This window comes from Artemia franciscana, chromosome 5 (genome assembly GCF_032884065.1).
Source record: "Artemia franciscana chromosome 5, ASM3288406v1, whole genome shotgun sequence".
NCBI classification, from domain to species: domain Eukaryota; kingdom Metazoa; phylum Arthropoda; class Branchiopoda; order Anostraca; family Artemiidae; genus Artemia; species Artemia franciscana.
The window spans coordinates 23,325,018-23,397,106 of record NC_088867.1 but is presented as its reverse complement, the minus strand read 5'-3'; the positions used below and the strand labels follow the sequence as shown (position 1 = coordinate 23,397,106).

General features: G+C 35.6%; 2 protein-coding genes across 4 annotated transcripts in view; both read right to left on the bottom strand.

The window, feature by feature from the left end:
- LOC136027128 (protein unc-79 homolog) overlaps positions 1–28,744 on the bottom strand; it is a gene marked incomplete in the record, with an annotated part of 218,865 nt that extends 190,121 nt beyond the window's left edge. The window contains 4 exon segments of the mRNA XM_065704088.1: positions 4,212–4,382; positions 12,859–13,020; positions 19,770–19,889; positions 28,654–28,744. Coding sequence (XP_065560160.1) covers positions 4,212–4,382; positions 12,859–13,020; positions 19,770–19,889; positions 28,654–28,675 — 475 coding nt within the window.
- Positions 28,745–34,911: 6,167 nt separating this feature from the next.
- On the bottom strand, positions 34,912–51,151 carry LOC136027127 (4-hydroxybutyrate coenzyme A transferase-like). 3 transcript variants are annotated; one of them, XM_065704084.1, is made up of 5 exons: positions 50,939–51,151; positions 49,237–49,481; positions 40,925–41,140; positions 38,992–39,254; positions 34,912–35,165 (listed from the first exon to the last, which is right to left on the bottom strand). In XM_065704084.1, exons 2-5 carry the CDS (start codon positions 49,292–49,294, stop codon positions 35,061–35,063), a joined length of 642 nt encoding a protein of 213 aa, XP_065560156.1. In that variant the 5' UTR covers positions 49,295–49,481; positions 50,939–51,151; the 3' UTR covers positions 34,912–35,060. The 3 variants fall into 3 exon arrangements, with proteins under 3 accessions (XP_065560156.1, XP_065560159.1, XP_065560155.1); XM_065704087.1 differs by lacking the exons at positions 49,237–49,481; positions 50,939–51,151 and adding an exon at positions 44,877–45,888 and having other exon boundaries at positions 34,912–35,168; positions 38,994–39,254; XM_065704083.1 differs by lacking the exons at positions 49,237–49,481; positions 50,939–51,151 and adding an exon at positions 44,877–45,047.
- Positions 51,152–72,089: the final 20,938 nt, after the last annotated feature.

Below are 72,089 nucleotides of genomic sequence, written 5' to 3'. Positions count from 1 at the left end.
AATGGCTAGAGACTGTAAAAAAGAAAAAAAAAGATTTTAGAATATTCTTCAGAAGATAGTGAAAACACAAAATCTGGCTGACCAACGACAAAATCGTCCCGAATAGCAAACAAATAAATGGAAAAGGATGTGCTAATAAGAAAAATTATCTGAAGGTAAAGGATAGAGGAAACGGGATTACTGGGAGGGAAAATACACATAAGAAGACCGAATATTAGCCGTAAGAACAATAAGAATAAATGATATTTTAAAAATCAAAGCAATATTTTATCTTTTATATCATCAGCTTTTACATCAAATAGTTTCACTACTGTGTGTAATTCATGAATTGTGTAAAGCGATTGTTTTTTTTTTTTTTTTGTTTTTTTTGTGTGTAGAAGGATTTCCATTTTCGTTGTAAACAACTTTCAATCACTTCTGCAGTGTCAGCCATTTATTAGGGGATGACTTTATAAAACAAATTTTCCAGATTTTAAAATAGTCAATCCTGGGGAATTCCATTGTTTTCTTTTTAGTGACATTTATTATTTAGAAAATTTATCTAAGAATTTCAGTCTGTTATAAATGGAAATGAATTTACAAAATAAGATTTATTGTATACGATGTAGAAAGGTTACGACAACTACTTCAATGACTTGAGCAGTTTCAAAAAGAAATGATGTGCCTATGATTAAAGGTATTTGGGAACTATGTGGTTGCAAGAAAAATCGTTTAAAAAAAAAGAAGCAATGAACAAAAACCAGGGTAGAGCAAAAAGATGGGTACAAGCAAATCGAAGATAAGCTTTTGGAATACAAGGCTTAGAATTATATTACTCTAATTTTTCAGGGATCGATGATTTACATAGAAAATCAAAAGAAAATGACTATACTGTTTCAAAAGCTAAAATAAAAGAAATATTGCAAAACAAAATATTTATTCTTTACACCACCCCTCTTATCAAACCTTTGAAAGAACGCGCGTTCTTGATATGCAACAGTATAAAAGTGAAAATAATAATTCTAATTACATTCTTGCAGTGATTGGTTGTTTCAGTAAATATGTTTCGTGCATCCCTTTGAAAAATAAAATAGGTGAGGAAATTGTTAATGCTTTTATGGATTTATTTAAAAATAGAAAACCTAAAAAGTAAAAAACAGATAAAGGTAAAGAATTTTTGATGATAAACGTTCAAGTATTTTTAAAAATTCACGAAATTCATTGGTTACCATCTGAAAGTGAATTGAAAGCTCAAATAGCGGAACGATTTAATAAAACTATTAAAGAGAAATTATGGATATATTTTACTTACAACAATACTAAATGTTGGATAGATGTATTACCGTCATTCGTTGACAATTATAATAATTCATATCATAGATCAATCAAAATGAAACCAATAGAAGCTAGAAGAAAAGTAAATGAAAACAAGGGGTATAAAAATCGGTTTAATATTTTAATCAAATCTTTTATTACAAAACGTACTAAAAAATTATCAGATAGTGACACAATAAACGCAAATCAAAGGAAAATTCAGTTTATCTTGGTCTCCCGTACGTTAAAGATCGTTTCAGACCAAATTTCCAAAATCCTAAGAAAAATAATATTTTCGCTTACTATAGAGCCAGAAAAACTATCAGTTCCCCAATCTACCAGGGTAAAGGCCCTATTCCGATAGGTGAAAACTCCGGCATCTACAGAATTCCTTGCTCTTGTGGTCTTTAGTAAATCGAAAGAACTGATCTATGACTTACGGATAGATTAACTCAGCACTCTACCTCAATTAATAGCACCCTTAAAAAGTGGAAAAACAGGACTTTTTTAACTCTGCCCTCTCAGAACACAAATTTAATAATCCAGACCATACTGTTTCCTAATTTCACATGACAAAGGTATTGTCCAGCACTACAGAGAAGCTGTTGAAATTTATAAATACCAACATTTAGGTCTAGCTTTGAACAGAAATTCAGGTGATTTAAGAATAAATGAGTAGTATTTCAGTCTTCTCAAAAGAAAAGCCGATACTTTAGTAATCCCTAAAATAAACCTTGAACCACTTCCCCAATCACATAATCAAATGCCTCATCAGCCTCTTAGGTCTAAAAGGGTATCCACAAGAAATGCAATGGTTAAAATCAGAAATCAAGTGACCTAGTTCTACAACTTATGCAACTGCTGCTTCGTTTGTTTGAGTGAAGGAATTTTTCTTATTATTTCTCAGTTGTTCGTTAGTATCCGACGATGGCAATTCATTTTTGTTTGTATTTTTTTGCGAATTGCGGATATTGGCAAATAACTCAATTTATTGTTGTTAGGTATTTGATTTTATTTCTTTCAGTTTTTGATCTTTTATTGAATTTTATTTAATTTTTTGGCGTTTTTTTTTCATTGGTTTTGTTAAATTTTATTTAATTTTTTGGCATTTTTTTTTTTTCATTGGTTTTGTTCATTGGTTTTGTTGTACTTTCGCGTTTGTTTTTTGGTTTTGCTTTTTCCCTGATCATATTATTTTGTTTGCGCTGAAGAGGAGAGGGGGCTGTTCTCTAGAAATAATTCACTTTCTGTGTTTTCTTCAGTATTTTCATTTGGCCTTTAAAAATCCATTTTTGATTGTTTTCTTTCTTTATGATTCTAAAGCAGCTGATCTTGAAAAGAAACTAAAAAATTAGATAAAGGTATGATTTTAAAGGTTATAGAAAGAAAAGTGAAAGATAATAATGATAATTTAAATATTGATACCGAACTATCCACTAAATATTAAATCATATTAAATTATTACATTTTATCAGTAGTATTTGAAAAATGGAATATAATTAAACTCTTATTTCACAAATTCATCAAGTTCTTATTTCACAAGACGTGTTTTGATATTAAAGCTCACGATGGGAAATTGTAAAGATGTTGGAAATTTTTATTTAAAATAGTGTGAATTCAATTGAAAATGGGGTTAATTGATGGGGTGATCTAGGTGGGCATAGAACTCGTGTTCATGTTGTAAAAAGGTATAAAAATGAGACCAAACTTTGATTTCCAAGGACCAGTTTTCATGTTGAATTTCGGGATGGCAAATGTTCAAAATGTTTTGTGTTTAATGTTGAAATGGTGCAAAAGGGACTGAAAATGACGTACATTGATGGGGTGACCTAGGTGGTCCAGAATCGGCATTTACTATACTACTACCATACAAGTATAAGACCGTCATTGAAGGTCTTCTATGAGCTGAATCAAACACTTTCTCACAATCTATATAACTAAGGGCTAAAGGGGTTTTAAGACACAGGCGCTTCTCAATTATTAATTCATGAGTAAAACTTCTGTAATTAAATATTCTGCCCTTCCAAAAGCCACTCACAATAAACGATCGTTCAAAAATTAGATTGGGCATTAGTTCTTTCCCTGACGGTTAATACAGCCTGTCTACGAAATCGAATGGTATTAAGAAAACTTGATTTTTTCAAAAAGAGAACGAATTTGAGTTAAAATTCTTATTATTAAACTGTTATAAATACGGTTTATACAAACAATGCCACGATCCCTGTTTAGAGCGAGGTCTTCATGTGTTTTTTTTTTCAAAATGCTTCATAAAAAGATTGTGCCAACAGCAGTGTCAAAATCGTTATTTTTGTTTTGGCTTTGGATATTTATCTACTGAAAGTTCGTTTAGCCTTTCTCTTACCTGTAAACAGGTTTTGTCTATGTAAAATTTTCCACAAGTACATGGGCTTATATACGCCATACCTAAAAATAGGAATGCTGTAGATTTTTATTTTCCTTTATAAGGTTTTTAAAGAGTGGGGGGTATGTTCATTATTTTATTTGTGTTGCTTTTTTAATCTTTTTTTCAATAATTTGTTCTATGAGGTCAATAGGGTAATTATTATAGAATGAAAATATTTCATATAATTCATCTCAGGGTCACATAATGCATAAACACATTTTTAAACTCTGTTAACTGAAGGCTGACCACACTTCTTTTACTGGGGAGGAGTTTGACGAGAAATACAAATAACAACCTAAATAGGTGGATTTCCTATATATATTACTGGCTTTCTTTCATTGTTTGCACACAATTGTTGGTCTTTTTTTTAAACAGTGGCTTTTTTTAACCACTGATTTTCAGCATTTATTTCTATAGCTTCATGATTTTGACTTGTAACTTCATAAATGTTTGTAACTTTAACATCTTAATAGTCTTAATAACTAAAACCCCCGCACATAAAATGAAACCTCACCTATTGTATACGGAAACAGATGGCAACAGAGGCATTGTATAATATCCGGCTGCAAACATGTTGGGAAGAAAGCTAAGCACGTTGAAACAGTGTAGGGAAGAGTGTCAATAAGGTCCTGCTCTAAGAATGGCACCAAGGCTGAAACAGCCAACAATACAGCTTGTCCAAAGCCTGCAATAAGGAACAAATTCAATTATTATACATTTGTCAGCAGATGGACTGGTCACTTTAAAATATATGAAAATAAATAAATTATATTTTTTCAGAACATACCAGAAAACAGTGCTGCTATTAAACAACAAGATAAGAGAAAAGAATTTTATATTTTAAATTATTGCATTTTCTCTTTATTATAGGTCACGATTTTTATTTACATTTTAATTATGGACATCCTGAAAACATGGAACGTCAATTTTTACAAACACGGAAAAGCAATGGAATTTCTGTTAGTCCAACCAACGAATATATCTGCGTAACGGCATTTGCAAATTATACATTGTTGTAACTCAGTGCACTATATAAAGTTTTAGCAAATTGCCAAAAAAAGATACACAATATTTTCCCAATAGTATGCGCTAGTTGTATAAAAAAAAATCCACTACAATTTTCTAGTTCTGACCAAGCATTTATAGTCAATTTTTGTCAATTATGTTTAATAAACTGATTAGTAATGAGTACACCATACATCTTTTTCCATCCATGACATAAGGCTATTGAAAAATTTTAAAACTGGTCTATCTTATCTTAGTATTTAGCAATTGTAGAATATTAACCATTTTCAATCATTTTTTTAACAGAATCATGTCAGTTATGAGTCATTCGGCCATCCGAAAGGCCATTCCTATGTGTATTAAATAAAAAAACTTGTTTTTTTAACTGAAAGTAAGAAGCGACATTAAAACTTAAAACGAACAGAAATTACTTCGTATATGAAAGGGGCTACTTCCTCATCAACGCTTAAAATTTTTAAAACAGTAATATCTTTTTAAAACAGTAAAAAACTTTAGTGTAAAGCACGGGGCATTGATGAGGAAGCAGCCCCTTTCATATACGAATTAACTTCTGTTCGTTTGAAGTTTTAATGTCGCTTCTAACTTTCAGTTAAAAAAACTGTTTTTTTTATTTAATTTCTGAACGTTTTTGAATCAATGCATGTTTTGATTTTGGCTCTCCGCAGAGGAGTAATTAAAATGAAATTTGCATTTTTTTTTTTTTTTTTTTGGCTAAATGGCTTTCTCATAGTTTTTATTGAATGTTTTGAGAAAAAAAAAGAGCGGGAGAGGAAGCCTAGTTGCCCTCCGATTTTTTGGTTACTTAAAAACGCAACTAGAACTATCAATTTTTTACAAATATTTTTATTAGTAAAAGATATACGTAACTTATAAATTAGCTTACGTAAAAACTTTTATTACATATATGAGGGGGTTCACCCCCTCGTCAGTACATCGCTCTTTACACTAAAGCTTAAATTTTGTCCCAATTCATTAAGAATGACCCCTGAATCACAAAAGCCGTAGAATAAATAGTTGAAATTACTATAAATACTTTAGCGTAAAAAGCGAGGTATTAGGAGGAGGAGAGCCCCTCATATGCATAATGATTTCTGTTCGTTTTAAGTTTTAATGCTGCTCCTTACTTCCAGTTGAAAAAACTTTTTTTATTGGTTTTTTCATTGCTTTTTTTAAATAATGCTAGAAAATCCTGCGCTCCCTTCTTGGAAATTTTCTTCCTCCATGAAAAATTCCTCGATGGAAAGTTTCCCCAAGATATCCCCCCTCTTTCAACCCCTCCCCACAACCAAAAATCCCCCTGAAAACGTTTGTACACTTCCCACTAACCATTTCTATATGTAAGCACTGGTCAAAGTTTGTAACTTGTAGCCTCTCCCATGGGGACTATGGGGTAGTAAGTCGTCACCAAAGACATAGTTATAAGGTTTTTCGACTACGCTGAATAAAATGGCTATCTCAGAATTTTGATCTGTTGACTCTGGGAAAATAATTAGCGTGAGATGGGGCCTGGGTGCCTTCCTATTTTTTGGTCACTTAAAAAGGGCACTAGAACTTTTTATTTCCGTTAGGATAAGCCTTCTTGCAACATTCTAGGACCACTGGGTCGATACGATCACCCCTGGAAAAAAAATAAAATAAACACGCATCCGTGATCTGCCTTCTGGCAAAAAATAAAAAATTTCACATTTTTGTAGATAGGAGCTTGAAACTTCTACATTAGGGTTCTCTGATACGCTGAATCTGATGGTGTGATTTGTGTTAAGATTCTATGACTTTTAGGGGGGTTTTCCTCCTTATTTTCTAAAATAGGGCAATTTTCTCAGGCTCGTAACTTTTGATGGGTAAGACTAAAGTTTTTGAAACTTGTATATTTAAAATCAGCATTAAAATGCGATTCTTTTGATGTAGCTATTGGTATCAAAATTCCATTTTTTAGAGTTTTGGTTACTATTGAGCTGGGTCGCTCCTTACTACAGTTCGTTACCACGAACTGTTTGATTTTGAACGGTTTCAACTAGATGACCATTGTAACCTTTTTTTTGATCGGTTCAAAATGTAGGGATTCTAAAGAAAGTTAAATTTTGGATTGAAGGCATAAGCCAACCAAAAAGGGGCACGAAAAGGGAACACGAGTCTTAATTTTTTCCTAGCCGGCTTGAAAATCAAGTCCTAAAACCAAATACATCCCGAGGCACAAGAAAAAATTTAACATGAACATTGATTTACCGGAAAATGGGGCCCACAAAGTGTCAACAAAATTTCTTCCCATGGCTTAGAACTCAAATCAGTAAGTTCATAGACCAAGGGAAACTTAATGTATAAAAATAAAAATAGATCCAGGAGCGGCATAAAAATGGCCCAAAAAAAGTTGTTGTTTTTTCTAGTCAACTTAAAACGTATATTAGCGAGTCCAGGGGGAAAAGAGAACCGAATATGCAAAAAGAAAATTGAAGAAAATAATCCGTCTGCCCAAAAATGGACCAAAAACCTTGCATATACAGTTTGGACATTATGACCGGTTCCAGGGCTACGGGGATACCAATTTACAGGAAGAACATAAAAAAACAAACTCGGTTCAACAGGAAATGAACAAAACCATTTTGACCCACTTTGGGCCGAACTATTTGGCTACCAGCACCCAAGAACAAATTCAAGTATGTGAGACACATTGACTTTTTTAGTTTTGTGTTTTGTTGTGAATGTCTTTATTTCCATAGCTGTGCTGGACCTTCCCTCCGCGCTGATGACATAGCCAGCCGCTTTTTCTGGATTTCAAACTGTTAGGGTGTGTCCATTGATTTCCTGTATCCCCATACAGCAGCAGCAACAGTCAATACCTATTTCTATCCCTTTATTAAACCTAGTCTTGTTTTCAAGATCGGTGTTCACACTGGCTGGTTGGTTTCTGATTGACGACACCCAATTAACCTTAGACTTTGTCAACTCTTTATATCGTCTCCTTTTCCAACAATAGTCTGTAATAAGAGAAGAATGTGGGCCTATTGTAACTATTGTTGATTTTCAAAGAAAACAGGATCCGTCTTTTTTAATTAACATTTTTAAACCCTTTCCATTACCCAGACATAATACTATAGCTGTGATCCAATTTGTCCTATTTTCCAATTACTAGCTCTTTTCAAACACAGTCCCCATTCTTACGCGTGTTGCCTGGGCGACAGTAAATTTATTAGTATTCTTATCATTTTTTACGAGCAAATGCATATCAGTGGCACCAGTTGTGAGGGAGAGGGAGTTTTTACTCACTAAACATTCACCCCCACCCTAGATTTCCAAAAGTACCCTTTTTTGGTATTGTCATTGGAAAACACCTTGGATTTGAAATACATACTGTTACCCTTCCCCTCAACATATCCGTGACAGTGTGATTGATGCGCGTAGTAAACGGCATGGGAACAAAAATAGCAACTCAGATTGTTTTGATAACTTAATGTATAATTATTTAAGTTTCGTTTCATTTCGATTGCCTCGCGGACAGTTCCTAGGTCATTGCTAATTAGAATTGTTTCGTCAAATAAAACATAATGGTTTGGATTTTCAAAAATATGATTTCTTAAAGCTGAATCGAAAGATATGGAGTTATTTCTAGATGTTGATGCTTTTTCAATACTTTCTTTGTGTTGCTGTAATCTTGTTCCTAAATTTTGGTGGGTTCGACCAATGTAATAAATTCCACAAATACATGGTATTTGATACACCCCTCTTAGACGAGTAACTGGGGATTTATCCTTAACAGAATTGAGAAGATTCATTATACTTAAACTACTTGTGAATACAACACGTAAATCGTTTTTTAAACAAACTTTTTTCAGTTTTAAAGTAATTTTCGGAATATAAGGTAGGTAAATCGTGCTTGTGGGATTATTTGAATCGTTTTCTGGTGTGGGATTTAAGGCTTTAGAAGAATGCATCTTTAATCTTTGAGCAATAACAGTATTTATGAGAGAAATTGGGTACCCATTGCCAAAAAGTATGTCTTTAATAAAATTTAATTCTTTTTTAATATACGGCTGTGAACAGATATTAAGTACTCTATCCACAAGAGATTTAACCTGTGGAGGATGGTTAGATTTGAAGTGAAGGCATCTATTATTATGCGTACGTTTTCTCTAAATCGTAAAATCAACTGTGTTCACACTGCGTATTATCAATACATCTAAAAAAGGTAATTTTCCATCTGTTTCGGTCTCTAGAGCAAATTACATCGTCCATGAAATTACATCATACTGAAATTACATCATCCATGAAAAGTCCCCAAAACACACGATTAAGAAAATACGAATCCAAGGTCCAATTTTCAAGATTCTCGACAAAAATATTTGCGAGTAGGCCTGACAAAGGTGCTCCCATAGGAAGGCCCCTCACCTGTTTGTAATATGAATCTCGAAATCGGAAGTGCATGGAATATTTGTTACATAATTTAACCAAATGCATGAGAACATCAATGTCTAGACCTATCGCTGACTCTTCGATAAGATGATAATTGTTTACCAGTTTATTTTGTAATAATTGTTCAGATTTTGAAACATCAATACTAGTATACATGGAAACTATGTCAAAGCTGCTTAATATAGAATTTTTAGAAATGTCTACCTGTTTCAATTTTTTCTACAAGATCAACTGAATTTTTTATGTAAGATTTTTAGGAGTGAAGCAATGGTTTAAATGCAGTGCACAAACATTTTCCAATGTTTGAGGCAGGTGATTTTATACTAGCTGCAATGGGTCTTAGAGGAATGCCGTGTTTGTGCAATTTTGGTAATACATAAAACTTTGAGCAAAAAAAATCATGAGGGAAAAATTTATGGTACAACTGTGGAGTGATTCGGTCAGTGTCTTTCAGAGTTTTTAATTATTTTATAACTTTTTGAGCAAATTGATCAGTCTGGTCATGGGTTGATTAGACATAAGTGTTTGTATCATTTAAATATGACTGAATTCTACTATCATAATCTGTTTTATTCATAATTATTAAGGACGACGTTGCTTTTATCGGCTTTAGTGATTACTATTGAGAAATCATTACGGATTGTTCAAAACTATTGTGTCATAGGATTTTTCCATTACGTTATTGGGAAAATTAAGAAGCTTTAATGAAGTGTTGTAAAGAGTGTTAATCAAACAATGTCTAACTGTATCCGGATTTGAAACAAGAGTACTACATTTGTGGAGACAGGATTTTAAAGATGCTACCAAGTCTGCAACTGGAACCAGTTTCGGTACAAACGAAAATTTTGGCCCCTGTTCAAGGACTTTTTCTTCAACATAGCTAAGCTTTTTAGATGAAATATTTAGAATCAAAGGTCCAGGACTTAGCTTAGGATTGTAAACTGGGTCGACCATTTGAGACTCACATTTCAATCTTGTAAACTTATTAGTGAGTCTCTCTTTTGGCACACGGAAATAATGTTGGAATAAATTCCTTTCCTTCCTAACAATATGCAAAAAATCATCAGTTGACATACTCTGGGACAAAAAATTTTCGAGTGATTTCCGTTCTGAGGAAATTACATGTCTTCTGTGTTTTTTGTCTTTAATAATATGATTCAGCGTTTTTTGCTGTAATTTATGCGTGAACTGTGACTCTCGTAAAGTGTTTAAGTGAAATTTATGCCTTAAGGATTTAGGAATAATTTTATTCCTTCTGCAAGATTCCAGAAACGTTTGTTAATTAATAATGTTCGCGTGTTTTTCCCTAAACTAATAAAATGAAAAATATCTTTGGTCAAATGCTCCCCATAAGCGTGACGTAAATAAGGCCTACTCTAAAAAAGGTATTTTTCCATCTGTTTCGGTCTCTAGAGTAAGTTGCAGGTTTCTATCGTAAGCATTTAAATATTCTAGAAAACCTCTTAGTTCACTTTCGCCATAAGTTCACTGTCTTGGGGAAAAAAACCTCATTATTCTCTCTACTGAGGTTGTATTAAGGAAAGGGAGTGTGGTCTTCGTCATAATTTAAGTACCCTGTCCGGCCTTCCCTAATCCTCTGGGAGTATAGAGCTCTTGCTCTGAAGCTAGGTACAATAGTTTTCATCTTAGTTTATTTTCCATGCCATTGGCAGAGCCTCAATTCATTTAATTGACTTTCCAAAGCTTGTCGCAAAATAGGTAACCGTTAAATCAGCTAGAGTCGCCCCTGCAGTGGGTAACAGTTTGTAACTCTAATACCAGCATTACTGCTTTTTCTGATTGTTACTATCTGCTGCTTGATTGTTCACGAGTTACCTATTATATTTGTAAAAAAAATAATATCTTTTGTGCATATTCATAGCCTTGGAAGCTCGGCATCGAACCTGAATCATGTGATAGCGTCCAGACTATTAAAAACATAAATATCCAAGCGACAACCACTATTCATAATGAAAAAGTCGATGATGACTATTTGCCTTTGTTTTTCTTAATTAATTTTTCCTCTGTCATAAGTACGTAAATGTCGCTCTGTCTAATATGAAAAATAAAACTGGTGAAATATAAATGCCACTGTCCATTACTACCATACAACCATTACTGCCATTATTACACTGTCCATATTACGACCCTTTGTCCCCTCTTGCTCCCTCTTATATGAGAGTGCCGTTCTACGTTTTCAAAACAATTGTTTCAAGTCAAAGGGAAAGTCTGACTTAAATAGCTATTATCATCAAATTGTGATATGCCAAAAATCATCTGCCAGCATTGTAGTCCCTATTGAACGTATCTGTGCTTGTACTAGATAGCCTTTCTGGAATGTCCTTTCTTAAAATAAGAAAGTAAAAAACAAACCAAAACTTTTACCATGCTTATGGAATGCTCGCAATCACATGTCTTCTCGCGTTGTTTACTCATTATAGAACAAAAAAAAGGGGGAGTAGAATTCTCATTTTCGAAGGGCTTGGCTATGTGGTCTAGGTCCTCCTTATAATCTTGGAACTTCGATGCTTGTAATTAATAGTGCTAATGAACCCAAAAAAACTACATGAACAATAGAATATAAATATATTAATGGACAATTTCACATACCAAAGATTTCAAACCTAGGAGTGTTTAGGTTCTTTAGTCCGCTGTCCTTTGAAACCTTGGTGAATGGTAGATACCATTTTAGTCCCCTATGAATGTACAAAAATATAAAGTTACGTCTATACTCCTACAAACAGAAAACATAGGATTTTTAGACTAAAACTATAAGTGTTTTAACTACGTGAGTCAAAGTTTAACTGAGCTCATCTATCCAGCTATCGGAGTACAGGATTCACGACAGCATTCCTCAGCCCTAGTCGCGTCAGCAACTCGTTAGTGACAGCAATTCAGTCCTTTTTCCACATCCCTTGGTCAATTAAATGGTTCTATCCAATTCAATATTTCGGCAACGGATAAAAACCTGTTGTGTTGCTTTATAAAGACATTTAATCACATTAAAATAAATCAATATGACATGAAGACGGGCTTTATGAACGCAGATTATACACCAGACCTCGCCTGGATCAGTCAAGAGTTTGGCAATAGTGATGATTTCAAAATAGGTGCAATCATCATAAAGGTAAATAATATAATGCTTAAATGTTAATTATTAACATTTACGTAGGGAATTTACGGTAGGGACTGTAAAGTCTAATGCCGTATCCTTTACCTTTAAATGTTAATTATGAATGGTTAAATGCAAATAGAGAGGATAGTGGATAGAGGATAGTAATGGAATATGACGAGGTTCTTAGTAATGGCAAATTTATAATGTTTAGCAGCATTTTCAATACTATATTAAATGCTAATTCCAAAAATCTAATTCAAGTTTATCTAGCGCCTATAATTGTTTACATTAGTTTCCTGTAACCTTATGTTTTCTGAAACTTTGATAAGTTTTGTCCTATGTTTCAAATTTTCTCATCGACACTTTACCGAAGGATTTTCTAAAAATGAATATGTTTATTTAAGAAAGACCATTTTTTGTTCGATGGAACAAATAGTAGAACATTAGAAAATGCATCAGTTTTCTTTTCCTGACGCTATATAGTCGTAATACTAGATAAACACCTTCAATAAAGTTTCGCGAGTCCTGCAAATCCCTATGTACTATTTGATTCATTTTAAACTTAAATTTCGTGCCTGTCAGGAATTACTTACATGAAAAAAGAATGACTTACTTTGGATACCCGACGTGATGAGTGGAATCACCTCAAGAAGCTGTGCCAGTGCTGCATGAAAGCCTCTATAGTCCAGAGAGGGTAAGCAGTTCAACCGTTGCTGCTCTTTTTCTCGCTTTCGGAGGAAAACGAATGGTTGGCCAGGAACATCTTTTAAAACTCCTACAAAATATTTATCGTCAATTTTTATTCGGAACAAAAAAAAACGGAGAACAAAAACGGTTTTAATATGTGTTTTTACACTTCGGTCAAATCAGCATTTTCTCTACAACAGTAATTTTCTATTATTCTCCATCCATAGTCATCAGTGTGTATAAATGTGCCTTCAAAATCATTACATGTCTTCTCTTTTTATTTATCTGTGCTTGAATCATAACATTTGAGATCATTTGATCATTAGTAATTCCAAACTGAAATTCCTCAATACTTGCTTTGCAGCTAATGTATTTTAATCTTCGCCAGCCAACGACCATTTGAGCCTTCTATTTAGGGAGGAGTGTCATAATTGAAAAGTTTGTGTTTTAAGCCCATTATCCCAAATTTGCATTGGTTCATCAAGATTTGTTTCTAAGCTTCCCTGGGAGTTTAGAATGGTCCCCCAAATTCTCTTTGTCTGCGGACACGATTGTACGGGCTTAGCATAATGGTTCTAATAAAAGGTAACACTACTGTTACTAAAAAGAAAAAAAAATAATGATGAATGTGGGCAATACCTATTCTATGCGGATAAATAGGAACAAGCAGCATCGCAAGAGAGAAGTTGGGCTTCATTCAGATTTATAGACCAGCGAGCCAATTATCATAATTTCCTTGAGGAAGATCCATCGACAAACTAATACAATTAGATCCAATAGCAACTAATAAAAACACTACAAACATGAGATTCTTCAATCTCCACTTCGTTCCCAGAACGAAAATGTCTCTCATTTTGTACGGTGCAGTTGTTGTTATTATTTCTACATTAATTGCCTCTTGGATAATATTTGCAAGTTTTAGGATTTTAAAGATAGCTGGACTATCTGGAAGTCTGAAGAAGCATTTAAAACTAATTTTGCATTTAGAGATACCCTATTGCTGTATTTTTAATGTAATATACTTGTATGGACTAACGAAATTTGACTGTAAGCTATCAGCATTATTAAGTCAAATTTCGCTTGTATTTGTAACTCACTTTCACGCCACTTTTCTCATTCTTATGACTGCTACAAATTTTTACACAAAAAGAGGATATTTGCGACGATGTATTTCAGTGTTGAGCGTTCTCGTATTCAGTTTAGTACCATTTTATTATAATCTGAAACAATTGGCCCATCACAATGTTTACTGCCTCTGTTCCGGCAACTTTCAAGCCTGTGAACAAGTTCCGCTGTCGAAGAAATGGACGTTGGCAATATTGCCGATTATATTTGCGTACCTTTTTATGGCATTTTATCTAGTCATACTAGAGAGACGTTTGCATAAGAAACAGCTTCTTTCAGATCCATACAAGCCTAAATGTTATATTGGCATCCCTCTTGCAGTATGTTGCATTTACTCATTGGATTTGACATTCCGTAAATTTTTACTTTTGAAAATAATACCACTGCTTAATTTTGGCTGGCCTTCCATGATTTATGATACACTTACACCACTCTACAACTTCTTAGATAATTTATTTTTCCCGATAGTTTTTCTGATATACAATAGACACTTGCTTTTTAACAGAGCCCAAGTTATTCAACCTTATCCTATTGCGGAATGAAACATTCCATGTGATAATACAACTTCTTTGCATAAGCTAACAAGACTATACCAAGTGGAGACAGACCTAAAACAGTCGCAGAAACCTAAAATCTATAATGATTTACTGAAATTGTATGTTTTCCTTGAATATTAATGGAATTTTGATTAGTTGCCTCGTTATTTTATGAAAATAAATATATGTATGAGTTTCTCAAATACTCTATGAGGCCAGCGAAAAAAAAAGGAAAACGCTGGAATTAGCTATATATACATGCTAGTTAAAAAATGTATAACTTAAATAGCCTTTTATCAAACATAACTGAGTAATGATTTCTATGCCAGTTGGGTAACGACAAAACGAATGTCACTCATCATCTTAACGAGTACCCCAAAAAACACCTCAAGCAAAATTGCAGTTCCATTTACGCGCTATACGTCAGCTAGATGAAACAAATAGTGATATGCGTCAACTAGAGTTCCAAAAGGGATAGGTCCTTTTATTTGTCAATGAAGCAAATATATACAAAAGCTCTAGATATTTTGAGGACAGAGTCATCATCATAAGTAGAATAACTAAAGTATTAAAATTACAACAAAATATATTTATACTGAACGAAATAATAACTTCCGGTAACAGCATGTTTCCAGTCCATTGACTGAGAGGGTTTGTTAACTATATTGACTCCTTTAATATTGCTTTGAATTTTTGATAAAGGTACTACAATCTTCTTTTCTTCTAATAAGAAAATACCAACGTCGACTAGATCTCCAGTGCAAGGGCCCGGTGAAGTTTTTCTGAAATAATGGTCATGGTCTAAACTTTAGGAGCATCACAAATGACGATCTAACGTATGTCCTGAATCCTCAATTAACACACCGAAAATCCAAACTGCCAATCCTTTCCAACTTCCACACATCATTCTTAGGGATTCTAGAGATCCGAATGACAAGAATGTAGCCTTTTATCACAGATATTCGATCGTACACGGACATCCAACAACAATATTATAGCTGTTGACCAGGTTTTGTTGAATAAATTTAACCAGTTCATCCAGTAATTAGGCTGATAAAACGACAATTCGACACTCCCTTCCAAAGAGGTTGGACCATATACATACCATGAAAACTCATACCTATTAGTTTAGCTCTTCGATCCCGACACCTACTCTTAATTGTATTCAATTTTAGTTGCGATCCAGTAACCGTCTCTGCCATGTGTACTGACGACAAGAATATAAGGGTCCTGCCTTTCCAAACTCTACAAAAGTCGTATCAGATCCTGGTACTACTCATCAAGCTCTATTCGGCTCAACTGGGCAACTTCCTCTTACTTTCCACAAAGACTGCCTTACCAGAATTTAGGGTCCAACATCCCTTTACCTTCCCCCATGGAAATTGGATCACACATGGATCTTCAAACGCACAACAAAGACATTTACTCTTACTTTTCACAAGGTTTATTTGAAATCTGAAAACTATTATGGTAGATGGTCTAATGATAAGCATTTAAGGAAATTCCCCTCCTCCATCCCCCAAAGAAACCAGACGAGATAATAGTCCCATTAAAGACATAACTAGGACACTAGTTCTTACTTACGACAAGATTTGGTCATGATTCGATTGTTCCTTCAGGTAAATTAGTCTTTTTAAATGCTTTACAAAAAAGAAGTATTTTAAAGAGAGATAAAACCCAAACTAAAACCCAAAGCCAGCAGAAATGTCATACAATAATTCATATCCAAAACAAACATAAACAACAATGAATGAGATAATTAAGTCCAATTATTGAAATGAATAATCAATCACATTAATAGAGCTCCATTTGCGCTTTATCGAAAACAACATACATTTTAAACAGTTTCTTTTAGGTCCGTTGTTAAACTGAAAATTAAAAAACTACCAAGATTTCTAGAGACTAATATCATTGTATTTTAAACAATCAATCCATCTTTAAAGTCTTACTAGCGGCGTCAACTAGGGTAGAGTACAGGGTGTAATTGAAAGATGACCTCTTGTATTTTCAACATAAAAATAATAAAGATTTTTCCCCATAGATTTTGAAAAATTACATTTTAGCCTCGTCTCCCTAATTCCCGTGAAATGACACCACCACCGAGTCTAATACAAAATCATTTTTTTTTTTTTCTTTTGAACACATCTCTTCCAAACATATAGAATCAATTCACTGGTGAACCATTTGCTTGTGAATCGGGGTCCTTCTTACCTAGGGAATTTAAGATATAATTTTCAGGTCCATCAGGGAAAAGAATGTCGGCACATTTTTAGGGGTATTTTTTGTAAACTAATATCCTTAGCCCAGGAATTTAAGACTAAGTTTCAAGTCTCTCGGAAAAAAAAACTTTTGGTACTTTTTTTGTCCCTTCTTGGGAAGTGACAATTACTTTATTTTCAAACTTTTTATTGTACATCGGGTTCCTCTTGACCCAAGGACTTAAGATATACGGTTTAAGCTGATGAGAAAAAAATAGTCTTTTTCAGGCTGTGTTTTCGCCCAACCTTACCCGAAAACGATTTTTTATATATACATTTGACTCCTCTTAGCCTGGGTACATGTAGCTTTAAGTATAAAACTGATAAGGGACGGCACGGGTTTTAGCTCCTTTGCAGGCAACGTAAACACCCCCACTTCTTCAAATCAGCATGTGTGGTCACCTAAGTCCAGGCAAAGATCGTCGAAAAATTCAAGATAGTCGAAATAAACAAGTTTGTTGGCCTTTTTGGGGCCAAATTTCTGAGGAGACGCGTATTAGGTGGGAGTCTTTGTCTTTTGATTCTTTTATCACCCTCCTCAAGTTTTAAGCATTAATTCTCAATACCTTATGGCACTTCTCGCCCTTTTCAAAATTTTGCCTTTCTTTCTTTTGGTATGTGGTATGCGTACAGCCCTCCCTCAACTTCGTCCCCATTAGGCGTATTTTATCATCTTTCGATTATTTTATCCCCATTCTCAAATTTTAAGCATTCGTTATAAATAACTTATGGCACTTATCGCCCTTTTCAAAATTCTCGTCTTCTTTCTTTTGGTATGTGGCCGAATACTGGATTGGTCAAATATTTATAGTTAAAAAATCTTGTCGAGAAAATGCCCAAATTCCACAAAAAGCTAATTGAAAAATATATAATTTATCTCCAAGAACAAGCAATGCTTGGACATTGCCTATGATATGCTGACGACAAGAACTTACACACGTCCCCATAAAGGAAAGAATATATAAGGATAGCTCAGAGCTTAACTTAAAAACAATATTTTACTGATTTTATTATTTGATTGGGGTGTAAGAATCTGTTCTGGCTGAACACTGAATGACAAACTTCCGATCCCCTTTGCCCCACCATTGGGTTCGAACACCTCTAAAACCATCACCTGGTTCAATCATCTAAGAATAATAATACATTGAAGGCACATGGCCATGCACTATGGGCAATGCTTGGACATTGCCTATGATATCCTGACGACAAGAACTTAGTTACTGACGTCCCCATAAAGGAAAGAATACATAAGGATAGCTCAGAGCTCTAGTTTCGACCTAGAATCTAGAGTTCTAGATCTAGTTTCTAGGTTCGACCACCTCTAGAACTATTTCAGTCTACAATTTGGTCTAAGCCTTGTGCTGTATGCGCCATCAAATTGCTGAAAATTCGGTCAAACCGAAAATTATACTGATTTAATTTCGGAATTTGAGATTTCTTTCTTCACTTTTCCAGAATTAATACTGCTACTACTAACAACTCACTGCAGCACTAAGACGTCTGAGGTCAATACAGCTAAGCACGCTTCTCCGCCATCCCAAATCCTAGAATTAATTCCTAGAAATATAGATGGGATAGAGAATTCTGAATCTCAGATTTAAGAGATAATTTTTTAAACAAAACCAGCAGTAAATAATCCCAAAGAACTTTTTGACCTATGACAGTTTGCTTTTGGCATTGTATATGCTGTTATTAGGTTAGAAAAAACAAATTCCCTTTTTCTGCAAAATTACTAGAAATTCTGCAAACCTCCGAGGAACTCTTCTTTTTCGCTTTATAATCAAAATACCAAAAAAAGATTTGTTTTTCATATCTTACCCATGCCAAGCTACAGACCGTAGATCAAGATAAAAAAAAACGGATAACAGCTGTGCAAAGAGTACTGTTGCACCGCAACATAATGAAGATTGCATTAAAAATGACCCACTATAAGAGATAAATTTCAACTAGTATCATCATAATTATTACAGTCATCTAAACATATTTGTATGAAGTATCACACTTGATATCCTACTTGAAATGGATAACAAAATAAAATTAATTTGCCCGTGCATCATCCAGTATTGCACCAACCTTTAGCTGGCTTTGGTGACTAAAGGGCTGCATGAGCAAGACTTTGCTTTTTTTCAAAGAAATTCAAAATAAGTACAAGCTAATGCAATATTACTTTTCTCAAAAGCATAAAACATATCATTTGTATATTGTTTATCTGAGAGTAGGAGCAGTTTGGTTCCAGAAACGATTTTTTTTTAGCCTCAAATGCATATCAGAAATCAGTAATATACACAGTTGTCCACACCATGGTTGCAGTTGCTCTGGGCATCATGGCTTGGGAGTGGAGGCGCTGCACCTGAAGAATTGCCAACTTCAGTCCAACTTCTCACCTTGATTCGGCTTTATCAGCTTGTATTTGAATCGGGAGAGGGGTGCTGTAATTCATTTTTCCCCAGGCACCACTAACCCAAGGACAGCTCAGCCATATTACGGCTCCATTTTTTTTTTTTAGAAAAAAGTTGACTGCATCAATTAATATGCCAAGAAATGTTGCATAAGAGCTTGTCAATTACCTAGAGTTTACACAGAATTTGACATAAATAACTTTAGTATGACACAATTTTATTCTGACAAAACCATTATTTTGTTTCCTGTAGATTTTTCCCTTTGTACAATAAACCTACAAATAGAATACACCATTGAAACTCTTGAAAACCCTTTTCCATAGTTAATGGGCGTGTATGACCCCCCCCCCTCTCCTATTCAAAGGCTTAAGATCTCATTCTGCTTCTTACACTTCCTATGATATTCACACAAATGTTTAATTAATGTTAATTCCTAATTTTTTTCTTGATTGGGGAAATCAGGTAATGCATAACTTTAGATAACAACAGAAAACATATATTTTGGTTTAAATAACTTACCAAGGAGAGAAGCTGACAGCGATTTCAATGTATTGGCAATATCATTTCCAGATGGAAGTGGTTGTGTCTGATGAATCAATCTTATATAATAATCCTGTAGATTTTGTACTTTTGCACTAACTAAAAATAAAACGATTAAATGAACTATAAACTTTAGCATTAGAGAACTAACTAGAAATGTTCTCAGTTTTAGAACTCGTGCAAATTAAAAATTGTCGTTTGTCACAGAGATAAATCTATTTTTACGTGCAACATAACAAGAAGTCAAATATCAAAATTATTATGGTAAAATTCTAGTTTAGTGACTTTTGGCTATCTCGGAAAGGGGTTAGGCTAGGGAAATGAAACTTTCGGGGATGGGTTTACAGGCTAAAGTATATCCCGGGAAGGTATTTTAAAGTACATACCTCCACTCCTTCTCCCTCTAGAGGGCCCTGAAATTTGCCTACATGACAGGTCTATACCTATTGAAATTTTGACAAAACAAATTTTACCTGAATTTTCAGTTACTAGTTGCTTTTTCTCTGCCTTTAGTTCTGAAAATATAAATCGTGTTATTTGAGCAGAATTTTGAGCCATATCAATGTTTTTTTTTTCAAAATTTAGGAAATGTATTTGCATATCTATAAAACTTTATAAAATGGAATTGAGCAAAGTTGTGAAGCTGAAAACAATTTTGTTTCAATTCAATTAAGCAGAAGATCTATTTTGCAAGATTTAACTTTTGTAACACACACATTTTTAAAGGTCATCAAAGGTCAGGGTCATTTAGACGGAGAAGGAGTGGAGGTAGTTGCTTCAAAATACCTTCCCGGAACATACTTTAGTCTGTAGATTCATTCCTGAAAGATTCATTTTCCTAACCTAAACCCTTACTGAGATAGCAAGAAGTCAATTAACTAGAATTTTACCATGATTATTAAAAGATTCTTCTTGTACAAAATGGAGCATTCCAAGCTATGGTCCTACACTGTAATTTTCAAATTGTGATTAAGAGCCTGGCTGATGAATTTCCTGACAGATAAAAACTTGGCAATGACCTAGCGGTTGTTGAAACTTGCTGTAGAAATTTAATGAGCAGCCCTGTCAGCATCCTCAATGATATTGGATATGATGCCTTGGACTTAGATTTGAAAGTAAACAATTACAAATCCATGTTAATGTCAACCTTTTCCTTAAATTGGAAGCCCCATTTTCTTCATTGTATTCCTCCTGAAACTTCTGTGTCCCTCTTTAAATTACTTTTTGTCATATTTTCTTTTAACTTAAAAAGGGGCATCCATGTTAAAAAACGTTATCCATAAAGCTAATGCAGTTATCTCCTTCATCAAGCTCCTAAATAAACCTGGCATTTTCCCTCCCATCACTTAGGGGTCAGTACTTCCTTTGTCTGCATTCACATTGAATGTGCTTTCCCAGTTTGTTACCCTAGCTTCTCCCAGGAAGAGTCCACTAAAATTAAATCCATTTGAAAAGAGTCCTGAAAATAATTGTTAAAGAGAGTAAAGTTCCGTAGTCTCATCTTCTAAAAATAAGCTATGTTAGAAACACTTGATTGAAAGAGTTATATTGTGCCTCTGTTGCCCAAAACACTTTTTCCAAAAGACACTCCCCACCTAGATTCCATCTGTCTCATGCTGCTATTGTCCCAGTTTGCTCTCCAGACATGAAAAAACTTCACGTCTGGAGGTTTGAGATGCCTCCATCGAATTTGAAATGATTTACTGAACCTTCTTTTTAAGGAGTCAATAAAAAAAAGTTTTAGGGATAACAGCTAAGGAGGGCATTCGAAATTAAAGTGCTTTGTTGAATGAAGCTATTGTCCAAGAACTCTCTTCTTGATGTTTCAACCTTTACATATTTGGGCTGGGCTATGTGCCTTAAAGTCTACTTGTCAATTGGACAATGAAAGCACAATACAAGAGAACTCTAGAGAACTCAAGAAAACTCTAGATGGCTTGTTGAGAACAACCATCAACGCTACATCAGATCTTTCATTAATAGACTGGAAATAGTCATGGAGAATGACTAGTCCAACCCTATTCTGGATCAGTTGGAGGTGCACCATTTTTTCAGGACACTAAAATGCAGTTGACATCCATACTTGACAATGGGTCGGATGCAAAATCTGTACAGTGGGGTGACAAAACTGGGCAGTAGAAGGTTTAAGCAACAAACAGTGATCCCCAGCCCCCTTGCATAGATTGTTCTGACCTGATTAAGGAGACAAAGCTTGTCAAATTTTTATTTGGCTATAGCATCATTCAGGAAGATGAAAGTGGTGTGCATGCATGATCAGCAGTTCCTTTGTTTTTCATGCATTGAAACTGACCATTCGTGCATCAATAACCTCACTTCCCACTTTAATTATGGCAATGCTATTCTTGTACATAGCACCAATCAAATTAATATATTTATCTGCTAAATCAAACACAGATAGGCTTCATTAAAGTTCTTCTATGGGCTGAATCAAATCCTAGTTCATAATCAACAAAACTGAAGGCAAAAGGGGTCTGATAACTCAAACACTTTTTAAAACATTAATCGAATGGTGAAAATCTGTTGAAGTTTTCTCTCCCCTTCCCAAAACCACACCTGTTCTTCTCTTAAAACTTCATCTACAGGATCTCCAAGTCTTAACAGCATCATCATACTCAGTAATTGTTTCTAAAGAAACCAAGCTATTGCCTCAATAATCACCACACTGACTCCTATCAGCTTTGTTATAGAGGGATTTGATTGAATTTTTACTAAAACCACTAAGTACTTTCCCTTTTCAAGAATCATCTTCTCAGTTTTCAATAGTTTAGCTCTAACCTTGCAACCACCGTGTTCAAAAACTCATTTACCACACTATCACCACCTGGTACCTTATTAAGGTTTAGCATGTTCTTAAAATGTTGCACTCGTCTCTCTTTAGACCTTTCCTTGTCACTAATTGTGGCCCTATTCCTATCTTTCTATTCCTATTGTTACAAACTTGTAGAATCAACTCTTTGAAGATACGGTGACTCCTGATTTAATAGAGAAATTCTTCGCTATTATATATCGATATTATATATTAACAATATTATATATATCGAAGAAAATTCATTCAAGCAAAATCTTGACAAAGAATGGGTACAGCAAGAGTTCCTGTACAACTGGGAAACTGTTGAGTCCTCAGCACAAATATAGCAAGCAAATGTGTCAAACAACCTACAGAAGTCATATTGGAGCATTACACGGATTGTCATCTTTGAGATTCACTCTAAACAATGACTTAAGGTAATTTTAAGGTAAAATTCAGATAGCCATTCCCTCATTCTCTCTCAGTTTTAAGTAAAAAAAAATATTTTCCTAGTAAGACATCTGGCTGTATCTGGTGGGTCTTCAGTAATTTTAACGCTTAACCTCCACTTCAAATTTCCTTAATTCATATTTCAATGCTTTCTCTACTTTCATTACATTCCTCTCATTTCATGTGATTTATCACTCAAATGCTTCTTGCACAAGTCCCTCCATCTCTCTACCAGACTTTAAGCATTTTTACTAATATCCCTAGCCACGTTTCAAAATTCCCTCCTACGATACTATCTAAAACTTCATGGACTATTTTCCTAAAATTATTGCATCAATATAGTGTCAGATTTCAGACTCTCAGTTTAATATCAAACTATTTCTGCAGAGTTTCTCTTAATATCTTATCCTGGAATCTACCAACGTCATAACTTCCTGCAATGCAGTTACCCATCCTAGATTTTAGCTTTAGATTAATCCTAAACATAATTAGATGGCGATATTTACTTTTAACATCAATAACAGCACTTCTATATGCCCTAATATATTGTATTGATCCTGCCAGTTTTTGATTTACAATAACCTTAATTACCTTGTTTGAATTCACACTTTGCAGTTAAATAAGGTCCAATATTCAATCTGTTTGGCTCCATTGTCAAGATGGCGGTTAAAACACTTAACACAAAATATAAAAAAGAGGGTTGTGACTACGCCTATGGCCCAGTGGCATGCCTTCCAACTAGACAAGTGTTAGGATAGATGCAGTTTAAGCCGTAACAGTGACCACAGATATGTAAGATCTAGGAGTTCATTCTTTTGTGATTTAGAGTAGAAAACATTACAGCATCAATTTCTGATAGACTACGCAAGTTGGTTGGATACGAAAAGCAGCATCAGAATCCTACTGTAACTCCTTTATGAATGTATACATACATATTAATTACTATTTATGAGACACAGATGATAGGCAATTCCTGTCATATCTTGAGAGGTTTGGCTTCCTGTTCAATGTCAAGTCTCCCTTTGACAACGTTTCGCTTATATGCCTTTGCAAGTTTTTGGTATGTTATTTTAGTAGTTTTAATAACATGACAGGTTGTACCCAGGGGGAGAAGGATTACAGAGTTAGACCCAAGTTTAAACCAAACCTACCCCTCCCCGTTCTCGAAAAAGATAGAAAATGCCAGTTAAACTTCACATCAACAACACTCCAACAAAACCCTTATTAAAATTCGGTCATCAAAAGCTAGTTAGATTTAGAGTAGACAACATTGCATTATCAATTTCTGATAGACTATGCAAGTTGGTTGGATATGACAAGCAGCATCAGAATCCTACCGTAACTCCTTTATGAATGTATACATGCATATTAATCACTATTTATGAGGCACAGATGATAGGCAATTCCAGTCATATCTTGAATGGTTTGGCTTCCCATTGATTGTCAAGTCTCCTTTTGACAACTTTGGCTGATGTTGAAGACATAATCTCCTCACCTAAACAGTTCCAATCACTGATTGGCTAAAAAAAAGCCTTGTCTGATTTTGTAGTTAGCTCTGGGCTTATAAAGCTTCTTAGTGGCTCTGTGTTGGTCTTTCTTTAGGTAACTGAGTAAGGAGCAATAAACACAATCAATAAGGTTGGTCATCTTATAATCATGTTACCTAGGCATATTACCAAATTTACCTAGGCTAGTATACCACATCCCCCCGTTTCTACCAACCTGAGCATTAGAAAACTTTCACAAAAATGAAATATTTCTAATTGATGCCCTTTCTATTTGTTCTTGTAGTAGTAACAGTGGCACATACCCCCACCCCCAAGATTTTTCTGGCACATGTATTCCTTTTTTACTCTTCTTTTTAGAATAAATTTGTCAAATTGGTCAATTATTGGTACCTTTGTGACATTACCTCACCCCCCAAGATTTGACTCATTGAAGCCCTTATCACATTGACCCTCCCCTTTATCCACTTCTGGTAAGTAAAATCCACCTGAGTCACTATTAAACAAGTATGACTGATACATTGTATTTTCTAGTTATAAAATGAGGAGCATTCTATATTGTAAATACCTTCCCAAAATAAGCACAATTTAGCAGATTTCTCATTCGTTACAAGCCCTACCCCTTACTAAGATCCAAGCCCTGTAAAATTTTAAGCTGCAATTTTCATATTTTTAAAATTATTATGGCCTCACAAAAAAGCAGTAGTCCAAAATCAGTGCATGAATGGGGGACTAATGCATCTTCTCACCTCTACAAAAGCACTTAAGCCAGCTTAACACTGGGTAGCAAAAAGTCTCCATGACCTCCAGCATTATTTCAGTTTTTTTGCAGCCCTATACCTATGCTGGTCACAACATAGTTTTTCTCACTTGGTAATGCTCTTCAGTCAAAAAGAGTTCAAATCCTGCACAAGCAATCTGTAGTCTATAGCCTCCAAGTCATTATTTATTTATTTATTTATTATTACAAATAGTGTAAGCATCAATACTTGTCGCAAAAACACAGAATCATAATACTAATTTAAAGTAAATTGGCAACAACAAACTAAACAGCAAAAACTTCTAAATAACACGACACAACAAAAGCGTCTAAAAAAACAGGCGTATTTACTAATGCATTCTTAAAAATTTGAACACTCTCTGCCTTGACAACCTCCAAAGGCAAACCATTCCATGGTCCAGCAACTCTACTAACAAAAGATAATTGACCAATTTTTTTCAGTGGTTTTGGGGGATATAATTTATAATCATGCTGACGAGTAGAGTGATAATGGCTAAATTTAAAAAATTAATTTGGATCAACATCATCCACTCCTTTAATTATACGAAACACAATTACAAGGTCATTGCGACGTCTACAAAACTTCAACGATGGGAGTTGAAGCCTAGAAAGTCTCTGTGGATAGGAAAGGTGCTGAAGGTATGGGACCAATCTAGTGGCCCTTCTCTGAACCTTTTCTATCCTGTACTCATCCATTAGACTTAATGGAAACCAGACAGAAGTATTATACTCAAGAAGAGGGTGGACCATTATATATTCATGCCAGAAAATATCACACTACTAGGGTGAGGCAGCCCATAATACATGACTTAGCTAGGAAAAGATTTTTCAGCCCAAAAACGCCTATCAAAACAAATTAAAACCAAAAAAAGTATACATCATCAAAATCCAGTTTAAATGATATATTGTTTACTCAGCTATAGCATTCTTTGGGATGTGCAACTCCTCAAGATCACCTTGTAGTACTGTCTTCCATTTTGGCTCTGATTAGACAAACTTGTGAATGGCTCACCCTGATTCCACTATAAAGCCATGCAAGGAAGATTTCCCTTATGGGGATAGAGACTAAGGAAGGGCTTATGATTGGATAGAGATTCCAAATTATCTTTAAGCATTGGAATAGCTCCAATCTTTTATACCCAACCTATCTTCATTTAGCTGTTCTAGCCAAGTGGATGGTACATTATATTTGGAATCATTAGTCTGAAGGGTAGGGGTTAAATTCTTTGTTTGGGACAGGGGTCAGTGCAGTGACTATGTAAGCTCAACTAGGGTTGAACCAGCTCTAAATAGGTACCTGGAGAAGGAAAGCAGGAAGGGTGTACAAAAGTATAGGATGGCTGACACCCATCCCCCAATTACACTTCCTTGTTCAAGGACCTAGAATTAGAGATCTGCACTGCCAGCTCAGAACTCAAGGGTCTACTGCTGTATCCTTTACCTTTTTTATCATCACCAGGTGTCTTTTCAAAGTAGCAATTAATAATGGAAATAGCAAATATGCAACAAGTTTCAAATTTCTACACTACCACTACTCAATAGTTGGATGATTTTGGGCTTTTAGATAAATTGTTTTAGTTGTAAATGATTAGAACTTCATTATTATTTTTATTTTGACAAAATAGGTCTATTATCTCACTACCATCAATATCCACTTGAACATAACACAGCTAGGCAATTTCTTCAATTGGCTTAATTGCCAATCTTTGCCCTAGGGTAATTCTCCAAAGTGAATTGTAAATAAAAATAATTATAATACCTGTCACTGAAACATGTTCAACTTACCTTAAATTAAAGCTAGGAGCAATCTATGGATTTCTCCTTGTAGAGCTGCATAATGATGACTTGAGTTGCATACAAAGTACATTAGTGATCAGGTGCTGTTCCATGTTCAATAGCATCCCAATTGAATTCATACTCTCTGGAGGACCACATGGCATCTAGCCTTCATTTGAAACAAGATGGATTCAGCAGTTATGGTTTCATTCAATTTGCTTCAAAGCTGGAGTCAACACGGACTGGGAGAGGGCAGAGTGGAGACTGGACTTGGAAGCTAAGCCAACATAATTACATCACTCACCACCAGTGAGAACTACAGGAGGATCTACCACCTTATCTCGCTGGCAAATGTGATTTTAGGTAAATTTAAGGTAATTGTTAACAATGCATGATGAAAAGAATTGAGTTTGGACTATAGACAGTGTAGACTGCTTAATAAGTTTCAGGTGATAACCTCTAGTTCTTGAGTTGGTACCAACCCTAGGGAATAATGCTGGGAGAGTATTAGCCCTCAATAACCTATAGGCTAAAATGCCATTTCATCTTTTCCTTCTGTACATAAGAGCAGAGAGATTCAACTTTGATAGTAGGCTATTACACGGTAGGAAAACTCCTGCATGACAGATATCACTTTAATGGCATGTCTCTACACATCATACACATCTTCAGGAACTTTTAAGTCTTTTTTAAAATATGGGGAGGCAAGAGACATCTCAACTTCAGGCTTAGGAAATACAAGTCCTTATATAGAAGACTGATGACTTTAGGTAAACTTGAATTGGAATCTTTGAGAAATAGTAGGCTAACTCTTTAGATGATCAATGAAATTTATCATGCTAATTTTGACTTCACTTTATTCAGAGCAATTATTGCTATTATTCAGCAGATTTGGTAGTTTCAGTGACAGATATGTAAAAAAAAAATGTTCTTATAGCCCATTATAAGAATAATAGGCTATTTTTCTTATAGCCCAGTCCCTGTCTGGAGTCAACAGGGACTGGGAGAAGGCTGAGTGGAGGCTGGACTGGGAAGCTAATCCAACATAATTACATCACTCACCACCAGCAAGAACTACAGGAGGCAAATGCTGGCAAATATCTTGCTGGCAAATGCAATTTAAGGTAATTATAGCTACTGATAAATCTTTTAAAGAATGTATTTAATTTATTATAATAAATAAATTTCCTAATATCTAGGGCAATAATGCAAAAAGGTAGAGATGGCTAGAGCATGTTCTGCAGATGGATGATGACAGATTTCCCAAAGACTGTCCTAATTTTTTTAGCCATCTATGGCTAAAAAAAAATTCAATAGGTATAGACCTGTCATGAAGGCAGATTTTAGGGCCCTCTAGAGGAAGAAGGAATGGAGGTGGGTACTTTAAATACCTTCCCAGGACATACTTTAGCCTGTAGACCCATCCCTGAAAGTTTCATTTTCCTAACCTAAACTGGCTTACAAGAAAGCCCAAAAAATCTGCAATCTCTAAATCTGCATCTCAAGGGTAGAGTTACTTGTATTAAAGAAAAGGAAACTTACAGGCAGCAGCTCTAGTACCCATGAAGAAAGCTAAATTTTTGGTTAAAAAGATCAATATAAAAATTCACTAATTTTTTCTATTTCAATTAAGAGATTCAGAAAATAAATAGATGACGGAAAGGATGCCTATGGGTCAATGTCTCTTGGTTTATTTGAAAATTTGACTACTGCTTATTCGTGCCTAGGGTTCCACTGAAGGTAAAATATTATCATTGAATTTGGAATTAAAAACTAAAAAATTTCACATGCTGACTAATGGTCTACGTTGCACAATTGCTGATCCTGTGACTCGATGCCTTCAGCCGGGAGTTTAGTGCGTGCTTGGGGGCGAATCATTCGACACTTACATTCAGAGCTGGGACAACAATGGCTGAGTTTACAAAATCGAACCACAGACCCATATTCCAAACCAAGTATTCGTCGATACCAGGACTTGAACCCCGAACCCCTGACCTCAGAATTTCAATCCTGAAGCACTAGCAACTCGACATAAAATGTTAGAGCTATTCCACTGCTGCGGGATACTTTGAAGTCTCCATTCCATCATATGTTCCTTCCTCTGTCCCTATCCTCTTAGGGAGAATCGTCCTTGCAAGGCCTCATAGTTGCGTCAAGGTGGACCTTTCACGAGTTTGCCTATCCGAAACTACAACCGCAAACAGCGCTAAAATGTGACCTTGAAGAGTGAAATCCCTTTAGGAAATTATAGCTGGGTAATCAACACAACATTTGCACTGGATTTAAATTTATATATAATTATTCTAGGTTTTTTTGAATTTGGTTGGCTTTTTGGGCTGAAAAATCTCTTCCCTCCTAAATTATGTATTATGGGCTTCCTCCCCAGAGTGATAAGACATGTGCAGTCATGAATATATAATGAGTCGGAGGTAACAGAACACAAATTACTTCTGCAGGTTTTAAACTCTTGTTGATCAAAGAGCATCATCAAGTGTGGAAATCTAGGTTGTGACCAATATGGGTCCAGGACTGCAAAAAATAATTCTAGAGGATCCAGGGACCTCTTCGAATAAAACTTTCTTCATAAGGTAACAGTGTATCCCCAAAAATCACACGCAATGCATGCTTTTGTATTCCCTCAAGTTTATTAGTCTGATCTTTTGTAAGACCAGTGTGCCAGATAGGACAGGCATATTTTGGAATTGGTCTCATGTGAGTTTTTTAGTAAGTAAATATTGCATCTTTGCTTAGATTAAACCGAGGTAATTTTGCCAAAGACCTTAGTAGAGAGATAATTCGGGAAATTAAATGATTTATATGGTTGTCTCATGTCAATCTATCGTTAAAAATGACAACCAGAATTCTCAGTTTCTGAGCTACTGGTATACCCTCTTCATGTAAATCTGGTACCCTAGGCTTTAAAAATGAAATCCTAATTATTTCTGATTTCATTCTATTTATGGTGAATTTTTTGCTAAGAAATCTCACTCTAGTCTCGTTACCATTTCCTGTAGGTCTAGGATTTCGTTCTGCTTCTGTAGTACTATCATTATTAAATTGTCTACGAACTTTGTGCCACGTAGCTATCATGTTGCAAAGTAACAAGAATAAGGTAGGGCCTAGCTTAGTTCCTTGAGATATACCACATGTTAGGGTCGTTGTATTTGACAGCTGGTTTTTGTATTTTGTCTTTTGTTTTCGTTCAGATAGAAAACTTTCCACTACCTTGATTAAAAAAGGGTGAAAATTTTCCATGCATTTCAGTATTTCCTCATGGCTAAAGGTAATAAGAACCTTCCTGACATCTGCTTGTAGAAGTTCAATAAATGCCTCGTTAGTTTCAAAGTTATCTCCCATTGTTTCAAAAATCTTTACAAGGTAGTGGCTTGTACTACACCCCTGTTGGAAGCCGTATTGTCGGGGGTCTATTATTTCGCTGATTCCTTATAATAGCCATTTGTTTAAGAAAGTTTCATGAGCTTTTGATGATAATGGAGTTAGAGAACTTGATCGCCGATTGCCCAGTTCCTTGGGGCTCATGACTTTCGGGACGGGGATGGCGACCGCCTCCTTCAGTGGCTCTGGAAACCTTCCTTTGATCAGGGAATGGTTAATAATACAATCAATGGGTTCTGATAAGTTAATGGCATTTTCTTTGAACAGACTTAGTGACGGAACCACTGGGTGGGTTAATTTACGTGTAGAAATTTTTTCTAGGACTTTGAAGACATAAAGGTAGTAATACAGGAATTTCAGCAACATCAAGGCAAAGAATTCTTTTTAAGCTCTCGGGTTAGATCTACAAATTTCTGAGAAGCACTCATTTAGATTATTTACAGTGACGTGTATTCCCTCTTCTGTTCTTATGCGGAAAGTCGTGGAGCGTTGAGGGTTTGTTAATTCTCGAATTGTCTTATGAAATGTATGAGAGTCTGAGTTGATTATTATGGATAATTCTTCACTATAGGCCCTTTCTGCTTTCTTGTATTCGTTCACAACGATATTCCTCAATTTATTCCAGTGCTCCTGGATTCCTGACTTGTGCTATCTTTTGCGCTTTCTGATAAGTTTCTTGTTCTCGGGTGTGACCCACGGTTGGTCAGCAGAAGATTGTTTTGCAAGCTTCTCTAGAAAAAAAAAGTGGTAAGCATTGGTTATTTCAGAGTTGAAAAGTTCTGTCATCTGATTGATATCAGATAGTCTATACAGATGAGCCCGGTTTTTGCCTATGGACCATCTAGAAAACCTTCTTTTTCCTTCTGCTGTGAGAGGCCGACACATAAAAGTCTCTTTATTAGCTGTTGGCTTTGTGTCCTTAGGTTTCCACTGTATCGAAAAATGGGAACTTTTGAGAAAGATGGGTACAGATGGCAATCAAATCTGTAAAAATCAGATCGATAGTGAATTTCTCCGTAGTAGGTACTCTTACCAGCTGTTTGAGATCAAGATACTGACTGATCCAGCACCTGTCAAGATCGTTGAAATCGCCTAGTAGCGCTATGCCGCTATTCGTATTGGTTTGTCGGATTTGGTCGATGGATGTATGAAAGTGATGTATTTGGGCTTTACGGTAGCCAGCATGTGGTGGAAAGTACAGGATTCCAAAAATAAGGAATGAAAAAGCTCGTGGCATTTTTTGGCGCTTAACTTTTAACCAGAGAAGCTCGTAGGTATGCATGTATTCATTTGATTTTAAAGATATTGTGTTCAACGTCTGCTTTTATGTAGACACCAACTCCACACCCGTGTGTAGTAATATTGCCTTTTTATTAGTATGGATTCTTCTATAAAGATCTATGATGCTCTGTGAAGACCACGTCTCTGTGATGCAGTATACTTCGATCTCTTGGCTTTTAAGCCGAACACTAAGTTCAGTGATTTATTGAAGAGTGATTGAGCATTAACAAGCATTATAGTTGGAAGGTCGAAGCTTAGGGTTTTTGAACTGCTAGGATATGAGGTAGATATTTTGTGACTTTTAATTTGAGGAGTTGATGGCATTAAAATGCACCCTTTAAGATGTATCTCTCCGTCCGTAACTACAAAAAAATCAGAGAGCCTCATTGTATAAGTTTATGTACCAATTAAGTTTTTTAATTTGTCTATTGCTCAGATAGTATTTTTTACTGGGAAACATAGAGACTTTTTTCATGTGTTAGTTTTTAGCAGGGGAGGATTGTCATGAGAATTTTCAGCGGGAATAACCTTTTGGTAATAATTTCCTTTTAACGAGAAGGCATTTTCCACGGGGGGTATTTTCTAGGGGGTTTTCCGTGGAGGGGTGAACACCTAGAACCATAATATCATTCTGAGGAAAACTTTATTAACGATTTGGACCCTCTCTATATCCAACCTGGCAATAGATAGAATAATGAAAAGATAAAACATAAAAACTTAAATTTTTACATGACAACCTAGGATAGAATGAAATAATTCAATAAAATAATTAAGGAACGTGAGAATAAAGGCCGTAGGCTAATCTAACCCTAAAGATTATCTTATGCAAGCAACAGAAAGTGATGCGTGTGTTAGGGGGGGGGGTAAATTTGTGCTTCGATAAAACTCTAGTTTTGGAATTCTACAAATATCGGAAAAACAACCAGCCAGTTTGGAAGATATCTTGAGCAATCTATGAAGTACTAATTTTACCTGTCATCTTCAAGTTCGCTCTTCCACTTTGTAAAAAGTTTTCCTTCAGTCGATTTTTCATTTCACAAGTGCACAATTTATTAACTTTAGTCAAATAAACTGGACATGACATTGATAACTTTTGCTCTAAAGTATATCGACATCGGTTCTAGGCGTTTATCCCTCCCCACCCGTAGAAGAAAAACAGAAAATATCCCTACACAAGGAAAATACCCCACCCTCACCCCCATATATAATACCATCCCACAAGGAAAAACATCCTCGCTGAAAGGAAATTTTCCCAAGAAATTACTTCCCACTGAAAGTTCTCCCATACAATCTCCCGTTCCCCCTCCCCACAGAAAACTCCCTCACGAAAAGTACCCCTATGTTTCCCAATAATGAATACTATCTGAAACCTATGGACACATGACAAAACTTAAAAAGACTCTTAAACTTCTTCAATGGAGTTCTCTGATTGTTTTGTAGTTTGGTAGGGAGAAAGATATTTCAAAGGCTGCATTTTAATGCCAAAACATTCCAGCATTCATTGAGCCGACAGATATAGAGAGAATTAGTTCTAAGCGAGAGATGAAAAGACGGGTGGAGGTAGAAACTGATGTATAGCCCCCAGGGCCGTAACTAGGATTTTTGTTGGGGGAGGGGGTACAAAAGAAATTGCAAAAAAAGGATCAAAAGATTGCAAGATTGATATATAAACACTTACGATTTACGGAAATATTTATGGTCTCCGCTGTTATTATGAAAGTAAAGGGCAACATCAAACCCCACAAGGAGCAGAATTCATTCCGTATAGAACTGCTTTTTCCCATCCATGCCTTTACTTCAATGCCGCAAAAACTTCAGAAGGTGCTCATTAGATGATAAATTGAGACTTCGTCCTTTTTTTATAAGTCAAAAGTGATTGGAGACCAACAAGCCATCGGGGGGGGAGGGTCGCATTTTCCGAGGGATGATTTTACGGGGGGGATTTTTCAGGAGTGGGGTATCTAATTTTCTGAGGGGCAATTTCCAGGCGGTATTTTGCAAGAGATATTCTTTTTTTGAGGAGAGGGGGGTAAACACTGGTCAACGTGTCATCAATCGCTCTAGAGTATCTTTACACTTTCCACCTAGGTTAAGCAAGTCACGCACCTAAATACCGAAGGGTGTCTTAAAAAGAACACCAGATTAGAAAAGCCGGTTATTTTTATTTGTTGCGGTTCGCCAGATTCCTTTTGCACATTATTGAAATTATGTTTCGATCCTTTTTTTTCCAGGTTAATGTATGGGGTTTAAATTCATAAATGCATGGCAAATTCGATTTACAGTAGATTCAAATCTGCCGTTCTTTTTGATCCAAACACTTAGAAGAAGTAAAGCCAGGTTGTGTTTCACATGGATTAGAACCCTCGTTTTTTTTGTTTTTTTATTATTAGAAGACGAATATTATATCTGAGATCATGATATTGTAAGCCAAAGCAACAATGTTCGACAAATATGATGGCGAAACGTCAGTGCTTCAGAACCGACTGGGAACATTCAAGATTTATTCTGGAAGAATCATCTCACGATAGTATAGTAAACTAATAGACTTACTATACTAAGGTAAGGTCATATCCAAGAGGAGATGGAGGGGGGATGGTACCATATTTGAACATTACCTCCTCCCTCCCTAAAAAAAAATCAGACTCTTAAAAACGAACCAAAAATGCATGTAAATACATTTTTATACGTTTTAAAATTTTGTATCCCTCAGAAAAAAGCAACCCCCCTTCCTAAACCAAAATTCTGGAGACGCCCTTGGACTGAAGTAAGATATCGTAACAGCGTAATGTAGTCGAGCAGGTAGTTTTTATGGATGAAGGATGACAGATTGTCAGAGATCGTCCTTTCATCTAGGGTCAAACGAAAAGCAGGTCATCCACGAGTGAGGAGAGAAGAGTTCGTAAAAAAGGAATTGAAGAAAATTGGAAACTCTCGGGAGGGTATAAAGTGGGATGCTTTGAATATATTGGGATGGAGAAGGAGCATGTGCAGCTGTACTGGCCTAACACTTGGTGCTGCATTAAGCTGTTTGCAGCACCAGTAGTTATAGACCTACTAACCCTTTAGGATCCTTTTGGACAACCGGAATATCCGTAATTTTGCTCATAATTTCCACAATAAATATTAATACTGAACGATTTTATTAATTAGTAATAAAGAAATAACTTGAACATAGAAAAGTTTCACAATCAATTATGGCGAGGGCATACATTTAAGCCTTTCAAAAGCTGCTTTCTCTAGTCCTTCCCGGTGGTCTGGATGAGCAACTTGAATCAGAGCATGTGCTCTTTGTCTAAGACTCTTTCCAAAAAGATAAGCAATTCCATACTCTGTGACAATGTAGTGAACGTGTGCTCTTGTAGTAACAACACCAGCACCTAAAACAAAAGGCCAGAGTCAAAATAAATGAAAGAGGTGGCCAGAAAAAGAAGACGGAGAAAAAGCAACAAGAGAAAGAGATAGAAAAGTAGAGACAAGAATACCCTGAAATTTTACAATAAGAAATTCCAGCAAATCCCCAGAGACCCATATCCATACACGTTATCCACAGAACCATATCCAAGGTCATCTAGGTTTCTTTGAAGTACCAAGTCAAGAGCGTCAAAATTAAAATATTTTTTGCCCTCTGGGGCAATCTCAGGTCTAGTCACACCTGAAAACCGACATTTCTTAAATTACTTCCTTTGGTTGTTTCAAAATTATCAAGTTTTAGGGTAGTATCACGTTTGCGTCATTGTTGTCGCGTTGAGCCATGAAAGTAACAAAGTAAAACTAATCAGTAGCCAGCCTATATAGACCAGTTGAATTCCCGACTGTTCCTAATTTTTTAAGATACTTATGGCTGTGTAAGTTCCCACTTAATCAATTGGCTTGTTTACCATTCAAAAGGTGTAAACTCAGTCTTTGTCTGGCCTTTCAATCAGTGAAAAACACGTGTTGTTATATATTTTTATATTTTGGGCGAGTTGGAGGTAAGGTTCAAGCAATTACTCCTAATCTATTCCTAGATACAATGTCGATGCCAATATCACTAAACGAGGAGCTATAGGAGCCTCTGGTTTCCAATCTACACTTTTGACTGTACTGATATTGCTTACCTATGTTAAAGTTAATGTCAAATTCCAAATTTATAAAATTCGTTTAAGAACTTAAGCGTAAGGGAAATAATTACGTTCGAAAAAAGGAGGAGGTACATCAGAGAAACCTACTGTAGTATTTTCAAGCACTTAAATACAAATGTGTGAAGTTTCGGATTTTTGCCAGAAGAAAGGTCACAGATACGTGTTCGTTTTCTTTTTTTGTTAACCCTAGGGACGACTGTATGGAGCCCATGGTCTTAGAAGGTCAGAACGGGACTCATTCGAATGTAAGTGAAAAGTTCTAGCACCCCTTTCAAGTGGCCCAAAAGTTTGGAAGGCAAATAGCCCGGCTCCTACGCCTCTTTTTCCCCCAAAAAACATTCAATCAAAATTCTCAGATAGCCGTTTGATTTAGCATAGTTGAAAGGTCCAATAACAATGCCACTAGGGATGATAAAATCCTTCAAAATCCTTCAGGAAAGGGTTGTAAGTTATGCAACTCGCATATTATTTACATATAGTATTTGTTATCGAGAAACATTATCGAGGAATTTTTTTTTTGGAGTGGGATTTTCAATAAGAGAATTTTGGCGCGGAGAGAAGTTTCCAGGAGGATTTTGCAAGGAAAATTTTACAAACGAACGGGGAAGGGAGGAAGTGATTTCCTCGTATGGTTTAAAAAACGTTCAGAAACTAATGGTTTAAGAAACCGTCAACTTAAAACGAAAGAGAGGTTATTCCGCATATGAGGCAAGGCTACCCCTTCTTCAACCCTCTTTACATTAAAATTAGCAATTGAGCATACTTATTATCATTTTACACGAACAACACAGTTAAAAGTGAGGGAACCTGGTGCAGAAAAACTTATGCCCTATTTACCATAGGATAGCTTTTAGAGCAGGAGGGAAGGGTTACTAAATATCTTATTACCGAAAAAATCCAACCCTGGTCAATACTGTATGCCTCTTCCCCTCTCTTAATATTGAGCGTGAAGCATCTCCTCAGAAAAATTGAGCCATGAAAATGTACTTTTTTTGTGTTCATGGTGTTCCCACGATGACACACAAAAGTAAGCACGAACTCTTTAACACAAAGTTGGTGACCATGGTTACAGCGGTAGCAACAACCTAGTATTGACCGAACCAAAGCCCAAAGTAACTAAAAATTCAAAAAGGCGTTTTTTTTAACAAGATGAGTTTGAATTTGGATAATTATGTCAAGATACGATAACTCGGATATTGGTTTTTATCTAAAAAAAAAAAAAAAAAAAAAAAAAAAAAAAAAAAAAAAAAAAAAAAAAAAAAAAACTTATCACGAATATTATGCATTGGCACTGTTTCTGTTTTCTGTTTCTGTTTTTTCTTGCCTGTTTCTGCCTGTTTCTATTTCTGTTTTTACAAAAAACAGAACAGAAAACAGAAACAGGCTACCTGTTTTTGTTTAACCTGTTTCTGTTTCTGTTCTGTTTTTTTTTCATCTGTTTTTTTCCGTTTCTGTTTTTTTTTTATCTGTTTTCTGTTTTTTTTTCAAATGCCGCGCTGTCTAGCGGGCATGATACCGAAACGCATGATACCTACCCGTACCTACCGTACCGAAACGCACATCTAGCGGGCATGATACCATGATACCGTTGATTTTTGAATTTAAACAAAAAGGGAATAGTTGTGGGAAAAGTCAAAGTCATGGCCAATTGTAGAAAAAAGCTAAGACCGATTGTCCAATTAAGTGGGCAACCCAGTCAAGGTTAATTTTACCCCTTTGATTGCCGTTGTGACTGTCTCCCATTTATGCTACACCTCTCCGTGCATGCATGTCCCTTGACAATGCCGAAATAGTCAACCCGTTGACTACGGGTTGACTACTTGAAAATTTTCCTCTCATGTATGTCACTCCACAATGCTCAACTAGAGTCAACCTCTCATGCTAATTCACGGCGGGGTAAATCTGAGCGGAAGAGAGAGATAGAGAAAGAGAGAGAAGCTTGAACGCTATACAGTGGACATGGGCTAGATGGGAACCCCATATGACAATGTCTCTACTGTTGGTATATGTATAGCGGATGGCTATTACCGCTTGAGCAACGGTCTAACCATTGACGGCTTTAAGGATTCGTGCTTTAAGCGGCAAACATGGGCTCAATGAAACCCCATATAAAAGAGGAATATAGCGTTGGTATTTACTTAGAGCAATGGGTTACCGCTAGAACAGCGGTCCAACAAGCCACGGCTTGAAGGCATCCGTACTTTAAGCGGTGAACCTAGACACCTTTGTATGTGTGTAGCGGAGGGTTATTACCACTTGAGCAATGGTCTAACCATAGAGCGTTATAGAGCGTTGGTATTTGCTTAGAGCAATGGGTTACCGCTATAGCGACGGTTTAAATAGCCTCTAACTTAAGCGGTGGACATAAGCTAGATGGGATGACTCTGTGTCTGTCTGGTATATATTAGCAAGCAGCGGTCTAAGTAGCCTCGGCTTGAAAGCATCCGTGCTTTAAGCGGTGAATATAGTGTTGGTATATGCTTTGAGCAATGGTTTACCGCTAAAGCAACGGTCTAAGAGCAACTAGGGTAAATTGTCAATTATAAATGACATTTAAGCTTGAAAGGAATATAGCATTGGTATCACCCGATTGGACACATTTTATGACAAATTTCGCCCCCCCCCTAAAAATACGCTAGTGTGTTGAATTACACGAAGTTGCTCATCTTTTGTATGTGACTACAAGGATTTAACAAGAAGATGTTTTCTTTCCTATTAGAAATAGAAGAAGTAAGGAAAAAACAGGAAAAACAGCTGTTAAAACAGCTGTTTTTTTTAAAAAACAGCTGTTTTCTGTTTTTTCGAAAAACAGAATAGATTACAGAAACAGGTCACCTGTTTTTGTTTGACCTGTTTCTGTTTCTGTTCTGTTTTTTTTCCAACTGTTTTTTTCTGTTTCTGTTTTTCTCAAAAACAGAAACAGTGCCGATGCTTAATCACGATCTTATTAGGAAAAGATCATGAAAGTGTAGAACAGGGTGCTTTTTGAAGAAGTGGGATTTTGCGTGAGTTTTTTTTTGTGCTTTTTGCCGATTGATGAATCAGAAAAGATTAGAGGAAAGTAACATTCAAGAAAGATCACCCCTTTAAGAACCGGTATAATCTTTGATTCACCCCGTTTTGTTGTTGCAGGAAGGGCTAAGATAGGTTTTCCAGCTTCAGGGCAAATGGCTGCACCTCTAAGGAAATCTACTTGCCCACCAAAGCCTGAATACATTCGAGTGCCAATGGAATCAGCAGCAACTTGTCCAGTAAGATCAACTTCAATGCAGGAATTAATGGCGGTCACTTTTGGATTTTGAGCAATAATCGGAGAGTAGTTTACCCACTGAACATCTCCCATTACTAAAAAACAAAGAAAAGTATTATTCGCCACACTACGCAAATCTGCCAATATCTTTCATGGTTGCGGGGCAACTGTAGGGCCAACCTAGTGAAGAACCAACTCTAACCCATAGTTAAGAAAGTTTAAAAATCGATGCCATTTGAAACTTATAATCGAATTATAATTATTATTTTGATTAATTCCAAAAATTCCCAGAAATCTAATAAAATAGTATTGGATCGAAACGATATCACACAAGATTGAAGCAAATGGATTGAGGTTGTACCCGTATAGAAACTTCCATATAGACCTAGATATTCCACATTGATCCCAGTTTAAGCTTTTTTAAGAAAAGTTAAAAGCCAATTTAAGAAAAGTTGGCTTTTCTCTGGAATTTATTTTATTTCAAGATTTTTCAAGTTAGAATTGCAAGTTTTTGTATCCCCCTGAAAAAATACCCCCCCCCCCCCAAACAAGATCCTTGACAAAGCCTTGACCGTGATGACGTATTTTTTGAAATAAAACGATATTTTAACACACAAATATAAATTTGGTCAATAAATTACAATAAATGCCCAAAATATACTGACTTGTTTTTTGTTGTTTTTTTTTCCCAGGAATTCACGGTTCTTTTTTAATTCTTTAGTTGATGATCAAAACATTTTTCAGACTTTCTTAAGTATTATCTTTCGAAAATATTTTGACACAAAAAAGTAAATTTGGCCAAAAAACTATATTTTTTAAAAAAGAATTCACGGTTCATATTTATTTTAAATTTATAATCCAAATAATTTTATCGGAATTTTATATTAATAATTTCCGAAAAGAAACTGCAGTGGTGCTGTAACCTGACACATGAGATTATTTCCAATTGTCACCAATCATCTTTAATAAGTAGCCACCACTTCCCAGTGTTTACTGTCTAAAAAAAGTTTGACTAAATACTTATTCGATTAGATCAGAAACAGCAGTCAGTCAAATATACAACTAACAACATAATCGTTTTGTAGGTGACTGTGGGCCCGCTGTTGAAAATAAAGAGGCATAGGCTACAATCAGAATGTCTGTAACAGCTTTATAATATAGGATACAACCCCAAAAAACATAAGGGGAGGGAAGGTGTTGCTTTTAATAACTTTTACTATATTAAAAAATACTTGGCAGAAGTGGCAATCCTGCTTCCATATTCAGCACCGATGCCACGATCTACAACCTTCATGCGCACTGGTACTGTTAAAAACCAAAAAAAAGAGAATGAAAGATGACAAGTAGTAACAGCGATAACGAAAGGTTTTCCTTAGCTCACTCTTCGGCTCCAGATATGCCTTTTTATGGATTCTGCAGTCCTTTCAAGCTTCTTTTATGTTGCAGGGAAGGATGAGCCTCATTCCAAAAACTATCTCAGCCCCCCTAACCCTGTGAGCATTAATAGTACGTTGGTACTATTTTCACTGTTACTGTTAAAACAAAAAAAGAATGAACGATAATAAATAGTAACAGCGACGACGAAATTTATTTTCCATGACTCATTCCTTGGTTCCCTATGCACCTTTCTATGGACTCAACAGAGTCCTTTCAAGCTTCTTATATATGGTAGGGGAAGATGAGCCTCATTCCAAAACTATCTCAGCCCCCCCCTCTCACTCTGTAGGCACCAATAGTATACGCAAAGATGCTATTTTATACTCACAAACAAAAGGTTTGTTATCCAAAAAGTCATAGAGTTTCTTGGAACCAATGCAAAAAGAGCCAACTATTTTTCCTGGTAAAACTTTCTTATGGTGATTTGTAACACAGCCTGCTTCAACCAGGTCAACAACACCGTCACTAAACATTTCAGAATGAATTCCCAGATCTTTGTGATCCTTTAAAGCTGCTAACACAGAATCTGGAATGTTGCCAATACCTAAAATAGGAATGATTTCAAATATTATGGGATCATAATCTACAGTTGGTGTTACTATTAATATATGATCCTAATGTACTTGTTGTTAGTAATAGCTAAATAATTTCTTAGACCATACTCTTTTACATTTACTCTTAAAACGGAAAGAAAAGTGTAAAATGAGTAAAACTTTTAATTAGGACAATAAACTTAAAAAACTTTTTTAAATGAACTTAATCAAAAATTAGGTAAGAACCATATGTATTTGCGAATCTCTAACAATAAACTAACCTGAACTAACTATTAACATTCAAAATAAAGCTTAAAATAAAACGAACTTTAGAAGTGAATTGAAATCTCAATTAAAAAGTTTTCACCAGGTAAATTTCAAATGTCAATGAAAAAGTCTAACCTGAGTTACACGCAAGATATTACAACAAATAAGACTGTTTCATTTTGTACGAACCTTGTATTAGAAGATAACTACAGTTACAGCGTAGCCAGTGCGGTACAACTGTAAACTCTTACCTGAAATTTAGAATGTCCCGGAACAATAGGGTACATTTGAACATTTTCTGCTACATACAAATCGCCGGGTACATTTTGGCTTCACTTACTCCTTTCGGACTCGTATGGTCTGTTCAGGTTTTAGTTTATCGAAAGTTTTCTTCTTGTTACGGTAAATTGCTAACCTCTGTTCAGATGGTGCAAATTAATCTCTTGCCGCAGAATTTGGTCAAAAGATCGGTAGAGTTGTTTTCAGAACGTTGGCGACACTGAACAGTCATACAAAGTGTGATACAGAAGTTTCCCTGCGTTATGCCTGTGTGTGATTGCCTTATTCAGAATTGTTTCGAAAAACATCATCCATTGTTTATCATATGTGAGTTTCGTCCATTTTTCCTTTCTATGTTGTTTTTTAGTATGTGTACATTTATTCAAATTACTTTGCTTTTTATTTTCTCTTATTTTTTCATCGATAAATGCTTCTGGGTGTGGAACCACAATATTTCTACATTTAGTAGCATTTGTATAGAAATTTGTTTCTTTTTTCAAAGTCCACCGTCTTAATGCAGAGTTTTACCCATTTTCTGCTTTCATTTCATTTTCATTCTAAGCATCTATTAATGCTTACAGAGCCATAGGTAATCATACACAGGCAGGGGGGGGGGGCTTAGGGGCTGATTTACGAAAAAATATTCCAAACAATACGGAAAACCTGGGATTTTGCACATTTTAAGATAGGGACATGTATAAGGGAGAAGCGGTGGAGGTTTCAGCCTTCTTCTTTTTAAATATTGGAATATTCTATAAAATTAGTTTATCAGTTTTTTCCGAATCAGTCTCCGTCCCCTGGGGGACGGTGAGGTGTGATGCTGGCCACCAGAACTTTACCACTGATGGCCAAGACTTGGGGCTTTACCACTTCTCACAGGTGAAAAAAGCCCAGAAAAATAGGAAGTCATTTTTAGACCTTAAATTAAGATGCTGCAAGCATCGGTAGTGGCAGTTGTCAAGTATGGCACGCTTCGAAAGCTAGATGATAGCCTGCACTAGATGTTTTACAGTAAACATGTTTAAAACTAGTTTTAGTACCTGTTTGAGCCACTGAACATCATATAATAAGCAGTATGAAGAATCTGGTTCGATCCCATTATATGGGCTATAAGAAAAAAATACAGTTCAGATATTAAGAGTGTTAGGTTACGATTCCTCCCTCACCCCCTCCTCGAAGTTATAAATTTCTAGAATTTACGGGCACTTTTTATTTACCTTATCAAATAAAATGTTTTACTATGTTATTATTCCCCCTCGAAAAACTCCAGGGTACGTCTCTGTTTTGGCAATCGAGCATGAGCCAAATAAAAACAGGTTATCCTCGAGTTGGCTGGGAAGGTATCTTAAAAGGATTTAAAGGAAACTGAAGATCCGTGGGAAGGAGTAAAGAATGAAGTTCAGAGCGGAGTGGGCTGATTTAAGAGCATTCACAGCTGTAATGGCATCAGGCGGCTTGCCGTCGTGATGAGTCGTAAGCATTAGTATTCTCAAAATGCCAGCAAGACGCTTTAGTATTTTTGTTATTTACTTGAAGCACTGAATCTACAATTAGCGAATCATAAGACACCCATCCTGATTCTTACAGAAGTATGATACAATATCATTATGTCAGCGTCAGTGTGATATGAAGAACAGCACCATTTCTTTGATCGCATTTCGCTCTTACGGTAGCCTACATTTTTGTTTATTTCAAGTTTTCAAGGGGGAGGGGGCTACATAACCCCGGTGGCACTCGTGGCTAACAAAATTAGCTGATTTTGATATTTCTTTATTTTTTAGAAGCAGTGTCTTTTATCAAAAACAACCAAAAACTAGTTAAATGTTTATTTAAATCCATGTAAATGTAACCTTTTATCTGTTTATTATATGCCAATTACATGATTGTTTTCACTGGCAGTCAGAAAGCTTGTACAAGGTTTATACATTAGGAAAGTTATAGCATGCTTTTAAATTCAGCATAGTTTGCAAACAAAATTAGCTGATTTTGATGTTTCATATCAAATTCATGCTTTCAAAAAAATTAATGATATTTCAAAAACATGCTTTTAAATTCAGCATAGTTTGTCGGCTAAATCATAAAATGTTAAGTCATGTGTTAAGATGGATGCACGCTTGAATAACCATGGCGAAAGAAGCAGAGTCAAACGTTCCAGAGCTAAATTCTTCAGAACGTTTTTGCCTCTTATTCTACGCTCAGAATCAGCCAACCCCCAAAAAAGTAAAATTCCCCTTCACTGTTTCTTTAACGTTCATGAATTAGTTCCTTATATCAATTTAAGACACCCCCCCTCCTCAACTTCAACTTCCTTGATGGATAAAGATGGACGGTTGGCCAGCAACTTATGTCTTGATAAACTACCTACTGAATATACTTTTACCTCTGCGGTTCACCAATTTGACGGCAAAACATTATTTTTGCCGCTAAATTACGCCATTCTTCATAAAAAAACGCAACATTCATAGGGACGTGACTTTTATAGGAGATTCCATCTCCTATAAAAGAATAAATTGAGCCACAATTCCAACCGCTTTTTTATGATTTTTTTTTAACAGAGAAAAGATTTAAACAACTTGAACTTCTAGTTCGTCCGATCTCCTAATACCCTCCTCTCTTTAATACGCACGTGTCTGTCAGAGTAAACTACAATTTTAAGAGACTTCTGAAAATATTTACAAAAACCATCCAAAGCTAGAAGGAAACAAGTGACATACAAAAACATACAAATGATTCGGTCTGTTTTACTTCAGTTTTATTTCTGGTTTCTTTTTCATCCAACTCAAGTAAAATATTCGTTTACAATGAGGTAGGAGTTACTGATGTAATTCCAATCTCTTTTTATTGATTCATGGTACTTACCTGATATTCGACCACACTTTGTTCTTGATCTGTAATGAAACTGGTTTTCTGTATCCATTCGGAGATAACCAGCTGATACTGAGCGAGATAAACGCTTTCTATACAGGTATATTTCAATTAAATATTTAATGTATAGAGGTGGTTAGGTTATTTTTTTAATATTATGCGCTCTGGGCAGCCTACTTCTCTTAATTCTCTGTTGTAGTTTGCATATTTTTTTTCTAGTAAAGTCTTTTATTTTCATCGTATTTTGGTATATATCATTATGATTAACCTAAATTAACTTCTTTAGTGTGGTCGGTATAACAAGCAAGTACCTGATTCATTTAAAAGCAAACATACCCATCTGCAATGTAGCGTCGTTGTCAACCAAATTTTCGGCAATTAGTTCCCCGATAGTTTTTTCTACGTCTGTCATCTTGGTCGTATGTCTCATACGCATAGGAGAGTCATGTTCTACCATAGAATCAAAATCAGCAGACTACCATAAAAATAGTTATACAAGCAGGGTACGTCCCTTATAAACTTTTCAATACCCTACATGCATGTAACCCTCTTCGAAAGTCTAAATTTTAAGCCTCGAGCTCTTTCCTAAAAATTCTGATGCTTTTCTTTTTTGAGTATGTGTAAAAATGATTTTTGTTGACATGTACCTATTTTTTTGAAAACGGTCATATTAGTAGTACATAAGTTACATTTATGTGATAGTCTAAATTTCCAGAGAATAATGAAACGATTTGAAAAACTTTTATAAACAAGCTAATGTACTAACTCATTTAGACACATAAAGACTAAAACTAAAAACACAATGTCAGGATAGACGAACACCAAAAATTACAAGGGTATGACTTCCAATACCCTGGCCTCTTATACTATTTTTGCCTAACACTCTTAGATGTCTGATTGTTGCAAAACCTTAAAAAAACTTCCGATTTCTTCCAAATCGTCTCATAATACATTATTTTCATGTTTCATGTTTTTTCTTTTACTAAGCAAGCGAATTTGCCCCCCCCTCCTTCAATGACTTTTAGTGTATTTGTCCATCACGACATATTTGTGAAACTTTAAATTATGGCTGCAATTACAGATCATGCTGCCTATTATTAAAACTATCAGCAGTGTTCAAAGGCAATAGTTTAAGGGGACAATTCCTCTCCTAGATTTTGACAAATATTCTTTTGTATATTCATAAAAATGAAAAGAGCAAAAATACCTCCACCTTAGATTTGGAAAAACATCCTTTTTTGTATCTTCACTATAAAAAAAACAACACTTTGTCCCTACATTTTCGTGAATTGGCCCCCCTGTAAGCATTAGATATCTATTAATATCTCCCCTTTTCGTTGATTAAATAAAAAAAAACTAGTTTTTTTTAACTGAAAGTAAGGAGCGACATTAAAACTTAAAACGAACAGAAATTACTCCGTATATGAAATGGGTTGTCCCCTCCGCAATCCCTCGCTCTTTACGCTAAAGTTTTTAATTGTTTTAAAAAGTAGAATTGTTGCAGGGTCAAACTTTAGCGTAAAGAGCGAGGGATTGCGGAGGAGACAACCCATTTCATATACGGAGTGATTTTTGTTCGTTTTAAGTTTTAATGTCGCTCCTTACTTTCAGTTAAAAAAAACTAGTTTTTTAATTTAATTTCTGAACGTTTTTGAATTAATGCATGTTTGATTTTGACTCTCTGTATATAAATTATTAAAATGAAATTTGCATATTAATTCTTTTTTTGGCTAAATGGCTTTCTCTTAGTTTTGATCAAACAATTTTGAGAAATAAGGGGTGGGGAAGGAGGCCTAGTTGCCCTCCAATTTTTCGGTTACTTAAAAAGGCAACTGGAACATTTAATTTTTAACGAGTGTTTTTACTAGTAAAAAATATACGTAACTTAAGAATTAACTTACGTAACAAACTTTTATATTCTTATATTTTTAATTATATATATGAGGGGGTTTGTCCCCTCGTTAATACCTCGCTCTTCACACTAAGTCTTAAGTTTTGTCCCAATTCTTTAAGAACGACCCCTGAATCAGAAAGGCTGTAGAATAAATAGTTGAAACTACTAAAAATACTTTAGCATAAAGAGCGAAGTATTTATCTCCTCCTAAATACCTCGCTCTTTATGCTAAAGTATTTTTAGAACCCCTAATATGCATAATAATCTCTGTTCGTTTTAAGTTTTAATGCTACTCCTTACTTTCAATTGAAAATGAAAACTTTTTCAACTTTTCATGTTTATATTTTCATTGTTTTTTTTAATAGCAATGCTAGAAAATCCTGCACCCTTTTCATTGAATTTCTCTTCCCCCATGAAATATTCCTCCAAGGAAAGATCCTCCCACATAGCCCCCTCCCCTTAACCCCAAACTCAAACCAAAAAATCCCCCTCAAAACGTCGGTACACTTCCAAATAACCATTACTGTATGTAAACATTAGTCACAGTTCGTAACTTGCAGCCCCTCCCCCAGGGACTGTGGGGTAGTAAGTCATCCCCAAAGACATAGTTATTATGGTTTTTGACTATGCAGAACAAAATAGCTATCTCAAAATTTTGATCCGTTGACTTTGGGAAAAAAATGAGCGTGAGAGGGGGTCTAGGCGCCCTCCAGTTTTTTGGTCAATTAAAAAGGGCACTAGAACTTTTCATTTCCGTTAGAATGAGCCCTTTTGTAACACTCTAGGACCACTTGGTCGATACGATGACCCCTGGAAAAAAAGAAGAAAAAAAAAATTATAAACACGCACCCGTGATCTGTCTTCTGGCAAAAAATACGAAATTTCCCATTTTTGTAGATTGGACCTAGAAATTTTTTTTACAGGGTTCTCTGATACGCTGAATTCGATGGTGTGATTTTCGTTGAGATCCTATGACCTTTATGGGGTATTTCCCCATGGGGTATTTTCCAAAATAAGGCAAATTTTCTCAGGCTCGTATCTTTTGATGACAAAGACTAAATTTGATGAAATTTATATATATAAAATCAGCATAAAAATCCGATTATTCTGATGTATCTTTTAGCATTTTTTTAGTTTCGTTTACTATTGAGCCGGATCGCTCCTTACTACGGTTCGTTACCACGAACTGTTTGATTTAAGATAATTCAACAATGATTTCAACGAATGTTTGTGAATTTTTTTAACCAGTTGTCCTGAAATATTCCTAAAACTTTTCCAAATACGGAGGCTGGATGATAAATGAATGATTGTGCTTGGCCCAACTCCTGAGAAACTAAGTTTAGCTGTCGTTTCTGGAAGTGCCGCTGTCAAAAACATGCGACTAGTCTTCTATCACCATTCCCCTTTGAGCATACTACAGGTAGACAGCTGCTGAATGCTGATAAATCCTCTCCTCTCCCAAGATTGACCAAAAAACATGTCCCCATTTCTCTATGAAAATTATTGCCTGCAATTATAATTCTTTTGCGTTTTCAACCTTCCTAAAGCATATTCTGACAGCATCCCGAGATTCTAATATATACATCTAATATTTCACCTAAATTAAGACATTTTGTTGATTTTCCGCTTAGTGAAATAGACTGTATGGATTCAGGCCCAAATAAACTAGCTTTGGCTTGGGGAAAGTCAAGAAATCTTTTTTTTTTATTTATTTATAAACACAGCAGCATAAAGTTAAACTAAGAATGGGTGGAGGTGTGGTTTGTCAGTTTCAATACGTCAAAAAAAAAAAAAACACTTAATTTCGAAAGCAAAAAATATAAAAGCTCACTACGTTTTTACCCCTAAAGGACAAAAAGTGGGCACATTAAGCCTTCATTAAGTTTGTTTGCCATCAGCTCTCACACGGGACGATCGGGACGATCACCTAAGCAAAGCGAGAACCTACAGATTCAGGAAGCTAGGAGTCGTTCTAAGATACAAAAACCTCCTCCCTGAGGAGTTCATTTTAAACCATTCATATCATTCATCAGACCAGTCTCTTTGTCTGTACTCCAACTAGCCATATCGCTGTTCTTCAACCGGTCCAGAATCAAGCAGCTTGCACAACAACTTCTACTGACTCTGATACGAAGCCCCTGGAGTTGAACCCTGACCATTCCAACGTGAGGTCTATGCCAGTGTTTTGCAAATACATTCCTTGCCCTCCATCAGAGGAGTTGCCAAAGCTTGTTTTGGAGAGATCAAAGCCTTTGCAATTCAATTATCAGCGTACAGGTCGTCAAGACCATCTTGTGCAGGATGCATCCCGCTAGGAATGCTCAAATATTAGTTTCGCCCGACGATCTGTTGCCATGCGGAATGGCCTTCCAACAGAGGTACTCGCAGAAAATCCTCCTCTCGAAGCCTTCAAGAGATGGTCTGAAAGACCTATATTAATCTAATTGTAGAAGAAAAAACTAATATAAACTACAAAAAAAATAAAAGCATGAACATGATACAAAAAAATAGGGATGCATAAGTAAGTGCATTTCTCTGCACTTACCTATGTACATTAATACATAAATTCCTGCTTATGAATTCAATAAAGTATTTATTACCAAAATTAATCATGTCATTAACGTACACCCTTTACATTGGAGAAGAGTCCCAAGACACAGAGAGGTCTTATTTGGGAAAAACTTCCTTCCTTCTTTACAAACGTTATCTTTGAAAGGAAACTTCAGGACAAATAAAAGCGTATAATAGAAGGGATCATCTTATGTTAGAAATAAAATACGTCGCAACATATAACAACCTTACCAATGATATACTTCACGCACTGAACAGCCATCCGAGAGACATCTACACTGACACCCATACTGCAAAACCCATGCTTATCAGGGGGCGAGACTTGTATAAGGGCTACATCGATAGGGACAATTCCGCGTTTAAATAGGAGTGGAATTTCAGAGAGAAAGATTGGTACACAATCGGCTCTACCTTCATTGACATTCGCACCCCCCGGATATTCGCACCAATGAAGAAAGAGTTGTCCCGGAATATTCCTGAAAAAGACGAAGAAACTATTAGAGTGAATTAAATTAAAAAACAACAAGTTTTTTTTAACGGGAAGGAGCGACATTTTTAGGAGCGACATTAAATCGAACAGAAATTACTTCGTATATGAAAGAGGCTGCTTCCTGATCAACGCCCCGTTCTTTACGCTAAAGCTTGACTCTGTCTCTTAACTCTACTTTTTAAAACAGTAAAAAACTTTCAAACTGTTCACTTAATGCAATTATATAACAGTTACATAAATTTTTTGAGGGAAGGGTGCTTCCAACTAGTCTCGGGAGGAGAGACGGGGCGGTACACATATATGCATGTTTTAATTTTAATGACCTAGCGGAAACATTAGGTTCCAAAACGGCTGCAATAATTTAAAGAAGGTATGCTACAAAATACGTATTTTTACAGAATATTAGAAGATTTGTTTCCGTTACAGAGATAGAAAATTTGGTTTCTATTGCTAGTTGTTTTTGCAAAGAACATTTTCAAACATCAAAGATATGGCAAAAACAACACTGAAGGCTTCAGGCCCAGGCTTCCAGCATTTCAGCGACTGAAAAAATGGTATATAATAGGCTGCACTTTGGAAACATTTAATATTTGAAGTATCTTGAAAACTAAATAAGACAAATAAGGATACAGCTATGCATACTGTCTGCGGTTTGAAATCAAGGGATAATGAGAATCCATATATAGAGGCCTGCCGCGTGCCATGCTGGGGCCCGGCGGCGAAGCCAGGCCCCCAGCATGGAACGAATCTGAAAAGATTCTACTCAAACCTTATGAGTAGGGAATAAAAAAGTCTAGATTATACAGATTACGCTGGACTAAGAAACTGAAAAAATATCTTTATGACTCTTAGGGATGAGGCCAAAGTGGATTAATGGGAAAGTTCACCAGCGGATACCCTCGGGGGGGGGGGGGGGGGGCTTAAAAATGCGATGAGTTTAAGTGGTAGTAGTAGTATTAGTATTATTATAATTCTCTATCGGGAACTGAAAGCACCAAATTCTTAGGTATGTTATGATGTTATATCCCTTATCTGAATATAAAATAACGAAAGGTTGCTTGCTGAGAGATTCTAGAATTTTTTTAATGTACATTGATTTGGGGCTCAATCCAGGAGTTTATTTCTAACACTGAAAAAAGCAGAAAGACTAGATTCACTCAAACCAGCAAAGATTTTAAAAAAGAGATGTCTATTTCTCTTTCATGATTATGAACAACATAAAGAAGTACTCTCATATTTTGGAAACTAATAACTTTAGGATAAGTCAAGGGATCCAGATGAGTGAGAACCCTGAGTCAAATATGAAAGGTCAAACTAAACTCACAAAAAAGACAAGAAGTATCTTCGTAGTTGGTGTTAGGTTATTTTCCTTTGTTTTTTTTTTTTTTTTTTTTTTTTTTTTTTTTTTTTTTTTTTTTTTTAACTTCAAGTCAGCTACATTACCTTGTTTTCGCATGTCAATGCTATCTGTTGGACTGGAAGAAGGACATCTACCATAGCTGGCGTGATGCAGCTATTTCGATGAATTTCGTCAAAACAATCTTCGCATAAGTAAATCGGCGGTGGTATTTCCGGTGCCAGAATTAAAGAAATCGCATGATCTTCACAAAGTTTAACTGCTTCTGTATCGCTTCTATTGGGACAACTTCCATGTTGACAAAGTGGAGCTTTCCAACCTGGGAGTAAAAAGGTAAAAACTTAAATCAGGAATACATTTGAGGGGGGGGGGGGGGGGCTGAATTTGAAAGTTGTGTTATCTGTGGTTCTTCAAGTTAGTTAAAGCAATATAAAGTAAATTCAACATCCTTTTTTTTCAAATAACTAGTAAATATTGAATATATTCCTTTCCACCCCACTCCCCACTCCTAAATGAGCTACACGATCAAACTACTGTAACTATGCACTTAGTAAGTTATTTCTTTTAAATTGCTGAAACAAAAGAGTAGGCTGAACAAATGATAAAATACGATAACGCTAAACACTAATCAACCCCCGAAATTACGCCCCTGCAATGCGTTGTCTATTACGAAGCCTGTTGTGACATTTATTAACATCAGTAGCGCAAAGCACGATTCTAAGAGAATATGTAAAGCATCATTTGTACAGTCTCATATTCTTAAATGTAAGACTGTCTTCTCCCTACTTTCCAAAGAACTTATGTTCTAAAAAGGATAATTACTGTCTTCATATCGTCCTTTTTGGATAGCTGCACTTTTCTGTTACACTATATTTATAGATATGCCATTCTATATTTATAGATATGCTATTCATATACCATTCATCTTTAAAATTAGATTCCAGCATTTCTTTGGTTCTTTTGTTCGCACGAGACACTTTAGAATTGTAAAATACTACTTTTATTTCCCTTAGATTTTCTTAACAATTTCCAAATTACTCTGTAAATTTTATCTGTTTATAAAACTGCGCAGCGTTTTGGCTTCACTGACAGTATTGCAGTGAAAATGCTGACGATAGTTTGAAATCATCAATATTTTGGGATATATTGTCTTACCTTTCACAGTATTGTCAAATATCCAGAAAGAGGTAAGGGTATCCTCACTTCTCTCTGGAAGACCATGGCATATATAAAGTATATATTTAAGAATCACATGGGATCATAAGAAGTTTGTAGAAATTCCAAACTTCAATGTGACAATAGGGGATGATATACAACGCTAGAGCCAGACAATTTACAAAAAAAAAACAACAAAAAACAACAGAACATAAACACCTAAAAAATACAAAGTAAAACTTGCAGAAAACGCTTATCATTCAATGCTCCCTTTTCCTGCCGATTCTCTAATCACCAAAAAACAATATATGTGGTGTAAAGCCAGGGACGTTTTTCCCCGCATTTTAGCGTAAAAATGGCAATACTCTTCAAAATTGTCCACCATCCATTTCCCTCTATCAATACTCAATATTTATCTTTATTTTTACTCCATATATATTTTACATATCTCAGATGCTGCTCCCAGAACGTACCTTCGAACTGTACAATGGGAAATTTCTGGATATAGTTTATTCCGCAAATTCTCATTCTAGACGGCGTTAAGAAGTGTACGGTTAATTTCAGTTACAAGTCATATTAAGTAGAAACGTCTATTGTAGTAGCCCTTACACATTCTTTTTAAGTTCAAAGGTTAAAAAAATTAAAGTTGTGTCTGAAAACACTCAAAGGAAAAATAAAATTATTATTTAAGAATTAACGACGCTTCTTGACTACTATGGTCCCTGCGTCGGCCCTGCAGTGCATTCCTGCAGCGTGATTCGATATCTGGGTCCCGTATTACCAAGCTAAGGTCAAATCCACTGCGCCACCACAGGACAAGGAAAAATGAAAATTTCCTAGCTGAAAGTTTTTCAAAATTTAGATAGTTTCAACAAAACAAGTAAAATGAAAACAAATTTGCTAGGCCGAATAAGCAACGAACTACGTATCGTTATTTTTTCTTCACTTAAGTGATTTTTGAACAATTTGTCTAAAAATGTTTTCAGAGGTCGTTGGCAACCTGCACGACCTTAAGCTTAATCATTTATCTCTTTCACCGTAAACTGTAACGTAAAAAGAGAACTAAAACAGCAACGAAAAAGAAATTAAAGCAAAACGTAAGCATAAAAGTAAAGCAAAACGCACAAATCGTAGCACCGTGAACACCTGAAATGCAAACTACAAGTAATGAGTCGATGCCTACCATTGTTTGTGGTGAATTGAAGAACCATCATCAAAACAGCAGATATTGACTGAGTTACTTGAGCATTGGCAGGGTCATTATAATCCCCTGCCCCTGTAAATGAGAAAAAGCGTTCTTTGAATCAAAATTTTGATAGTTTATACGGCTGAAAAGATCATATCATAAAGAATGGCTAGAGCCTATAAAAGAGAAAAAAATGATTTTAAAATATTCCTCAAAAGATAGTGAAAACACAAAATCTGGCTGACTAACGACAAATCGTCCCCAATAGCAAAAAAATAAATGAAAAACGATGTGCTAATAAGAAAAATTATCTAAAGGTAAAGAATTTTGAAAGTAAAGGATCGAGGAAATGGGATCACTGAGAAGGAAAACAAACATAAGAAGACCAAAGATTAGCCGAAAGAACAACGAGAATAAATGATATTTTAAAAATCAAAGCAATATTTTATTATTAAGATTGTTATCTATTTTATTTAATAGTTCGTCTTTTCTACCAACAGCTTTTATATTAAATAGTTTCGCTACTGCGTGTAATTCATGAATTGTGTAAAGCGATAGTTTATTTTTTTACGTAGAAGAATTTGGATATTCATTATAAACAAAATTCAATCACTTCTGCAATATCATCCATTTATTAGACGATGATTTTATTAAACAAATTTTCCAGATTTCAAAAAATAGTCAAGCCGTGGAATTCCATTGTTTTCTTTTTAGTGACAAAATTATTTTCTTATTTACAAAATATGTAGAAAGGTTACAGCAACTACTTCATTGACTTGAACAGTGTCAAAAAGAAATGATATGCCTATGATTAAAGGTATTTGGCAACTATGCGGTTGCAAGAAAGATCGGTTTTTAAAAAAGGAAGCAATGAACAAAAACCCTGGGTAGAGCAAAAAGATGGGTACAAGCAAATCGAAGATGAACTGATAAAAGGTTTTACAATCATATTACTCTAATTTTTCAGATATTGATGATTTACATAGAAAATCAAAAGAAAATGACTATTCTGTTTCAAAAGCTAAAATACAAGAAATATTGCAAAAACAAAGTATTTATTCTTTACGCCACCCCTCTTATCACAAATTTGAAAGAAGACGCGTTTATATACATGTATTGATATTGACTGATTATGTATTGATAAACAGTGGCAAGCCGATTTAGTTGATATGCAACAGTATAAAAGGGAAAATAATATTTTAATTATATTCTTACAGTGATTGATTGTTTTAGTAAATATGTTTGGTGTATTCCTTTGAGAAATAAAATGGGTAAGGAAATTATTAATACTTTTATGGATGTATTTAAAAATAGAAAACCTAAAAAGTAGCGAACAGATAAAGGTAAAGAATTTGTTATGAAAAACATTCAAGTATTTTTAAAAAATCTGAAATTTATTGGTTTTCATCTGAAAGAGAATTGAAGCTCAAATAGTTGAATGATTTAATAGATCTATTAAGGAGAAATTATGGATATATTTTACTTACAACAATAATAATCGTTACATAGATGTATTACCATCATTCATTGACAATTATAATAATTCATACCATAGACCAATCAAAATGAAACCAATAGAAGCTAGTAGAAAAGAATATGAAAACAAGGTGTATAAAAATCTGTTTAATATTTTAATAAATTCTGTTATTGCAAAACGTATTAAAAATTATCACATAGCGACACAGTAAACGCAAATCAAAGTGACACAAATAACGCAAATCTTGGTCTTCCGTACGTTAAAGGGGTTTCAGACCATATTTCCAAAAATCTAAGAAAAAATAATATTTTCACTTAATATAGACCCAGAAAAATTATCAGTTCCCAAATCTACCAAGGTAAAGACCCTATCCCAATAGGTGAAAACTCCGGTGTCTAGAGAATTCCTTGCTCTTGTGGTCTTGGTACACCGGAAGAACTGATCAACGACTAACGGATAGATTAACTCAGCACGCTACCTTAATTAATAACACCCTTAAAAAGCGGAAAAAAAACAGAAAATTTTTACTCTGTCCTCTCAGAGCACATATTTAATACTCCAGACCAAACTGTTTTATATAACCAAGATAGCCTAATTTCACATGACAAAGTTATTGTCCAGCACTACAGAGAAGCTGTGAAATTTATAAATATCAACATTTAGGTCTAGCTTCGAACAGAGATTCAGGTGATTTAAGAATAAATGAGTCGCATTTCGGCTGTCTGAAAAGTGAAGCCGATACTTTAGAAATCCCTAAAATAAACGTTGAACAACTTCCCTAATCACATAATCAAATGCGTCATCAACCCCTTAGGTCTCAAGTGGTATCCGCTAAAAATGCAATGGTTGAAATCAGGTGACCTAGTTCTCCAATTTATTCAATTGCTGCTTCATTTGTTTCAGTGAATATTTTTTTTCTTTTACTTCTCAGTTGTTTGTTGGTATCCGTCAATGACAGTCCATATTTGTTTGGATTTTGTGCAAATCGCAAATATTGGCAAATACTCACTTTATTGTTGCTAGGCATTTGATTTTATTTCTTCTAATTTTTGGTCTTTTATTTAATTTTTTTCAAGTGGTCCTGTTGTATTTTCCGCGTTTGTTTTTGCTTTTTCCTTGATCATATTCTTTTGTTCGCACTGAAGAAGAAAGGTAGTTGTTCTTTAGAAATATTCACTTTCTGTGTTTTCTTCAGTATTTTCTTTTCGCTTTTAAAAATCCCATTTTTGATCGTTTTCTTTCTTTATGATTCTAGCAGCTGATCTTGAAAAGATATTAAATAAAAAAAACAAGCTTTTTTACCTGAAAGTAAGGAGCGACATTAAAACTTAAAACGAACAGAAATTACTCCGTGTGTGAAAGGGGCTGTTCCCTTCTCAACACCCCACTCTTTTTTAAAGTTATATACTGTTTTATAAAGTAGAATTGAGAGAAAGTGTCAGTTTTAATGTTGCTCCTTACTTTCAGGTAAAAAAAAAAACTTTTTTTATTTAATTCCTGAACGTTTTTGAATTAATGCATGTTTTGATTTCGGCTCTCCAGACATAAATAATCAAAACGAAATTTGCATAATAATATTTATTTTTTGCTAAATGGCTTTCTCATAGTTTTAATCGGAAGATTTTAAGAAAAAGTAGCAGGGGAAGAGGCCTAGTTGCCCTCCAATTTTTGATTACTTAAAAAAGTAACTAGAACTTTTAATTTTTTACGAACGTTTTAATCAGTAAAAAATATACGTAACTTACGAATTAGCTTACGTAACGAACTACTATATTCGTATTTTTTTATTACGTATATGAGGGGATTCATCCCCTCGTCAATACCCCACTTTTTAAACTAAAGCTTGAATTTTTCCCAAATCCTTAAGGATGACTCCCGAATTACAAAGGCCGTAGAATAAATAGTCAAAATTACTAAAAATACTTTAGCGTAAAGAGAGAAGCATTACGAGGACCCTTATATGTGTAATAATTTTTGTTCGTTTTAAATTTTATTGCTACTCCTTATTTTCAGTTGAAAAAACTTTTCATGTTTATTTTTTCTGTTTTTTTAAATAATGCTAGAAAATCCAGCGCCCCCTTTATTGATATTCTCTTCCCCCATGACAAATTCCGCCATGGAAAGATCCTCCCAGGTAACCCCCCTCAACTTCTCCCCCCCCCACAAAAAAAATACCCCTGAACACGTCTGTACACTTCCCAATAGCCAATACTATATGTAAACATTGGTCACAGTTCGTAACTTGCAGCCCCTCCCCCAGGGACTGTGGGGGAGTAAGTCGTCCGAAAGACATAGTTATTAGGTTTTTCGACAACGGTGAATAAAATGGCTATCTCAAAATTTTGATATGGTGACTTTGAGGAAAAAACGAGCGTGAGAGGGGGCCTAGGTACCCTCCATTTTTTTTGTCAATTAAAAAGGGCACTAGAACTTTTAATTTCCGTTAGAATGAGCCCTCTCGCGACATCCTAGGACCACTGAGTCGATACAATCACCCCTGGGGAAGAAAAAAAAAATAACAAAAACACACGCATCCGTGATCATTCTTCTGGCAAAAAATGCAAAATTACGCATTTTTGTAGATAAGAGCTTAAAACCTCTATAATAGGATTCTCTGATACACTGAATCTGATGGTGAGATTTTTGTTAAGATTGTAAGACTTTTAGGGGTGTTCCCCCCTATTTTCTAAAATAAGGCAAATTTTCTCAGACTCGTAACTTTTGATGGGTAAGACGAAACTTGATGAAACTTTTATATTTAAAATTAGCATTAAAATTTGATTCTTTTGATGTAGGTCCTGTGGTGGCGCAGTGGATTTGACCTTAGCTTGGTAATACGGGACCCAGAGATCGAATCACGCTGCAGGAATGCACTGCAGGGCCGACGCAGGGACCATAGTAGTCAAGAAGCGTCGTTAATTCTTAAATAATAAATAATAATAATCTTTTGATGTAACTATTGGTATCCAAATTCCATTTTTCAGAGTTTCGGTTACTATTGAGCCGGGTCGCTCCTTGCTACAGATCATTACCACGAACTGTTTGATTTAAAAAATTAGATAAAGGTATGATTTTAAAGGTTATAGATGGAAAAGAGAAAGACAATAATAATAATTTAGATATTGATATCGAACTCTCCACTAAACATTAAGTCATATTAAATTATTACATTTTATCAGTAGTATAGGAATAATGGAATATAATTAAACTTTTATTTCACAAATTCATCAAATTCTTATATTAAAACTCGTGATGGGAAATTATAAAAATGTTGGAAATTTTCATTTAAAATTGTGTGATTTCAATTGAAAATGGGATGAACTGATAGGGTGATCTAGGTGGGCATGGAATCAGTTGTGAAAAGGTATAAAATGAGACTTTGATTATGCTGACGATTCAAGCATATTAGATGAAAGTGTGAGCAGAATGACTAAATTTTTAGAGGGTTTGCGAATTCAGGGTGCTAGAATAGGTTTTAAAATTAACATTAAGAAGACTAAGTCACTAAAGCTAGGGATAAGTGAAGATGAAAAGGTGACGTTGGGTAACGAAAAGATTGATCAGGTGGGCAGCTTCACTTACCTTGGTAGCATTATTAGTAAATACGGCGGGAGCAGTGAAGATGTTAAAAGTAGAGCAGCTGAGGCTCAGGGTGTTTTTTCAAAGTTAAGAAAGGTTGGGAAGAATAGGAAGTTAAGTCTGGAAACCAAGTTTAGGATATTGGAAGCAACAGTGATGACAGTGGTCAAGTATGGCTCTGAAGCATGGGCGCTCCGAAAAGCGGACGAAAATTTCCTTGATTTTTTCCAGAGGAATTGCCTGCGGATTGTTCTGGGTACCCAGCTGACTGAGCGTATTTCAAACAGTAGATTATACGAAAAATCTGGTTCAATCCCGCTTTCTAGGGCTATAAAAAAAGAAAGGTTGAGATGGCTAGGCCACGTTCTGCGGATGAAGGATGGCAGATTGCCGAAGCTTATCCTTTTTGGCCAACCGTCTGGGGCTACACGGAAAGCAGGTCGTCCTCTTCTGGGGTGGGAGGATGTCAAAAACAAAGATTTAAAGGAAATGGGAACTTCCTGGGAAGGTGTAAAGACAGAGGCCTTGAATAGATTAGGTTGGAAGAGGAGCGTGCGTAGCTGTGTTGGCCTCAGGCGGCTTGGTGCTGCAGTGAGTTATTATTAGTAGTAGTAGTAATTTTCATGTTGAATGTCGGTATGGAAAATGTTCAAAATATTATTTAATTGATATTGAAATTATGTAGAATGGACTGAAAATAATGTAAACTGATGGGGTGATCTAGGTGGTAAAGAATCGATTATTACTATACTACTACCATACAAGGATAGGACCATCGTTGAAGCTCTTCTTTGAGCTGAATTAAACACTTTCTCATAATCTATATAACTAAGGACTAAAGAGGTTTTATGACATAGGCGCTTTTAAGTTATTAATTTAAGAGTGAAACTTTTGTCTACAAATCCTCTGCCCTTCCTGAAGCCACAGACATAAAACGATTGTTCGAAAATTAAATTGGACACGAGTTCTTTCCCTGACGGTTAGTACAGCCAGTCTACAAAATCGATTGGTATTAAGACGACTTGATCTTTTTTTTCAGAAAGAGAACGAATTTGAGCTGAAATTCTTAGTATTAAACTGTCATAAATATAGGTTATAAAACAGTGCCACAATCCCTGTTTAGAGCGAGGTCTTCATGTGTTTTTTTTTTTTAAAAATACTTCATTAAAAGATTGTGAGTAAGCAGCGTCGAAACCGTTATTTTTGTTTTGACTTTGGATATTCATCTATTGAAAGTTCGTTTAGCCTTTCTCCTATCTGCTAACAGGTTCTGTCGATGTAAATCGACAGAACCTGTCGAGTGATGAGCTTCATGTTAAGGCGCTTTCACGTTCGCTCTGCTGCAGGGCTAACTTACTCATTCGTAAGTTCGGGAGTTACGACCCTTCTGTAAGATGCTTTCTTTTCACAGCTTACTGCACTCCGTTGTACGGTCTAGCTTTTGTACAACCTCTGTCTGTTAGGTGTGAGAATTTTCCTCGGGTTTTTTTATAACAATTCTTTACGATGGCTTCTTAATCTTCAGTCGAATTGTAGTACATCTGGAATGTTTGTTGGTGGTGGCCTCCCATCTTTTCCTGAGCTGCATAGAAAATCTTCTCTTTCTATCCAGACAAGGATACTTGCTTCGAATAATCCCCTCATTTTGGAGCTTTCTGAGCCACTTTTTCGCCTCTCTCTGCCGCTTTGGCTGACTTGGTCAAGTGTGATTTACACACAACAATTTTGACATGTTTAAATGTACCATTGTTAATGAAAGAACTTTTTTTTTGGCAGATTGTTTTTTGTGTGTTATTGATTTATCTGTTTTTGTTCTTTTTTTGTAAGTGGCCCTAGTTCGTCTTAAGTTTAATGAATAAATAAAATAAAATTTTCCACAAGTACATGGGACTACATGCGCCATACCCCAAAATAAGAATGTTTTATATTTTTATTTTCCTTTGTAATGTTTTTTAAGAGTGGCGGATGGGTTCATTATTTTATTTCTGTTGGCCTTTTCAAACTTTATATTTATAATTTGTTCAATAAGCTCAATAGGGTAATTATTATAGAATGAAACATCTTTTATGTAATTTAGCTCAGGGTCAAACAATGCATAAACACATTTTTTAAACTCTGTTAACTGAAGGCTGACCCCACCTCTTTTACAGAGGAGGGGTTGGTGAGAAATACAAATAACGACCTCAATAAGTGAATTTCCTATGTATGTTACAGGCTTTCTTTCTTTGTCTGCACACATTTGTTTGTTTGTTTTTTTAACCAGTGGCTTTTGACTGATTTTCATTATTTATTTCTATAGCTTCATGATTTTGACTTGTAACTTTATAAATGTTTGTAACTTTAACATCTTGATAATCTTAATAACTAAAACCTCAGCACATAAAATGAAACCTTACCTATTGTGTACGGAAACAGATGGCAACAGAGGCATTGCATAATATCCGGTTGCAAACATGTTGGGAAGAAAGCTAAGCACGTTGAAACAGTGTAAGGAAGAGTGTCAATAAGGTCCTGCTCTAAGAATGGCACCAAGGCTGAAACAGCCAACAATACAGCTTGCCCAAAGCCTACAATAAGGAACAAGTCAAATTATTATAAATTTTCAAGATATGGACTGGTCAATTTAAAAAATATTAATAAATAATTTATATTTTTTTCAGAAAATACCAAAAAAACGGTGCTGCTAATAAACAACAAGATACGAGAAAGAAATTTTATACTTTAAATTATTGCATTTTTTCCTTATTATAGTTCACGATTTGTATCTATACTTTAATTATGGACATCTTGAAAACATGGAATGTCAATTTTTACGAACACGGAACAGCAATGGAATTTCTGTTCGTCCAGCCTACGAATATATCATCGTAACGGCATTTGCCACTCGATGACTGTCGGAGCCATACCTAAATGACTGGAAACTTTTAGGGACCATCCCTGGGTAAAAAGAACTTCAAATTTGTAGAAGAAATCAATGGGCATGAGAGGGCCTAAAAACAGACCAAGTAACTTTTTTTTTGATCGGTTTAAAATCTAGGGATTCTAAAGAAACTTAAATTTTGGATTGAAGGCACAAGCCAACCAAAACTTGGCACGAAAATGGAACAGAAGTCTTTATTTTTTCCCGACTGGGTTGAAAATGAAGTCCTTGAACGAAAGAAATCCCGAGTCACAAGAAAAATTTTAACATTAATATTGATTTACCGGAAAATGGGGTCAACAAAATTTTTTCCCATGGCTTAGAACTCAAATCAGTAAGTTCATAGGCCAAGGGAACCTTAATGCATAAAAATAGATCCAGGCTTGGCATAATTTTTTTTTCTAGTCAACTTAAATGTATATGTGGGAGTCCATGGGGAAAGGGGAACCAAATATGCAAAAAAAAAAAAAAACTGAAGAAAACAATCCGTCCGCCCAAAAATGTGGCCCAGAAATGGACCAAAAACCTTGCATACATAATTTGAAAATTACGACCGGTTCCAGGGCTACGGGGAAACCAATGTACAGGAAGAACATGAAAAACAAACTTGGTTCAACAGGAAGTGAAAAAGGAAAAATTTGACCCACTTTGGGCCGAATCATTTGGCTACCAACATCCAAGAACAAATTCAAGCATTAAGACACATCGACTTTTTTAGTTTTGTGTTTTGTTGTAAATCTCTTTATATCCATAGCTGAGCTGGACCTTCCCTCTGCGTTGATAACATAGCCAGCCGTTTTCTCTGGATTTCAAACTGTTAGGATCTCAAACTGCGTCCATGGATTTCCTGTATTCCTCATACAATAGCAGGAACAGTCAATCCCTATTTCTGTCCCTTTATTAAACCTAATTTTGTTTTCAAATTCGATGTTCACACTGGCTGGTTGGTTTCTGATTGACGACATCCAATTACTCTCAGATTCTGTCAGCACTTTATATCGTCTCCTTTTCCAACAATAGTTTGTAATAAGAGAAGAATGTAGGCATATTGTAACTATTGTTGGTTTCCAAAGAAAACAGGATCCGTGTTTTTTAATTAACATTTTTAAACCCTTCCCATTACCCAGACATAATAATATAGCTTTGATCCAATTTGTCCTATTTTCCAATTACTCGCTCTTTTCAAACACAGTCCCCATTCTTACGCGTGTTGCCAGGGCGACAGTTAATTTATTAGTATTTTTACCAGCAAACGCATATCAGTGGCACCAGTTGTGAGGGAGAGGGACTTTTACTCACTAAATATTCACTCCCCTAGATTTCCAAAAGTTCCCTTTTTTGGTAATGTCATTGGAAAACACCATAGATTTTGAAATGTATACTGTTAACCTCCACCTCAACATTTCCGTGATGGTGCCACTGATACACGTAGCAAACGGCTTGGGAAAAAAACTAGCAACTCAGACAGTTTCGATGACTTAATTTCGCAATTTTCAGGTTTATCCGTATTGAGCCTTGCAGTGTAATAGTACAGGCCAGGAGATTTTCCTTTAAAGCTATTATTTCTTTAATACTGAAGCAAATCTCTGGGCACAACCGATTCCTTACTAAAGTTTACTAGCAGTTTTGAGCTATGGGTCTCGGGTCTCCAGGGAATGATAGAATAAACAAATTGGGGTGTTAGAAATATATAGATACTGAAAAGAAGCTTGTCGACGCTGAAGAAACGAAATAAGCCAAGAGTGCAAAAATATTTTGAACGGGTAAATTACCTGTAAAATCTGTTTACATAGTACTCTGTATGTTGAATCACAAGTCTGCCAAAACCAAGGGAAGATCTAGCATGTATGAAAGGAAGGAGAAGAATTTGACAATATTTTTTAGGCTGCATTCCAATATAATGTTAAACATCAGCAATTACGCTTAAACGACAGAAACAGCAAAATCGTTAGAAGCAGAGGAGGTGAGGAGCAGAGCTTCTCTGCGATGGTCAATTTATTCTCCGAATCATTTCTGAGCTTGTGGAAAAGGGAAGGCCTAATTGTATTTCCTTGAACTGCTATAGCTACTATTGGATACTGCTTGATGAAAAACTACCAATGACAACTCTTAGCGAAGGATTATGAGAAAAATCCTCCCACAAATAAACTGACCCTTCATCTTAGAGTCTATTTGCTTCTAAAATATCTCTTAGACTAAGCACGTTCAGAAGACTGCAATACCAAAGCAACACTTTGGTTTTGTTTCTTCGCTATCGGTCAGTAATCACATGATCAAAGGCTATTCCTCAGCGTTGAAAAAACAACAACAAAATACTATCGAAAGAATGGACTAAATTGGCTTTGCAGCCAGTTGGACCTTATCCTTTTCAATCGTAGACATCGTGACGGATGAAAACTCGGAACAATATCTTATATAATCTAGTTGGTATTATAAAGCTATCCCTAACTTTTCAGGATCAAAATACCATAGATGACATTCTATTAATTATTACGAAACTATCTCATTGTTTTACATTCTCGTTTGTGCTTGTTTCTTCACTATCGGTTAAATGATGAAGTTGTCAGCCTATCGAAGTTTTTAAAACGGTATGTGCAAACAAGAACGCAATCAGTTATCACATGACCAAAGGCTATTTCTCAGCGTTGAAAAAAAAAAAAAAAAAAAAACAACTACAAAATAAAATCGAAAGAAGGGACTAAATTGACTTTGCAGTCAGTTGAACTTTATCCTTTTCAGTCGTAGACATCGTGACGGATGAAAACTTGGAACAATATCTTATATAATCTAGTTGGTACTATAAAGCTATCCGTAACTTTTCAGGATCAAAATACCATAGGTGACACTAATTACTACGAAACTACCTCATTGTTTTACGTTATCGTTTGTACCCGTTGCGCAAACACTTAATTCTGTCAGATTTAAAGAGATCAAATACAATGTGCACCAATTTGCACAAATTTCTAGCCCAAAGTGAACAGATATTTACTTACAAGTCCCTCTCCCGTGATAGACATCAAATACACCGGAAACAAATAATAGGTAGCCTACACCAACTAGCAAAAGTGGCAAACCCCTCATTGCCAAAGATGATTATGAGCTAACAGCCGTTTCTCGCCCAAAGTGAACCGATTCTTACTTATAAGTCCCTCTCCCGTGATAGGCATCAAGTTCACCGGAAACGAATAAATGGGTACACCAACTAGCATAGTTGCGAATTCCTCATCGCTGAAGTTGACTGTAGCCTAACAGTAGATTATCTCAGTAGAAGTCCCCTTCTAACAGTAGAAGTCCCCTACATGTCTTACCACTGGAACCAAATTGGTTTTACCATCAAATACACTGGAAACAAATAATAGATACACCAACTAGCAAAAGTTGCTAACCTCTCATTACCGAAGATGCTTATTACCTTTCAGCTGACTGATGCTTACAAGTTCTCTATAGGTCTCACAATTTGTATCGGCCTAGATTTCGTTTCAGTGTGTACCTTACTACTGAAGTTGTCAACCTCTTGAAACTTTCAAACTGGTTATCTCATGAAGGAATTTTCGTACCAAAAAATGGATGTCATATACTTTAATCAGCTCATCAAGAGCTATCGACTACCGTCGAAAAAAAAATTCTATCTGTCTTAGTTCAAAAGTCAATTTTTTTACCGTAGGCCAACTTTCTAACGTCACCACTTAGAAAGGGGCAAAGGATAAGCTCTAATTTCTTTAACAATGAGAGAGCTTTTAAAGTTTATTAGGCGGATATAATACCATTTCTCTACTGCAATCCCAAGTCCGAAAAACCGAATGATAAAATCAGCTGAAATCACGAACATAAATGGGTAGAAACAATAGATGGCAGCACTTTCGGACCCGTGGGAAAATGCCACATTTTTGCTTCTGTAAATTTTTCTATATATCACTCAAAGAAGATATATTGGCTGTGGGGTCGGGTAACTGCCGCATATATTTAACACTTATAGATTTTAGTCCATCTTCAATTTGAAAGTGGTGCCTGCCTGCTTGCCTGCTAGAACAGAGCTTTCCACTCGAAAGCACAAACATGGTTTGATGAAACGAAAGTTTGGCTGCACAACTTTAGATACTCCTCTCTGACATAGGCTATATAACTCCGTTATATAGTTATAGGCTATATATATTATATATTTATAGGCTATTATATTATATTATATGTTATAGGCTATATAACAGGCTCTGGCTCGTGGACAAGCAAAAACCATTCTTTTTGGCCCCAGGCAAGAGTTCTGCGGAGCTTTCCAAAATGTAATGTCATATTCATCAATCCGGCCTAAGGTCCACACTTTCCGTAGAAACCGCACAGGTTAGACCCTTACCAGTTTCCAGGAATAAGCTGAGATTGGCGGCATAGAAAAAAAACGGGACAGAACCAAAGTGTTGTTTTCGCAACACAATTAAATAAGTCCTTCCTCAAGCATATGTTATTTTTGATTGAGAGTTCGTTGCGTGAAGATATTGTTTTCAAGTATTAACCTTTTAATAAAGTAAAGTTCAATCTGTGTGATTTCCCCAGAGACATTTATGATCGGATTATTTTATTTACTTGTTATTGACATTTTTGCTACTTATTATAAATTCCCTTGGGATTTAGTAATTTATTGACTGCGGAGACCTGAATTAAGGGATTTAATTAACTTAGAGGATTGAACTTAACTGAACTCCTTTTGCATAGTATCAGCATCTATTATGGATCCAGAATATTGCGACGTCTGCTCAAAGAGAATAACCAGCAAAACAGGTGGCGTAGAGTGTATTAAATGCAATAAATGGTCTCATTGTAGCTGTGGAAAAACTAAGAACTCTAATGACTTGAAGAAGATCTTTGTGTGCGTAATATGCGCGCAAAAATATTCTCTGACAAACTGTATCCTGACTAAATTGAAGTCGAAAAATAATAGTCCAAGACAGCCAAATAACAACAATAAGAACCATGATCAATTTAAAACGAATATTATTTTCCCGAGTGAAAAAGTACAGACAAAAGCACCAACGGCTCCTGGCGTAGCAACGAGACTTATGGCTGCTGTAGAAAATAAAACGGTGGAAAGAAAAGACTGTACAGGTTCTGATTGAGTTGTCTCATGTGTGACGGAACGACTAAAAACAGCCCTTCGTTTGATGGTCATCAATGCTTAAACGGCATGCATGCGGTCTGCGCCGCAATTGATGCAGACATAATTCTTGCTCTACAGGAGCCCTCGGAGACGGTTTTCTCTTTTTAACTGTAAAAAGTGCTTAAACCAGCGTAATAAGAGTGGGTCAAAATGCCCGAAGTACTTATGTATCTGTTCAATGCAGTACCATTGTTACCAGCTAAGTCACGCAGACTCAACAACAGTAAACTCAGTCCATTCATACAGATGAAGAGACTCATAAAACTGTTCATACCTCCGAGCGACGTGTTTGGAGATTCACATTAGTGGAGGCTGCGGAAAGGCGGAGAATCGCACATTTCTTCATATTTGCGTGGATTTTTTCAAAGGTAGCTGCTATGATGAGTGTTGACTTCTGCCACAGAAATCTCTGTGTAAAAAGTTCACTCATGGATTCTGTTTCATGAATTGTTGTCCTAATGTATATCTCACTTTCCGCAGAAGGAGAAAGCTACATTTTAAGACTGAATTGCGGAGTCCAAAAAACGGGGAGCGAAAAAATGCACTTGTGTTGATGTAGGGCTGCCAAAGAGAGTCATATCTTGTTCCTCCTGTGAGTTTGAATCTCATGCCGCCTGTCTTACATCCCTCAGCCATTGTACATCCCTCCTCCAGAATACCAGCCCCCCCACTTAAAACCCTGGAATAACTGGCAAGAACCAACATTAGGAAGACTTTCGACAAATCCGTTCGGTCCAAACAATCAACGTAATTGAAAATTTTTAAAGAAAACAAAGATTCACCTACCATTCAAACCATGTTTTCCGAGTTTCCCAATTTGGAAGCGATTCAGTGTGCTGGCAAGCAAATTCGAGACCGCGGTGTAAAGTCCTTAATTCGTCCCTATTCATTTCCGAAAATAAAATTGTCAAATGTCCGGTCACTTATGAACAAAATGGAAGAGGTCGAACTATGTTTGAAAAATGAACTTATTGATATTGCTTGTATCTGTGGATCGTGGTCCGCGGCTGAAGAGTATGTTGCATTTGATGGATTTGATATCTATTTTAAACCAAGAATGACACCCGATGAAATTACAGTAGCACATGGTGGTGGTGTGGGTATAATTTGTCGGTCATCTATAAAAAATAGAGTTCTCAATTTCAACAATATACCAAATAAACACGGTTTCGAAGTCTTATGGTTGTGGTGCAGCCTTAAGAGGCAGCCTAAGGAAGTGGCATCACTAGTGATATGTGTTGTTTACTATCTGTCCCGTGGCCGTCACCGTAAAGACCTTGTGAATTACTAACTGAATTGCACTGACAATGTACGATCCTTGTATCCTAACGCTGGTATCATAATGAATGGCGACTTTAATGACTTGGATCTCAAATGGATAAGCAATTCACTTTCACTTGAGCAGATTATTAATGTGCCAACAAGAAGTAACCGTATGATAGATATCATCTTTAGCAACTGTACGGTATATTACAATACCCCAGTTATATTACCCCCACTAGGTATGAGTGACCACCTGTATGTTGCTTGGGTACCTAATCATTTTATCCCAAATAGACAAAAAGAAATAAAGTGGTGTACAGACCCTACACACCTGAGCTATCAAATCTCTACAAGAATTGGCTCAAAAATCGTGACTGGTGTGATACTCTCTCATTGTCTGATGGTGACGAAACGGAACGTTCATATTGTAGGAAGCTGCTCGAAAAACATTCTGAAATTTTCCCGCAAAAAAACAAAATATGCAAAATCTAATGAAAAACCATAGATTACTCAAGATCTATGGATCTGATAAAATTGACGAATGAATTGCAATTAACTGGACCTGCGGAAGATTTCAAAAGATTAAGAAATACAAAAGTTTGTATATACAAAAGTTTAGGTATAAAGTTTAAGTAAAAGTATACTTTTGTATAAACAAAAGTTTAGGAATTACCTTGAAAACTATTTAATGTTTGATGCAGTTTATTTCAGGTATAAACTGTGGGTGTTTTTGAATACACCAACCATTTATATACTTAATTATTCTGAAATATTCTATATAAACGGCCGCTATTCTAATCGTGAAAATAGATTCTTGTTTTATTTTATTTTTTTACGATTCATTTTAATTTACTGACGTTGAAATAATAATTTATTGACCCAAAAATAATTTTTATTTTTGTGTTGCTATTTATTATTTTTTGGTCTTTTTTGTGTCATGACATACTCATGTTAGCTCCAGCTATTGCAGTGAATAAAAAATATTCTATTCTATATATAGCTTGGCAATACTAGCCAAAATTTGTAAACACTTCCACCTAATACAATACAATTCTTCAATCTATTAAATATAGGCTACATAACAAAAACACAAATATAAAAAAGAGCACAACCGACCTAGCCGAGTCGGTTGGTGCGCTGGATTTGGGATCCTTTGTCTGAAGGAACGCCGGTTCGAATCCCAGTGTACCCAATTGTTCAGTTTGGGACGGGAGTCAGTGGCGTGACTCTGTAAGCTTAGCCAGAGTCGACCCAGCTTAAAATGGGTACCTGGAGAAATCTGGGGAAGGTAAACAGGAAGGGTGTGCGAAAGCACAGGATGGTTGGCCCCCAACCCCCCATTGCACTTCCTGGCTGAAGGGCCCAGAAACGGAGATCAGCACCGCCGGTAGGGACTGTAAAGTCTAATGCCGTATCCTTTACCTTTTTTTTTACAACATACAAATAGCTTAGAAATATTTTAAACCCTCATGGAGCTTCTTCTTAGGACGAACTGTCACAAAACTGGATTTAAAAAAAAAACGGCAATTGACTCAATATCACACACAAGAAGTCACTCACTTAGAGAACAGCGAGAAGCAAGTTGGGTGTGATTGGCAAACATAAATCTGTACAAAGTTTAGTAGCATTGCCATAACTAAGCAGCACATATAGAGAGGAAAATGCTCAATTTCGTTATATACTATTTTAAGACAGCGTAGACCGTGAAACGTATAATAGCAAAGGAAGATAATAAGGATGAGCATAAAGATCCTACTGAGCCATTGATGGCACATAGGACGTCAGCAATTCTCGACGGTTTAGCTGCGGGTCTTTATTTTACTGTGACATATAGTAAGCCTGTTGTCCAGCTCTATTGAAACTGAGATCGAACCTGGAGCCCAAATTGCAAGGCAGAGAGAGATCTACTGCGCTACCACAGATTAGCAAATAAGAGGCAATGTACTAGTCCAAAAATTCAAAAATACAAGCACAACAAGAACGAAAAAGAAGGATATTAACATCATTTAAGCATGACTAAGCAAGCGAAGGAACAGATTGCCCCTGACAAACTGACTCCAGATATGGAGAATATGAGCACCTTCAATGACCGTATCGTACGTTTTACTACGATACGATTAAAATATATGTTGTATATTTTAACCATACCGTACGAATAAGGGGTGCCTGAGAGTGCCACGGCAGAAAGTATACAGATTAAGCCTTTGCGAAATACAGAATAACATAATCAGCAAGAAAACTATCACAACTCTTGAGTAGCACAATTTACACAGTGGGACAAGTAGTTGGCCCGAACACGGCCATGAGCATAATCTAAATTGCTAGTCCATGCAGAATCCATTACGACGTGATGTTCTTACAAGAGCACTTACAAACCAAAGGTAACGTTGGTTCATTAAATATTCCATTAAAGATATTCATTAAAGAGGTCGTCTCCACATTTTACCACTACCCATAAAGCTCAGGGCACTGCTGGGTGTTCATCTGGAGGTCTTCAATTTTCAACAAGTACCCTGTCCGGCCTTCCCTAATCCTCTGCAAGTATAGAGCTCTTGCTCTGAAGCTAGGTACAATAATTTTCTTCTATGTTTATTTTCCATGCCATTGGCAGAACCTCATTTCATTAAATTTATATTCCAAAGCTTGTCGCAAAATAGAAAACCGTTATATCAGCTAGCATCGTCCCTACACTGGGTAACAGTTTGTAACTCTAATGCCAGCATTACTGATTCTTCTGATTGTTACAATCTGCTGCTTGATTGTACCTATCACATTTACGTAAAAAAAACAAATACCTTTTGTGTATATACATAGCCTTGGAAGCTTGACATCGAACCTGAATCATGTGATAGTGTCCAAACTATTGAAAATATAAATATCCAACCGACAACTACTATTAATAATGAAAAAGTCGATGATGACTATTTACCTTTGGTATTTTTTTTTTTAATTAAATTTTCCCTTTTCATAAGTACGTAAATGTCGCTTTGTCTAATATGAAAAAGAAAACTGGTGGAATACAAATGCCACTGTCAATATTACTACCCTTTGTCCTCTCTTGCTCCCTCTTATATAAGAGTGCCGTTTTATCTTGTCTAAACGATTGTTTCAAGCCAAAGGGCAAGTCTGACTTAAATAGCTATTATCATCAAATTGTGGAATGACAAAATTCATCTGCCAGCATTATAGTCTCTATTGAACGTATCTGTGTTTGTACTATATAGCCTTTCTGGAATGTCCTTCCTGAAAATAAGAAAGTAAAAAAACAAAGCAAAACTTTTGCCATGCTTAGGGGATGCTCGCAAGCGCACGTCTTCTCGCGTCGTTTACTCTGTAAAGAACAAAACAAAAAAGGAGTAGAATTCTAATTTACGAAGTACTTGGCTATGTGGTCTGTGTCCTCCTTATAATCTTGGAACTTAGAAGCTTGTAATTAACAGTGCTAATGAACCCAAAAAATACCCGAACAATAGAATACAAATAATATTAATGGACGATTTCACATACCAAAGATTGCAACCTAGGAGTATTTAGGTCCTTTAGTCCAATGTGCTTTAACACCTTGATAAATGGTAGATGTCCATTTAGTCCCCTATAAATGCACAAAAATATTAAGTTACGTATTTACTCCCACAAACGGGAAAAGTTGAATTTCTAAATACTAAAACTGTAAGTATGTTAACTATACGAGTCAAAAATTAACTGAGTTCATATATCTAGCTATCAGGGTACACAATTCACGACAGCATTCTTCAGCCCTAGTCGCGTCACCAACTCATTACAGACATGAATTCAGTCCTTTTTCCACACGCCTTGGTCGATAAAATGGTTCTATTAAATTCAGTATTTCGGCAACGGATAAAAGCCTGTTGTGTTGCTTTATAACAACATTTAACTACATTAAAACAAATCAATGTGGCATGGAGACAGGCTTTATGAACGTACGTTATACCCCAGACCTCACCTCGGATCAGTTAAGAGTTTGTCGATAGTGACGATTTCAAAATAGGTGTGCAATCATCATAAAGATAGATACTGTAATGGTTAAATGCTAATTATGAATGGTTAAATGCAAATAGAGAGGTAGAGGATAGACAGTGAAGTAATATGACAAGGTTCTTAGTAATGGCAAACTTAAAATGTTTAGGAAAATTTTCAACGTCATTTTCAATGCTGATTCCAAAAATCTAATACAAATTTGTCTAGCGCCTATAATTTTTTACATTACTTTCTTGTAATTTTATGTTTTCTGAAACTTTGATAAGTTGTGTCCGATGTTCCAAATTGTCTCATCCACACTTGACCGAAGGATATTTCCTTTTATCACTAGCTGTGAAAAACTTCCTTTTCGTTTGTGGTCCAATGTTTTCTCATTTTTGTTCTATTTTCTAAAAATGAATATGATTATTTGAGAAAACCCATTCTTTGTTCGATGGAGCAAACGGTAGAACATTAGAATTTAATTATTTTTATTTCGAATGCAGCAATTTTTTTTCCTGACGCTATCCAGT

What these genes read in the sequence shown, in the direction of transcription:
- LOC136027127 (XM_065704087.1), bottom strand. Translation starts at nt 44,997, where the DNA reads ATGGTAGAACATGACTCTCCTATGCGTATGAGACATACGACCAAGATG. An exon ending in CGACGCTACATTGCAGATGG is followed by an intron (nt 41,141 to 44,876) that starts GTATGTTTGCTT and finishes TTCCTATTTTAG; the next exon opens with GTATTGGCAACATTCCAGAT. An exon ending in GATTATACCGGTTCTTAAAG is followed by an intron (nt 35,169 to 38,993) that starts GGGTGATCTTTC and finishes GGCCTTTTGTTT; the next exon opens with TAGGTGCTGGTGTTGTTACT.